Source organism: Hyperoodon ampullatus (assembly GCF_949752795.1).
Source record: "Hyperoodon ampullatus genome assembly, chromosome: 17".
Lineage (NCBI taxonomy): Eukaryota > Metazoa > Chordata > Mammalia > Artiodactyla > Ziphiidae > Hyperoodon > Hyperoodon ampullatus.
The window spans coordinates 12,008,252-12,080,340 of NC_136930.1; the positions used below are offsets into that span (position 1 = coordinate 12,008,252).

The following is a 72,089-nucleotide window of genomic DNA, read 5'->3' on the forward strand; positions in this document are numbered from 1 at the left end:
ACCTGAATGCTTGAATAATTAACAGTTAGCTTTCCCAGCACACCATTGTCCCTAGAAGCTGAATTGCTGGGTTGAAGGATACAAGCATCTTCATACATAATATAGTCAATTGCTTTCCAAGTAATTGGGCTACTTCCTTGTCAAAACTTGCTCTTTTCAGAATTTAACATTTTTGTCAATATGATAAATATCAAATGATATTTACTGTTATTTTAATTTGCATTTGCTATAAGGTTGAAAAGATAACTTTATGAATGTTTCGCTTAAATTTTTTTTCACGTTTTTAATCATTTGGGTTTTCTCTTCTGTAAATCATAGCCTTCAGAGCTTTGCCCGATTTTTTATTGAAGTATCTGTAATTTAAAAAATTGATTTATGGGATTTCTTTCTATATTCTGGATACTAATCTTTTGTCAGTTAACAGTTACATGCATTGCAAATAACTTTTCTCAGTCTGTTTTATTTTTTAGTTATAGTTATGGTGTTTTATGTTGTTTGGAACTCTGTACTCTTCTCTCTGCTTAGGAATAGCTCCTTGGTACCCAATACCTCTGCATTTCTATGCAAGATTTCTGGCTACCCTTAAATCCAGATCCTTTAATGTACCTTTCAAGGTCCTCCTTGATTTGAAAATTGGGAATAATATAACTTATTCCTAGGATTGTTGTGAGGATTAAATGAGATAATATATGTGAAGTATCCATCCTTCTTCCCCAGGCACTTTCTTTCAAAGCAGCATGTTCTTCTCACCTGGTTTTTCCTATGCCTAGACTGCTCTTCTTGTCCCTCTTTGCCTTCTCAGGAAGCCTGCCTTGATTTCTTAAGACTGTGTCGGGTACCCTTATTGCCATCCCGTAGCCATTGCCAGCCTTCTTCCCTGATAATGGAACCCTGATTTTGTTTGTGTTACGTGCCCAGTCCTTGGGCTCAGCCTATTATTTCAATCTGTTTGCCTGCTTCCCCTGCCTCCTGTGGTAGATGCTGAGAACTGGCTCACTCAGTACTTATTCCAGCCTCCTTTTATCTGCATTTCTGTACATCAGAGGATGAAAAGCTAAGTATTATATAGTATTCCAAAACTCTTTTGCAGCTTGGATTATGGATGTGAATTAGGTCCTGCCAATCAAATGCATCTGTGCAAAACCTGAATTCTAACTTGAGTTATGAGAGGAGAAAAGCAGGCTGCGAGGCATCCGTTGTGCTGGCATTTATGCAGCAAAGGCTGCATGTTTCTGGAGTCAGTCACTGCAGGGGCAGCTTCCACTGGGCTGGCAGAGTCCAGGTCATGGCAGAAAATTAACTGCTTTGGCAGCCCAGTTGCATGGAATGACTTAGGAAATTGTTCCTGTAAATCCAGCCTGAGTTTGTTTCATCCCAATGATTCTGTAAGTCACTAATACCTTGTAAGACACCCCTTTCCTTTTAAACTACCTAGAGCAGATACCGCCACCAAACCCAGACTGATATTCCTTCCTTATAACTGAGGGTGACCTTGTGACCCACTTCTGGCAAAGGAGAAGTAAGTAGCAGCCTTAGCCCCTGATATCTTTACGAAGCCATCTTACCAGCCCTGGTCTGCCTACTTGTGGATTTTTTTTACATAAGAGAATAAAGTCCTAATTTATTTAAGCCAGTATGGTTTGGTCTTTCTTGTTAGCAGCTGAATGCAATTCCTAACTGATATAGTAAGCAATGAACAATGACTGCCATAGTATTAAGAAAATATTTGTGGACCAACTGATGATTGATGAACAAAAGCACTGAAGCATGAAGTAGCTCTGTGTGTGTGTGTGTGTGTGTGTGTGTGTGTGTGTGTGTGTTACTACAACTTAAAGTATAAAATAGGTAGTGGTGGAGAACAGTGGGCAGTGATATAGGTAGGGGTTTCATAAGCCAAGTTAAGGGTTTAAACCTGCTCTTACATGATGGGGAACCATTGAATGGTTTTGCACAAGTAAATACATTACATCTTCAGGTTTGCATTTTTGATAGGTTACTTGGGTGCAGCCAATACAGAAGGCAGGGAAAACTTCTAAGTTTACAGAGTGTGGGTGAAAGGTGATGAATACCTGCAATAATTATTCTCACAGACTTTTGTAAATGTACGTATATTATTAGTGAAATTCTTCAATGTGGAATTGCTAAGTCAGAAGGTGTACGCATAAAATATTGAGAGATACTGCAAACTTGTATTTAAAAAGCTTGTATACTCCAACAGTGCTATAATCCTCATTTCCCCACCCTCACCAAAAACGGGTATTTTACCTTTGTGTCATTCTTTTATTTCACATTTCTCCATTTAATATTAAAGGGAAAAAAAGGCAGGAGGATTAAAAATTACAAAGATTAAGTTTCATTAAAAACATACATGCTGAAGCATTATGGTTAACTCTAGTATGCCAGAAAAATAAGTCATCATCACTTACCCATTTCCTCCCCAGTTTTATTGAGATATAATTGGCATATAACACTGTATAAGTTTAAGGGGTGCAACATAATGATTTGATGTATATCAAGATGATTCCTACAAGTTTAGTTAACATCCATCACCTCACATAGTTATATATTGTTTCTTGCGATGAGAACTTTTAAGATCTACTCTCTTAGCAACTTTCAAAAACACAGTACAGTCTTGTTAACTATATTTACCATGCTCTCTATTACATCCCCAGGACTTATTTATAACTGGACAGTTTGTATCATTCTGATAGGTGAAATATGTTATTTCATTGCTTTTTAAATTTATATATCTTATCATGGGTGAGTTGTGTGTCTTTTCATAAAGATATTAGCTGTTTGATTTCTTTTTTTTCTTTTTTTTTTTTTTTTGCGGTACACGGGCCTCTCACTGTTGTGGCCTCTCCCGTTGCGGAGCACAGACTCCGGACTCGCAGGCTCAGCGGCCATGGCTCACGGGCCCAGCCGCTCCGCGGCATGTGGGGTCTTCCTGGACAGGGACACGAACCCGTGTCCCCTGCATCGGCAGGCGGACTCTCAACCACTGCGCCACCAGGGAAGCCCTGATTTCTTTTTATGAACTGCTTACTCATATCATTTGTGGAATTTTCTACTGAGTTGCTGGTCTTTTTAAATTCTGAGAGCTGCTTTTATATAAAGGAAATTACTACTGTGACTGTCATCTGTTGTGACTTTTTTCTCTAGGTTTTTAAATTTTGTTTGTTTGTTTTTGTCTTTTCACCTTGTTTATGGTTTTTTCTTTTGTTTTATGAATTTATTTTATTATAGTCAAAATTACCCAGCTTTTCCTTTATGGCTTCTTGTGTTTTTGTGTCACGTTTCACCTTGCCATCTTTAACCTTCTTCTAACATCTACCCAGCCAGAGAAGACAAAGCTGTCTTGCTTTGAGCTGCTGACATGTATTTTCTTAGCTATTATTTCACATCAACTTTGTGAGCCTAGGGGAAGAAAGAGATAAGGCGAGGGAAGTTTATTGAGGGCAAACACTAAGCCTAGTGCTTATCACAGTGAGCGACTGGTCTTGGCCTGAAGTCAGGTCTCTTTTCCAAGGCAGTCTCTCCTGTATGTCCCAGAACATCACACTTGTAGCCTGATGGGACACAGGTGGAACAGGCCTCCTCTTTCTGAAAGGAGGATATGGAAGTAGCTTCCTGCTTCCCACCTTTCTTCCCTCCCTTGACTCTCCTGTCTCTGCCATTGCACCCCACTTTTTTTCACTTGTTTATTGCCCACATATCAAGAGGACTCTGGTCTAGGGGCTTACAGTCAGCAAGAGGTGCAGATGTGCTACACACAGAGTAGAGACAGTCTTGCATGGGCCTTTAAAAATTATATAACTTAATTTTAAAAAATTGACCCACATGATATACCCATCTATGTAAAGGATTAAGATGACTTATAATAGCACACATTTGAAGTTTTTTAATTGAGTGATTTCAGAACTTATTTGAAAATAAGTTTTAAAATCAGTTCTTATTTAGACCTCACATTGTTTTAAATGGCCCCCAGTTTTCAATGGCCATAAAAACAGAGACAAGTGATTTAAGTCCATCCCCAGACCTCCCCATGGACATAGTTCTTGGTCCTGAGAGGGCAGGAATGCGTGTTTCTTCAGTAACATTCATGTGCACAGGAAATGACTATTGACATAATCTTTAAGCCTAATAGTTAAGATTATTCTTCAGTTTATAATTTAAAAGCTTCTGACAGCTAAATGCTATGGTATAATTTATAATGAAAGAGTTTGAGTGATTGAGGTATATTTCACTGAGCTGGTTTCTCTTATGAGTTGAAACTAAGACTTGTGTAAACATAGGAAGGGAAGCCTTTCCCGGGTTTATGTAGTCGGGCAAGAATATTTAATGTCCCTCATTCCCAACTGTGCTGCAGTACCATCTGTGCTGTACTCAAAGTTTATAGGAAGCAAATCTATAGGATTTAAGGGGCATTTATTTTTTTCAGTAAAACAGTCATGTATAAGACCACGAGCTACCAGTATGTAACAAAATAAAAGTACATATTAATTTTCTTTGAGATATACAATGTTATACTATTCCCCTAGTGCTCCTTTCAAACATTTGGAATCTTAGCTTTTGTATATTTTTGGTTACAATAACAAGAAAAACAAAACTAAAAAATCAAAAGTGTGTACCATGGAGAAAGACAGCAATAGTACACTACTAGTGGTAAGTCATCTGGGAAACTGTAGATATCACATCATGCATCAATGATTAAAAAGAAAAGAGTTTGTCATCAGATTAAGACAGAACTGCCAGTTCTGGAAGAGTTGAAGTTCATAGGTTTTCAAATAAATTACATGATTGATATAATTTGCAATAAGCTGTACAGAGTTGGGAAAGAGCATTTAGATTAAACCCCTCTCTCAAAATAAGGTATCTAATACATGAATTTAGATCAGAAGCAATCTGTTTGACTTATCATTTCTTCTCCCTGCCAGCTAAGAATACAATTTTATATAAAGCCAGGAAGCAATTTGTCTTAAAAGATGCCAAATACAATTCATGTGTTGATTTCTAAGGGAATTATGTTGGCCACGGTGGAGATGTTTTGTCTGTATTGGATTATTTCCTCAGAATGGCACTATTGACACACCGAGGACTAAAGAAGAAGATTAAATACTGCTGGAGAATATATATAGAATTAACTCTATACCTCTCCCCATCCCCCCTAAACGAACAAACAAACCAAACCAAAAAAGAGATCTTACTAGAGCTTGAATAATTTCTCTTTGATAATAACTGGTTAGTTGCTTTTGTGAATATAAAATGAGGTCTTTTGAAAGAAGGATAAATTACTGAATAATTTAGCCTAAAAAGCAATTTCAACTAAAATACTGTGTATTTCAGCGAGGACAATCAGCATTTATTTATTTATTTATTTCGTACAGCTTCTTCTAAGTTTAAATAAAATCTCCATGAATGGATAAGAAAATTACTGTTTAGGATATCTGTAACTCTGCAGATTGAAGTAGTTGGGTCAAAAAACCCTTATCAAAATGTAAAACCAGTATTTTTTTTATCACCAAGTAACGTGTGAAACAGATATCCTCACCTTTGCTCTATCCCAAACACCCACCTCCACTGTGGGACTTTTACTTTCCACTTCATTTCTTTTTGTTATTGGTTTTGTTTTTTTTGTTTTTTTTTTTTTGCGGTACGCGGGCCTCTCACTGTTGTGGCCTCTCCCGTTGCGGAGCACAGGCTCCGGACGCGCAGGCTCAGCGGCCATGGCTCACGGGCCCAGCCGCTCCGCGGCATGCGGGATCCTCCCGGACCAGGGCACGAACCCGTGTCCCCTGCATCAGCAGGCGAACTCTCAACCACTGCGCCACCAGGGAAGCCCAAGTTTGTTTTTTAAAAGAGATACGTATATACTTTTTTTCCCATTTTTATTTATTTATTTATTTCACATCTTTATTGGAGTATAAATGCTTCACAATGTTGTGTTAGTTTCTGCTGTATAACAAAGTGAATCAGCCATATGTACACATATACCCCCATATCCCCTCCCTCTTGTGTCTCCCTCCCACCCTCCCTATCCCACCCCTCTAGGTGGTCACAAAGCACCCAGCTGATTTCCCTGTGCAATGCAGCAGCTTCCCACTAGCCATCCATTTTACATTTGGTGGTGTGTACATGTCCATGCCACTCTCTCACTTCGTCCCAGCTTCTCTGTCCCCTCCATCCGTGCCCTCAAGTCCGGTCTCTACATCTGCGTCTCTGTTCCTGCCCTGCCACTAGGTTCATCAGTACTGTTTCTTAAAATCCCATATATATGCATTAGCATACAGTATTTGTTTTTCTCTTTCTGACTTACTTCACTCTGTATGACAGATTCTAGGTCCATCCACCTCACTACAAATGACTCAATTTTGTTCCTTTTTATGGCTGAGTAATATTCCATTGTGTATATGTGCCACATTTTCTTTATCCATTCATCTGTTGATGGACATTTAGGTCACTTCCATGTCCTGGCTATTGTAAATAGTGCTGCAATGAATATTGTGGTACGTGACTCTTTTTGAATTATGGTTTTCTCAGGGTATATGCCCAGTAGTGGGATTGCTGGGTCATATGGTAGTTCTATTTTTGAGTTTTTTAATGTAGCTTTACTGATATATAACTGCATACAATAAACTGCACTACAAGTATTTTTACAACCAGGAAAAGAAACAATATTTTAAAGTCTGTTGGAACTAGTTCTGCTTCTAAAAAGGTATTTCCTTATCCCCCCAAATTATCACTATAGAGGAATTGTAAATGTTTTTTTGTGTGTGACTATTACTGAGAGAGGTGAATGAACTGACAGAAATTTAAGTGAGAACTTCCCTTGCAGATTATGGGATAATACTGTGATCCAAATATACCCCCCTCCCCGCCCTATTATATATACTCCACTAAGGACAGTATGGTGAAGAAGCTAATACCAAGTAGGTATCTATCTTCTAGAAAGATTTTCAAGTGTACCTTCATTATTTGTTAAATGACCATAGAGACAGATATAAATTTAGCATACTAAATTACTTTTCAAATTAGTGCTTTATTTTATCTCATCCTTTATCTTGACCATGCACCATTAATTAAAACAGCATGCTCCTTGGAAACTTTGGGTGAAAATATGCAATTTCACCTCAGATTTCCCAACCTACCAAAAGCTGTTAGCATATTTAGCAATTTAATAAAATGTTATGAAAACCTATGACAGAAATATAGTTCTTTGGCATTAAAACATTTGTAACTGGACAAGAAGAAATAAAAAATAATACTGTTTAAGACAATGACTAATGATTTAACAGGAGGATTTAGAAAAGTCTGATAATTCAACAATAGTCATAATTTTTCCCCAGTTAAATGCTTTAACAACTATAACCAAATAGATTATTAGCAATAAAACCATTTTTTTCTGAAATTCTTGCTATCACATTTAGTGTTTACAGTTCAGTTCCAGGTAACTTTAAAGAAGTTCTGATTTCATACCTTAAGATAAAAGGTTATTCTTAGCACTTTTTATTCCAATAATTTATGATAGTGAATGGCTGAATCCATCTCATTTTACTTTTTATTCCTTCCAATGGTACATGAGTAGGTAAATATACTCACAAATATTTAAATATACAAACATTTTTGCTACATATTAATATGTAGACAGCTTTCATTGTATGGCTTTTCTTTTAAAGACATGCTTTGGTCACATTACAAGGAGTATATTCACATTAAAATAATAAAAATTACAAACTAACTATAAGACATGAGTCAAAACATGATCATCCTTGAATCAACTGAATGATAGTTTTTGCCTTCAAATAGTCTTTTACTTCATTTCACTGCCAAAAGCTGGAGTTAAGTGGAGGAGAAAATGAAATGGTGGTTCAGCTGCTATCTTAATTCAACCAAGTCCATTCATACACATTTCTATTTAATAATCTTGGATGAAACCCAGCAACTTTAAAACTGTGGGTTATCGAGAAATGAATGAACTTTACACCTGGACAGTGGACTAGTAAAGAGTGAGGAGGAAAACAAGAAAGGGAGATAAAAGGGAATCTAAATCAGCAAAGACATGACAAAAGAGACGGATGATTTTTTTTTTCCAGATGTCTCTGTTGCACCCTGTTGTTCTGATATTCAGTGTGTTTCCTGACAAATGTCTCCACTTCATAGCTAGGACCCCAAGGCTCCTGGCGAAACTGAAAGCACTGGTTCAGTCAGGCAGAACAGCTGCTCCCTGGGCACTTCATGTGCAGGGCAGTGGGAGAGTCCCATAGCAGAGGGCTTTCCTTGCTTGTAGGTCCACATCAGGGCATCCTGTATCACAGGATGGTCACTCTGTGTCCTCAGACCCCTCAAGGTGCAGATCAGCACCAGAATTCCCAAATCAGACAGGATTTCTCCCATTTCATAAGGGCCAAGTAGGTAGACTGTGAACAGCAACTGACAAGGGGAGAAGGGACCTGGCCAAAGCTGTGACTGTGAAGGTCACGGGGGTTCGCTGGAGGCCCCTGACAGTGCCACTCTGTCTACAGGGCTACAGCTGCACCTGTGTACCTAGTCCAGGACCTGAAAGAGAGTGGGGTGGATGTGGAGTGACCAGGGGGGAGGGTGACAAACCCTGCTGCCCAGTGACACCCGTCTGCTGTTCACACAGGGCTACAGGGTTTCCCAATGCCTTCCACAATTTGGAAACATAATAAGATATTTAATAATACTCTAGGAAGGTGGCCAAGCCCTGTCCTAGGAAGCAAACCATTTCTAATACTCCAAACACGTTTTCTAAGAGGGAAAAATAGTTATAGAAGTTGCTGCATTGTCATATTACTTCAACAGTCTTTTCACACATATTCAGCTAAAACTGAATAAATGATCTCAGACCTTCCAAGTGGAACGGCTTCTTAGACCAATATTAAGCACAAACTGGTTTTCACAAAAATGAAATACTGGTGTTTTACAAACCCAGCTTTTATTTTTTTTAAACCAGGAAGATTGTATACATAGATATTAGCTTTTCAGTTTGTAACAGATATACTACAGAAAATGTGTGTATTCTTTGGATATATACACAATTCTTTGCTTTCCTATGTCTCTTTCTTTTTTTCCATTAGTTTCTCCTGCACTATATAGTAGTGACTCTCTCACACTGAATAGATGAGCTGTGTGTTTTACATTATTATTATTACATTATTTACCAGACTGATTATTTCATTCCACATTTATTTAGATTAGATAAATCTGAACATCCAACTATGGATTCACATGTAAACTTTCAGAAATGATGTTTGTTAGGTCTGATGTAATAAATATAGAATTATTTCATATCATTTAAAAACAACGACATCACTTTCTACCAGCCCCCCTCAGGGGAGAGCCTAAGGCTGTGAGTCTGTTGGAATATTGTCATGATTTATTTTTTCTCCAGAGACAGAATGCTTCAGAAACTGACCAGTAGCACCAATGTACAATCTTGATCGCATGGGCCATTTCTGAAAAAGAATATTTAAACAAGAATCCAAAAGTTAGTATCTGTGACAGATATAGTGTGTAATAGTAATATTAAAAATTCCAAATACCTCAATGCAAATGCAATACCATGTAGCTAGTAACAATGGTAATTATGAAGTCTAAGTGATGACACGAAAAAATGTTAATAATAAAAGTAAATAATACTAATAATAAAATTATTAGTGCTAATAATAAAAGTAAAAACATACCCAGACTTTGATTATAATTATATGAAATAATACATGTGCATGTGGACCAGAACTGCAAAAAATCATGGAGAATGAATATATTTAAATGTAGGAAAATATACCCACAATATTTTAATGTTAAACTAAACCTAAAACAAAATTAAGCCTAAACCAAGATCCCTGGCTTTAAAAATATTTTAAAAAGTTATATGTAGGACTTCCCTGGTGGCGCAGTGGTTAAGAATCCACCTGCCAATGCAGGGGACACGGGTTCATCCCTGGTCCAGGAAGATCCAACATGCCACGGAGCAACTAAGCCCATGCGCCACAACTACTGAATCTGCGCTCTAGAGCCCGCAAGCCACAGCTACTGAGCCCGTGTGCCACAACTACTGAAGCTTGCGCGCCTAGAGCCCGTGCTCCACAACAAGAGAAGCCACCACAATGAGAAGCCTGTGCACCGCAACGAAGGGTAGCCCCTGAGTGCCGCAACTAGAGAAAACCCGCGCGCAGCAACAAAGACCCAACGCAGCAAAAAATAAATAAAAAATTTAAAAAATACTAAAAAAAAAAGTTACATGTGTTAAGTATTATGCATCTACATTTGTCAAAGGACTACAATGAAAAGTGACTAATTCGACTATCTAAACATTTTATCTAGCTAAAAGCAATATCTTGAAGTTGCACATATTAGAATGTTTGGTGTTATATAGCTAGAACATCCAGGTTAAATGTCTGCTCGTACTGGCATCACACAGCTCTAACATTTCAGTAATCATCGCATTTGTATTCTGATTGTGTCTTTTCTAAATTTACCTTTAAAACGGACAGCCTCTCAAACAATACAATTAATTTCCAAACAGGCATGATGATGAAAAAATATACTACATAGGTAGTACTTTCAGGATGGACTTTTTTTTTTCTAAGAGGGGAGGGTCATATAATTTTGGTTCTAAGGTCCTTGGAATACTAATCAGAGAAATAGTGCTTTTTTTTTTTAATACAAAGATAAGTCCTTAGACTAAAAGAGTACAACTCTTAAAGGTCAGCAGTGGGGTTCCACACTCTCCAGAGAGTAAATGCTGCTGTGAGCAGCAGGCTATTTTCACCAGCAAACATTCATGGGCAGACTGCTGGTTACACAGCACCATGAAATGTTCTTAAATGCCTCGCAAATGATCCACGGTGCTCAAACAGAGGTACAATTATTAACAATCCAAAGTCCGTAAGAGCTTTGGGTTTTCAACACAAGTTGCATATTAGAATCACACGGGAGCTTTAAAAAATACTGATGGCCAAGTCACACTCCAGGCCACTTAAATCAGAATGGACCTCTTTGGAGAAGCATAAGGTAGAGTCAGTTCTTATCTGGAATAATATAAGCCTTCCTTATACTTCCGAATACAGTTACTGTCACCTAAACTGGGATTCCAGATGTAAAATGTAGCCACAGGAATAATAAGTAGGCATGTGATTTTTATTTCTCCAGATGGGATAAGTGAATTTAAGAGTCAAAAATTCAGCTTATTCTGCTGGGAATCTACACTTTAGCACAGATTAAATATAACATCTGTGTTACCTGGAATTTAAATGGTCCATTCTTATATAATCTTCCTATAAACAAACTTGTATTTTATGTTCGATACAGTAATAAGACTGACGCTGTGTTACTTATTTTTGCAAATCCATTTCAGGTTTTGTTTTTTTAAACCATAGCTGTGAATTCTTGTACTTTCTGGGTATATCATGTTGATCCTATTCTTGGGATCCCTGCTACCAGTTGGTAACATTAAGTGTTTTAGAAACTAGCCTGGGATTTTTTGATATGTTTGGATTTGGCATTGTTAGATCAGATTTAAGGCCTGCATTATACTGAAAAATCCAGTGTCATGGTATTATGGATTGAATGTTTGTGTTCCCCCAAATTCATTTGTTGACGCTCTAACGCCCAACGTGATGATATTTGGGGAGGTAATTTTGGTTAGATGAGGTCATGAGGGTGGGTCCCTCATGATAGGGTTAGTGGCCTTTTAAGAAGGGGGAGAACTCCCCTTCTTTGAGAGAGAGTTAAGTCGACCAGCTGCAAGACAGGAAGAGAGCTCTCACTAGGAAGTGAACTGGCCAGCACCTTAATCTTGGACTTTCCAGCCTCCAGAACTGTGAGAAAACAAATTTCTGTTTTTTAATCCACCTAGTCTATGGTATTTTGTTATTGCAGCCTGAGCCGACTAATATTCACATGTAGCAAATAGTGTAGGGCATAGGTCATCAATTTCAAGTGCAGAATTTTAGGCATATTATAAACCAGTGCTTTTCAATCTTTTACACTCCTGCCACATTTTCGTGAGCATAAAAATCTCATGCTCAAACCTCAAATGTAATGTGAGGATTCTACATTTGAAAATGTAGATAATAATAATTTGAGAATGTGACTTAAACACATCTAAGTATAAATAAAATAAAAATACTACTGAATGCTCCCTGTTAGTTCTCTGTGTTACCTGGGTTCCACTGTATTGAGAATCACTCTAAATCATGCAACCAAGAGTGGAGACAAGTGAAAGCATCTGTTCTTTACAGCCTTGCTAGTATGTAAGTAATTTATGAAGCAAACCTAAAAGTGTATATGTGGATTTTTGCCTGATTTTTCATGGACTTAATAAAACGTCCCTTTTTAATAACTTTGTGTCCCTGGATTTTCAGAAAGTCTTCAAATGATTTTATTCAAATGAATTTAATGTAGACACATAAATAGTTTTAAGAGTCAGAAATAAAAATATAAATACAATATTGGTTAGGTTGCATGTCAGCCTCATGCCAAAAAAGCCAGCTGACTGATTTACATTTCACTTCTCAATGGTCTGTTTTAGCATTGTGTAGATTAACACAATCCTGACCTCTACTTTACCTAATAAGTCATACTTAAAATTATGTAGTTTCATTAGCTTAGAACAATCTAGCAAACTCATACAATTAACCAGAACTGAACCTGAAACTTAAGACTAAAAATATATTCCTGGTTTTTGGAGTTAAATGACTCCAAAATAACAAAACTTTGTATTTATTTTTTGAAATTATTGTTTATCTGTATTATCAACAATGATTCTCCAGGGGTAATGCAATTAATAAAGCCATCTGTGCTTTTCTTTCAATGTAAGTATCTGAAATATACCCCTGTTCCCTTGGAGAAGCACTGCCCTTTCAGACACTGGTGCTGATCAGAACTGCTCACGTCCCAAAGGGATAAAAACTGCTGTTTTAGGCTATGCCCTGGGATTCCAGTCTCTTAAACCTTCCAGTTTCATTTGAGGTACTCATAATGTAAATTCCCAACAATGCTAACAGTGCTAAATCCCAATACTGATAATAAGAACTGATGATTCAAAATTATGGCCTTGAAATACTTGTTAATGGATCTTTGATCAAAGTAAAGACCCCCTTACGTTGTAAGGCAGAAAAAGTCATTTTGGAACACTCTTTAACTAAGTAAACCAAAAAGTACAAATAATCAGAATATCTTTATTTCTTTGGCCTTAGGTTAATCAATGATAGACTTAATATTTAAGCATTTTGGTAGTCTCTGTAAAATAATGTGTTACAGGCAGTTTCAATTCTGTATGTAAAATCTCTTTCCTCTGCACCTCCACTGCATATGGTTATAGCCTCTCTTATGGCCCATACTACATTCTCTCTTATAATACTGTTATTTATATTTCTGTCTTTGTCTCTATTATATGCTCATTTAGGGCAGGAATCGAGTCTTACCCTTAATTGCATTCACTCTCCTAACAGTGCTTTGCACAAAGCAGGCACTCAGTAAATGATTTTAAAATAGACTAGTCACTTGTTCAACCATCATCAATTTCATTTTTAAGAGGTAACCTTTGGCTTTCTTTCATTATCCCTAGATTGTCTTTTAAAATAAAAATAATTGATTCAGAGGACAAATGAGATTTAATTTTTCTTTAAAGAGTTATATGACTACAAAAACATTTGGTACGGGAGTCAGGGCAAAAAAACTCTTGTTAAGCTTATTGTTACATGAAAATTATGGTTTTAACATTACTCATTCAAAAAAGCACTGCAAGAAACTAAGGCGAAAAGCAACTGGATTTCTCATCTGATTTCTCTCTCCCACAAAGAGGCATTTAACAGATGTCTTTTGTATTAAAGCCTACTTAATGTTAAAATAAACTTCCTTAGAGTATAATGTCAAGTCAAAAGAAATCTAATATTAATGATATATTTGAATAGCAATCTAATGTACCTAATATCAATCTAATATTAACAGATTAGTAGCATCTAATATCAATAGTAATACAAAACCCCTTAATTAATAATGAATAACTTTCCAGCTGAGGTTATACAACACATGCATGGAATGGAATAGTCTATCATAATTATGAATAAATGATATTTCAAATTTTTATACTTAATATTTGAACTAGTTTGAGTCTATCATCATGTTGATTAAATGTGCAAAGTAAATTTTATTAAACCTTACCACAGAATTTTAAGTTCAGTTAATATTAGAGGATGTACTTTACCCTCAATTCGATAATGATTATTCAATAATTTATTGAACATTGATATACTTAAGGCAAAGTCCTAATTTTGTGTGTGTGTGTGTGTGTGTGTGTGAGAGAGAGAGAGAGAGAGAGAGAGAGAGAGAGAGAGAGAGAGAGAGAGAGAAAATGCTTCAGAATGGTGGAATCAAAAATTTGAATATTTAGTTTTAGAAAACATAGGGAAGGTGATCCATTTTGAACAGAATGCCTGATCAATGTAAGATTTGAAAACAATCAAATCTAGGAGAAAAGGATGATGAGAGTCTAAATACTGTAATATAGGTAATGAATCATAATCATATATACCGTATTAAACAAAAACCCTGACCACTCTACCTATATGTAATGAAAAAAATACAAGAGGGAGTCTCTTGGATAATTTTGTACATTATGTTACTTGAATATTTAATCAGAACACAACATACATGCCAACTTATTATGAAAATCACATAAACTCATTATAGCTTTTCTAACATTCTTGGTGGTTGTCTAGTCCATGATCGTTAACCTTCATTAAAACGGACTGAACATTCACTGTGTGGGGACGCAGAATGGTCTCCTTTTGTTTTTACCAGCTTTACAAAAAATTTCCAACATTAGTTTCCTAGGATTAGTTAGGGGCAGATACTTCCTTCACTCCGTTTAATTCCTGAAACTTTTCAAATATTTGATAAACACCACAATGGTAACAATGATGTAAATTTAAAACCCTCAAAGGCTCATAAATGTAACTCGGACACTAAAAATTATCAGGACGTGCAACCAAGCACCCCGCCAGGCACCCGCAAGAAACTTCTCATCTAGGAAAGGAATCCTGTAGGTTGCATCCTATAAGGGGCGTGAGACTCCCCTACCCAAGCCAGCCCGGGTTTAAGCCCTCTACCTGCAAATCGTCAAGGAGTAGCCTTGTGCAGTGGGGACCTCGCTGTGGGTGCCTTCGCGGGCCAAGGTCGCTCTCCTGATCTGTTCCCCGCCTCACCCTGAAGGAGGGGTGAGAGCTGGGCGGTATCTGCCCAGGCGGGGGCAGACCCCGCGGTCAAGGTGCCATGCTCCCGGCCCCGGCTCCCCAGTGCGCCCTGCCCGCCTACCTTGACAGGGTGTAGGTAACCATCCCCGCGCAGGGCGCCCAGTCCGGGATCCGCCGGTGCGTCGGCGTCGTCCTGCAGGCTGCGAGTGAGGTGCGCGATGTAGGTGGTGGCCAGTAGCAGCACGTCCAGCTTGGACAGCTTGGTGTCCGGCGGCACCGACGGCAGCGTGCGCTGCAGCTCCAGGAAGGCGTGCCGCAGAGTCTGCACGCGGCTGCGCTCCCGCGCCGCGTTCGCAGCCGCCGGCCTCCCGCCCCCCGAGCGCGCGCCGCCGCCTGCGCCCGCCGGCCCCGGTCCGGTCCGTCCCTGGCTCGAGTCTCGGGTGGCGGCTACCGGTGGCGCGGGCTCGTTGCTGGCGATCAGGTGGCTGCCTGCGGGGCCGCCGCTGTCCATAGCGGCTTCCGGCGCCGCGCGCCCTGCCAAAGACGGAAGGCGCGGTGAGGCTGGGGCGCCGGTCGAGTTTAACCCGGGGAGGCGCAGCCCTCCCGCTCCCCCTGCGCGCCGGCCCCGGCCGTCCGACATGGCTTCAGGCGATCTCAGAGTTGAGTACCTTTTGACTGGGGCGCTTTTGCCTCCCGGCGTCTGGGGAGAGTGGTGGGGCCCGAGTGTTCCTGGGCTGCTTGGAAGGCTGAGGAGGGGCGCGGTGCCGGCTCTACTTTCCGCCGACAAATTAATCGGAAGGGCTACGCTACCGGGGAAAAAGATTTCGGAAGCACAGCTCCGGTTCGGAACTTGTTCGCGCTTCTGGAACGCTGTCCCGCCTGTCCAGCAGTAAAGATGAAGCTGGTCAATTCGTGGAGCGCGGCGGGAAGCCCTGCCTCGCCAGGGCCAGCCGTGCCCACGCCGGCCGCCCTCGCACCATTAGCTCCCGAGGCCCGGGGAACCTCAGGGGCGACGGCAGGAGCTCAGGGCAGTTTCTGCCGGAGAAGCGGGGGACCGGTGGCCTCTCCCGGCACTAAGGCACCCGCTACCCCTCCAAGCCCGGGAGCAGCAGCGCGGCGGGGGTCGGACCGGGGCCCTCACCTTTCCTGGAGCTGCCGTACGAGGTTCGGCTCCGCTGCGAGGGCAGGCGAGGAGCGTCGAGCTGGGTCTGCGTGGCCAGGACCGCGCCGGTCACTCCATCCTCGTCCAGCCGAAGGCTACGGCCGCTTCCAGCCTGGGCCGGACGCGCCTTTTATGCGGGCTCCTGCGAGGCGAGGCGTGCGTGCTGGCCAAGCTCGGCGTGGGATGACCGCAGAAGGACCCGCTGACGTCCGCAGGCACCTGAGGTGCCGTGCAGGGGACTCGGTCCTCTCCGAGCAGCCCGTCCGCCTCGGGAGAGTCATTAATGCACCCGTCCGGCGGGGCGGGGCCGGGCCAGAGGGGGCGGGCCGTCTTCTTGGCCCCGCCCCTCCGCGTCCAGGTTCTCCCCGGGGCGGGACTCGGAGAGCCGCACGTCCAGCGCGCGGGGTTGGCGGCCGACTGCGCCAGAGCTGCGGTCTGAGCTGTAGGACCCCAGCGCGGCCTCGCGAGCTAGCTCGCCTCGCCGCCGCCCTTCCGCCTCGGGCCCAGTCTGAGCCCCGGCACCTTCCAGGCCGGCGCCGAGCCGAGGCGGGAACGCGGCCGTTTTGTTGAGCGTGACGTAACTTTCTGTGAGGAACTGTGGAGTGTGCCGCCTCGAGGCGCTCACCTTTCACTCTACCACAAGGTAAATGTCTCCCGCTGCCCTAACTGCTGAAAGCGTAGTGCTTCCACCCTCGGGATTCCGTGACCAGTTTACTGAGCCGCCCAGAGATAAACTGCCCTTAGCTCGAGCGCGCCCACTGTCTGTGGTACCTTAGGAAGTTCCCCCAGTCGCGGTCGCTTCTCCCCGAGGTTCCGGCGCCTCACTCGTCCCCCAGGGGCCCCCGCTTTGTTTCGCTATTTGGACGGATTTGGAGTTTCCCTGCGGGGAACTCGCCTGAAGTGTTTAGCCCTCGCGGCCCCCCCGGGGAGCGGGGCCGGCGGCCGTGCGGGGAGGGGCTCTCTCCGGCCTCCTTGAGAAAAGGGGGCGCTGCCCCGCGAGACCTGTTCCCAGCCGCCCAGGAAGCCTGGGCCCTGGACGCCCCCCGACCCTCTGTGGCTTCCGCGCGTTTGGACCCATCGCCTTCAGAGGTGAAGTCGGAGCGGACGCCCCGTATTTCCCAGCGACGTGATCAGTCCATCCTTGAAAACAGCGCCTGCGAGGGGAAGGGCAGGACGTTAAAACGCCTTCTCTGCGATCAAGACGGAATAGCGAATCTAAAATAGCATCAACGAAAGCGCTCTTGTATACCGGACATAATGTCATCCTTTACCATGGATTTTAAAATTGGAGCCACCGACTAGTGCCTAGTAGTGGTGGCACTTACTGTATTCGAGTGCAGAATGCCACACACTTTAAGTATACTAGTGACTCAAAAGAATCCTCAGGTTTTCATCTCAAGTCCCATTCCGTACCTGTAGTTCGATTGACACTTTAGAAAGCAGCACACCAAAATACCATCGGTTCAAAAAAGGATTACTTCCTTTTGGGGAAGGAGAAAGCGCGCCTTTATTTCCCCTGTAAATGGTACGTAATGGGGAATAAAGCGGTTGGAAAGCACTGTTTCGGATTCTGTAAAGAAGCCAATCAAACAAGAACTCAAAAGGTTCTTCTTATATCATGAGATGCCGTAAAGCTACAAACCCCAAAGGATGACGTTGCCTGGTAATGCGATAAAGGTAAAGAGTCACACGTTTCAGATCGCGTAAGGCTGAATTTTCTGGTTTTTTACAAACACGTTTTCTTTTACTTTTGAGTTATGAAGACGGTGAGGTTCACATACATCATGTTTTGTCAGCAAGCTTTCAGATTCCTTCAAAGAGAGATTCCTGTATTGACAGAGAAAAAACAAAACAAAACGGCGTTTACATTATTTCAAAGATGAAAGTTATCCGCAGCAGGTAGCAAACATATATCATCTAGGACACGTAACAATAGTGAAGGCTCAGGATTAGTCACTAAACTGTGTGCATCTTCTCAGGCTTGAAAGGAAGCAGAAACAAAGATTTTTTTCCCCCCGAGGAAGGGAAGAATGTGGAAAATCTATGAGTTGGGAGAGCTGTGGACATAAGAATACCGGGGGGAAGGTGGGCCGACCAGGGTAGGCACGCTGGCACCCCACACACCTCACCCTAGCCTGGCCTGCTGGGGTCTCCCGCTGCGTCGGGAGGTGGGGTGCAGGTGCAGGCACTTCACCGCTAACGGTGCCTGGCCAGTTGCCTGCCGAGTCGCCCAACAGTCAAGTTCCAAAGAAAGGACTGACGGAACAAGACCAGCCACTGCAGGCCACCCGCCTTGTCCTATGTGCTGCCGCTCTAAGCAGCCTCTCTGAACCCTCTGATGACTCTAGAGTAGTCCTGCTGCCTGCAAGAAACCAGTATTTGCAATTAAATTCAAAATGGAAGATGAAAATCTTCAAATTTTCCACATTACATAAATTAGTAACAGGTACCTTATTTAGCACTTCTTAAGTGCTCAGTGCTTTACGAAAAGCGCTTTATTTTCTCATTCTGTCTTTACAAAAACCCTTTGAGGACTTTACATTTACAGCTGAGAAAAATAAAGCTCAGAGGGCTGAAGTAACTTGTCCAAGGTCACATAGATAGGAAGTGGCAGAGACAGGAGTCAAGCCAGGCAGATTGACCCTAACACCTGTGCTTTTCACCATACTCTTCTATTTACTATTTGTAGGGTTTTTCATTATTTGCAAAACATTTTTTGTATCTGCTGTCTCAATAAAGGGCATACTTTAACTTGACTCCCTATGAACAATCCAAATACTATTTTTATAGTATGTCTTTCTTTGGAGTTCTTGTCTAATCTGGTTTTAGAGTGCCGTAGATTTTATTTCACTGAGCGTGATGCAGGTCTTAAAATCATACTTATCTTTTTTCGAAATGTGTCAGATAGTTTGGCATCTTATCTTTATATTGTAAAAGAATCACACATACCAGTGAAGAAAATATATTGATTTGTTATATATCTATATCAATGGGTTTTATAGAGTTGGTGCTTTTTTTCACCTTTCATTCCCTCATTGTTTAATTAAGGTATAATTTACAGACTTAAATTCACTCTTTTGAGTGTATAGTTCGGCAGTTTTGATAAACACTAACAGTCATGTAACTACTACCACAATAAAGATATGCAACATTTCATCACCCCCCAAAATTCCCTTGTGTTGACCCTTTGTAGTCAACCCCAGGTCCTCAGCAACTACTGATATTTTCTCTCTACAGTTTTGCCTTTGCCAGAATGTCATGGAATCATACAGTGTGTAGCCTTTTAAGTCTGTCTTCTTTATTTTATTTTTTTTAAACATCTTTATTGGAGTATAATTGCTTTATACTGTTGTGTTAGTTGCATAGTGAATCAGCTATACGTATACATATATCCCCATATCCCCTCCCCCTGCGTCTCCCTCCCACCCTCCCTATCCCACCCCTCTAGGTGGTCACAAAGTACTGAGCTGATCTCCCTGAAGTCTGGCTTCTTTTGCTTTGCATAATGCTTTTGAGGTCTATCCATGTTGTGTCATGTATTGCTAGTTCATTCCTTTTTAATGCTGAGTAGTAGTATTCCATTGGATGGATGTACCACAGTTTGTTTATCCATTCCCTAGTCGAGAGACCTTTGGGTCGTTTCCAATTTTTGGTGATTATGAGGAAGCCACTGAAAACATTAGGGCTCAGATTTTTGTGTGACTATAGGTTTTCATTCCACCTGGGGAAATACCTAGGAGTGGGACTGCTGAATGTGGTGTGTGTTTAACTTTGTAAGAATATGTCAAACTATTTTCCAAATTGGCTGAAGTATTTTTTGCATTCCCACCCGTAGTGTGTGAGAGTTCCAGTTGCTCCATATCCTTGCTAGCCTTACTTGATTTTTTTCCTTTTTATTCACTTTAATGGACATTTTTAAAGAAAAAAACTTGATCCAATATTTAAAACATTTTAAAAATCAGATGATTTCACAATCTAGACGTCTTGCTTGCTAGCTAGTCTCATTTCTCACCTTCAACATGTCTGCCTGGCTATACCGTTTTGGAGCCGAGTAGCTGCAGGCTGCAGTTGCCTTTAGCTGGACGTGTGCTCTCCAGTTTACCTCAGTCACATTCTCACCTGCTTCCCTTACTTACTTTATCTGCCTGTACTTTAGGGTGTTTTTGAGACTCCCTTGCAGTGTAGTTAAGAGCTTGGCCTTTGCAGTCAACGACCCGGATACAAGCCCCACCTCTGCCTCACGGCAATCCTGTGACTTTGGGCCCCTCTGACTGGGCTTCTGCAACACTCATTTTCCCCATGTATAAAATGGGGCTGATAGTATTCTTATCTCAAAGGGTCCTACTGTGTTTTATAATTTGTTTGGGTAATGAAGACTAAGCTTTCGAAGTAGACATTTTAAAATGGAAAATAACTAATACAATTTTTATAACTTAGATCTTACATAACTCTTGTTCACAGAGTAAGCCATTGACAGAGTTGAGACTAGAAGTCACAAAAGTGAGCTTACACTGTTCTAAAGAAACACTTTGTCGCTCACCACTATTGCTTTTTTTTGAGGGAGGTGGGGGTTGTCCTAATTTCAAAGGGTTCTTTGAGAACTGCAAACCAGAATCTTAATGTTATATCTACGTTACTGATACATAAATTTATTTTGCATATAAAAGTTAATTAGAGGTTAGGTTGAACACAGCAAAATTAAAGACATTTAGAGCTTTGCAGATGAGTTTATATAAGATCATTCCAGAGTTTCATGACTAAAAGTCTTATCTAAGTTTTAAAAAATTCTTCTTGAAGCACATAGGAGACCTGTTGTTACAACTGTTCAAACATAACCTTAACAGTGGTAAAAACAAATTATTTGTACTGTTTTTAAAGGTCATTTTTTTAACTCAAAGAAACCTAATGCTTCCATACTCTAACTAAAGGTAGTAGGTATTTTATAAATAGTTAAATAACATACAGTGAACATTTCCTGTGAATTATGGGTCCCAGGGATTCACATTCCTTAAAGGTATCTGAAGCTAAGGGCATTCTAACCCATCTAGAAAGTTATTATTTTTACATTAAGAAAAGAGATGGATTGACTCTATTGACATCGCTTAGGCTTGAAAGATAGTTAATCAAGTAACAGTTTGCTTTTTTCGTTGTACAGTGCTGTATTCTCAGTGGATCTTATTTACAATATATAACTGCATTTAATGTCTATTTTTAAATTACTAAGGCTCAAGTACCTCCTAGCATGTTTGAAAAGAGAGGAAACATCTGTCAGAAGTATTTACTGTGACAAACATAGAAAGAAGCAATATGTGCACATTTTTTGTTTAATACATATGTTATTTTTAATTGAACAGTGAAGGCATTTGTTCAGAATCAGCCTTTAAATAAAAAATAGTGTTGAACTAATCTTTAATTAAAGTGTACGTTGATAGTATCAAGTTCAGTTTGAGGGTCAAAAGCAACGTCAATGAGTCTGACTTTTTCCTCCCTGTAGGGAAAGCAGGCTTGTGTAAATATACATGAGCACAGACTGCATGCATTTATAAAGGAGGTGGAAAACATTCCCCTGTCATTGGACAGATTTTGCTTCACTGTGTTCCATATAGGATACAGGCACAGCTTTCAGTGTGTAAACCGTAAAGGAGTGTGGGGCACATACTTTTAGCGTTTTGGAAGAAGGCTCTAAGCTCCTTTCCACCTCTGAACAGGCTCCCCACCTCGAATCTTAAATATAGACTGTAGGGGACTCTTCTGCTGATGCCAGCTCATTATCCTCCAAGTAATTAAGGGAAGGAATTGGTTTAATCAACGTTTTTAGAAACTAAAAATCTGTTCTTTACATTTGGGCCGCATATTTTGTTTTTAATACTTTACTAGCCTTCTAATGTTATCCTCATTGTCTCTTAGCCTTACACTAAATTAGTAAAATGTTAGCAGTAGGCATACCCTAACAATCTATTATCAATAGCTTAATGAAATTCCGTAATATATTTGGTCATCTTTTATTAAAGAGAGGTAGAACTGATATTCCCATTTAATAAGACTTAGATCATTTGTGATGCCAAAACAGTATTTTGGCATGTCCTCAATGAAAATGTTACATGAGGAAATAAAAAATATTTAAAAGAAAATGTTTATGTAATACTTTTTCACATTATAAAACTTAGGAATCAGGATTGAACATAGTAAACTTCACTGATAGTGGCAGCAGCAGGGCATTCTTTATATTATTCTCACAGGAACCCCTCTGTTCTGCTGGTTTCTTTAGGGTAGCCTATCTTAGCAGTACTTAGCAGTTAAAAATGCATTTAGCTCTGTGTTTAGTGTTCCTAGTCAGGAAAATGAGAATATAGTGATTTGTCAGTGCAGTCCTAGGGACTAGAGTTTTGCTTGGGGCTATAGAATATGTGGTATGTGCCATAGCTCGCAACTGATCTAACAGTGTGTGTGGCAATGTACAGATTTACCAATATTGTTTTCTGAAGCTATGTTCATTTTTATTGTTTTCTTTTCCACCTCGATGATATACTAGCAAGACCTTTCAAAATGCTTGGCAAAGAAACAAGACTCAAGAACACTGTTGTGGAATTGACGTGAGTTATGTAAATCTTTAAGAAACTGTTGGGGTGCTATGAACAAACTGGCTATGGTTTTGATGGCAGTGATAATGGACATAATCAGTAAGGCAAATTCTCACATAGCCTCTGTTTTTTATGTGTGTGAATGGAGAGGAGGCAAGACCAAAACTAGGACTCCTTATATATCCTATCGCCTCTCCCCAGATAAAGCATTTTCCAGACTCATAGGACTCTCTCTCCCTTAAGCCTCTCCTGGCAAGCCTAAGCCACTCTTCAGGGAATGGGGGTAGGATAGTGCAGCACTGTTGTTCATGGGTCTTCTTCAGGAGGGCTCCATTAAGGAATGCTAAATCACCATCCCTTGACTGGACCCTGCAAAGAGGGTCTCGTGACAAACCCACGTGACCTTCATCAGGCAGTTCTGGAAAAAGGAGATCTATTCTAAAGTACATCCACTGGCTCTGATTACTTTCTCAATGAAATACGCTATTGCCCTTTATTATATTGTAGTGACTACTATGGTATGATCGGAAAGATCAATAGAGCAATCATTGTATTGATTATAAATGAAGAAAAGTTGAATGGATAATTTGTAGGATGTATGAGGATCTGGTTTATAACGCCCATAGCATTTATCACAATATATAGTAGTGGCATCACATTTGACTCTCACACTAACTTGTTGCAAGATCTTTGAGATCAGGACTATCTCATTTGAGTTTTTATTATATTGAGTATTGTCTGGCATATAGCAGGTGGCTGTTAGTTTTATGAATAAAGGAAGTTATTTTCTGGTATGATTTATCTTTACATCACAGCAATAACATCTTTTTTAAAGCTGAAAAAAGCAATTTTCTTCTCATTAGGAGACTCAGCTGATTCATAATGAGCTAAATTATGTATAAACTCAAGGTTTAGAATAGTGATTCTTAAACTATTTTTTGGATCATAAATCTCTTTGAGAATCTAATGAAACTTCTAATGTATCCTTCAGGGACACCAGATTAAGAACCTTTGGTTTGGAGAAGTGGTGAAAGTAGCCTATCTCTGTAATGCTCTGCCTTCTCCTCCTTTCTGCCACCAGATGCCCTGCTGTAGCCATCTACTCACTAATGGACCACCCATTATCATCTGGGCCTCGGGCTCCTTTGATATGATCCCTGCTCATTCAGACATCTTTACATGCTGCTTCTGGGACTTTCCTGAGTCACCTGCCCTACCTCAGTAGGTGTATCTAGTCTGTGACTCCCAGCTCTTCCTGAATCCACCCTTCCACTGCAACAGAGAACGAGGAGACAGACGGAGGGGCTCTCTTCCTCTGTGCTGTTGACAGTGAGGGTGTCCCATCCTCCCCCAAAAGATAAATCACACACAAAAATATTTGAAAGAACCTACCCCATGTCTTCAATAATTTTAGGGTTATCTTCTTGGGAGCTTTCTGGAGATGCATTTCCATTTGCAAGGTATCTTTGTCTATCAGAGAACAAAACTAATTTTGGCTTACCCACCTGTGGGTAATAAACAGGAACTATGTGATGCATTGTTTCAAAGTTACCTGTAACATACAAAGAATTAAAAGCATTCTGCTTTGAAACTAATAACTAAATTGCAAACATAGCATAGAAAAGCATTAGACTATCTAAAATTATGTTTTATGAAATGGAATTAGATGAGGTTATATAGATCCACAGCAAAACCAATAAAAAATTAATATCCAAGATAAAAATATCACAGACTTTCATACATGAGAACCTACACAGGAAAGTTTATGGTCAACTCTCATAGACAAAATGGGTATACCAACATTAATATTAACTGCCCTTGCATTTTGCTGTTATGAGTTTATTTTTTCAGTGTGTTTAACCTCTAGGGAGTAGATTAGTCAATTATAGTTTTTGTAATATGTTCATACCTTTATTTCCAAACTTAACATTCCACATCGTTTCCCTGTTTAAAGATCCTCCTTCCTTTCCAGCAATGATTTCCTTTTAAGTGGAGACTGCCTTATTCGCCTCTAATTCCCAGGGCCTAGCATAGTGTTGGGCACATCTAAGATGCTCAACAAATGTTTATTAAATGACTAAATGAATATTTCCATCAAAGCACTACAAAAGTAAATGATGAATAAAACGAAACCAGTTCAACCAAAAAAAAAAAATGCTGAAGGGCATTCAGATATGTTGAATTTTGTTAAAGTGTTTGACTTTGCTTCTAATTTTGAGCTATATAGTTGTGTGACTATATTTAAGACAAGATTTTTTTATTGTAACATCCTTGAAGTCTGAGTTAATTTTACCATATAGAGCTCCAAATTTATAGGGCTACCAGAAATATGTAGTCAGGAAATACAAAGATGACTATCTTCCTAAGAATTCCTGTTCACTTATAATGTATTTGGTTGTACAGAGGTATCTTTAAATGGTTCATCTTAGCTCTTCTAAAGACCTGAAGGTATATTGTAGATTTTAAAATATACACAGTATATCTTCTAGACTTTAAGTCATTTTTTCCATTTCTCCTGAGTGGTAATAACAGACACTTTGCATAAAGACTACAGTGTAAGCTATTGACCACATACCTAAGGACGGAGTTATTGCGTGTTAAATACGTGTATCCAGGGATATCACGGGTTGTAAGCCTGGGAAGCTCAGAACTGTACCATTTGTTTGGATGGGGTTGGCAAATACGTGTAGGTGGTGAGGAAGAAGGACATCTATAGATGGCCAAGAGAGAATAACTGAGTACTCCTGAGGAAAACTCACATAATTTCTATTACAGCTAGTCAGCTTTCAATTTCAATTTAATTTTAATTTGATTGACCTTACAGTCTATTTTTCAATATAGTACATCATATAATCTATTTGAATACTTTTTTTTTTTTTTTTTTTTTTTTTTTGTGGTACGCGGGCCTCTCACTGTTGTGGCCTCTCCCGTTGCGGAGCACAGGCTCTGGACGCGCAGGCTCAGCGGCCATGGCTCACGGGCCCGGCCGCTCTGCGGCATGTGGGATCCTCCCGGACCGGGGCACAAACCCGTGTCCCCTGCATCGGCAGGCGGACTCTCAAACCACTGTGCCACCAGGGAAGCCCTTCTATTTGAATACTTTTAAAATTTCAGAGTTCTTTCATAATATAGTCTCATTTTTCTTCCTAGTTCCTTTTTTGTTTATAAAAATTATATGTTTACATATCACATATTTACACATTTGCAGATTTTTCTAAATTCCCACCAAACTGAAGTGAATTTCTACGTAGAGCAGACATTATTGTCCTTGGGTCCAAGCATGATTCAGCCAGTCATCAGTAGAGTGGTCACTAGAAGCCAAAGCTGTTTGATGAAGTCAGATAACTGATTAATCACTGTCTCCCTGCTATCTTTGTGACCTTAGACAAGTTATTTCATCTTTCTAAAACTCAGCTTTCTCAGCTGCAAAATGGATATAATAATTACCTTTCCCACAAGTTAAAATGATTAAAGCAGTAGTGCGCATAAATATCTGAAATGTTTGGCACAATAAATGTTAGCTCTCTTTTCTTCCCTTGCCCCCTCTTCTTGGCTTCCTAGACTGGAGTGCTTTCCATTTTAAATTATTAATGGTTATCATGATAGCAACTACAACAAGGTATGAAATGATGCTTCTGTACTATATAACATTCTGTATGGCTTTAAAAAAAAATTGTGGTAGGAACACTTAACATGAAATCTACCCTGTTTATTTTTTAAGTGTACAATAAATACATTATTGTTGACTCTAGGTACAACTTTGTACAGCAGACCTCTAGAGTTTATTCATCTTGCTTGACTGAAACTTTATGCCTGTTGATTAGTAACTCCCCATTTCTTCCACCACCCCTAGCCCTGGGCAGCCACCATTCCACTCTTTGATTCTATGAATTAGACTATTTTAGATACCTCATATATGTGGAATTATGCAATATTTGTCTTTCTGTGACTGGCTTGTTTCATTCAGCATAATGTCCTCAAGGTTCATCCACATTGTTTCATATTACAGAATTTCCCTTTTTTTAAGGCTGAATAGTATTCCATTGTTTGTATATACGTTATTTTCTTTATCCATTCATCTGTCAGTGGACATTTAGGTTTCTACATCTTGGCTATTGTGAATAGTACTGCAGTGAACATAGGAGGGTTAACATGTCTTCAAGATCCTGATTTCAGTTCTTTTGGATAAATACTCAGAAGTGGGATTGCTGGATCATATGGTTATTCTATTTTAAAATATTGAGGCACTGCCATACTGTTTTTCACATTGGTTGCACCATTTTGCATTCCCACTGACAGTGTGCAAGGGTTCCAATTTTATCCATGTCCTCACCAACATTTTTTTTTTTTGTCATTTGATAATAGCCATCCTGACGGGTATAAGGAAGTATCTCATTGTGTGTTTTTTTAAATATTTATTTATTTATTTGGCTGTGTTGCGTCTTAGTTGTGGCACGCGGGATCTTTGATCTTCGTTGCGGCATGCAGGATTTTTAGTTGCGGCATGCAGGATGTTTTTTTTAGTTGCAGCATGTGAACTCTTAGTTGTGGCACGTGGGATCTAGTTCCCCGACCAGGGATTGAACCCAGGCCCCCTGCATTGGGAGTACAGAGTCTTAGCCACTGAACCACCAGGGAAGTCCCATCATTGTGGTTTTGATTTGCCTTTCCCTGTTGATTAGTGACATTGAGCATTTAAAAAATATACCTGTTGGCCATTTGTAGGTCTTCTTTGGAGATATGTCTATTGGAAATGCTGTTGGGAAAATGGTGCCAATTAACTTGCTTGACAAAGTGTTGCCACAAACCTTCAGTTTGTATAAAATGCATTATCTGTGAAGCGCAATAAAGTAAAGCGCAATAAAACAAGGTGTGCCTGAAATCACTTTATTTATTCATTGAAATATAGTTGATGTACAATATCTTGCTAGCTTCAGGAGTACCACATAGTGATTTGACATTTGTATCATTGTGAAATGATGACCACCATAAGCCTAGTAACCATATGTCCTCATGCAAAGTTATTATAATATTGTTGACCATATTCTTTGTGTTGTATATTACATCCCTGTGGCTTATTCATTTTATAACTGGAGGTTTACCTCTTAATCCCCTTCACGTGTTTCACCCCGCTTCCCCGGCAACCACTGCTTCTCTGTTTCTATGAGGCTGTTTTTGTTTTGTTTTCTTTGTTTCGTTTTTTTAGATTCCACATATAAGTGAGATCATTCAGTGTTGGTCTTTCTCTTTCTGACTTATTTTACTTAGCATAATACCCTCTATATCCATCCATGTTGTCACAAATGGTAAGATTTTATTTTTATTTTTAATGGCTGAGTAATATTCCATTGTATATATCCCGAATCTTCTTTATCCGTTCCTCTATTGAAGGATACTTAGGTTGCTTCCATATCTTGGTTATTGTAAATAATGCTGCAGTGGACATTGGTGTGTGTATATCTTTTTGAATTAATGTTTTTGTTTCCTTTGGGTAGATACCCAGAAGTGAAATTGCTAGATCATATGACAGTTCTATTTTTAATTTTTTGAGGAACTTCTGTACTGTTTACCATGATGGCTGCACCAATTTACAATCTCACCAGCAGTGCACCAGAGTTCCCTTTTCTCCACATCCTTGCCAACACTTATTATTTTGTTGTCTTTTTGATAATTGCCATTCTGACAGGTATAAGGTGGTATCTCATTGTGGTTTTGATTTGCATTTCCCTGATGATTAGTGATGTTGAGCATCTTTTCATGTGTCTCTTGACCATCTGTATGTCTTCTTTGGAAAAATGTCTATTCAGGTCCTCTGCCCATTTTTTAATAGGGTTATTTGTTTTTCTGATACTGAGCTGTATGAGTTCTTTGTGTATTTTGGATATTAACCCCTTATCAGTCCTATCATTTGCAATTTTCTTCTCCCATTCAGTAGGCTGTCTTTTCACTATGTTGGTAGTCTCCTTCGCTATGCAGAAGCTTTTGAGTTTGCTGTAATCCCATTTGTTTGTTTTTGCTTTTGTTTCCCTTGCCTGAGGAGACAGATCCAACACAATATTGCTAAGACCAATGTCAAAGAGTTCACTGCCTGTGTTTTCTTCTAGGAGTTTTATGGTTTCAGCTCGTACGTTTAAGCCTTTAATCCATTTTGAGTTTATTTTTGTATATGGTGTGAGAAACCGGTCCAGTTTGATTCTTTTGCATGTAGCTGTCTAGTTTTCCTCACACCATTTAATGAAGAGGTTGTCTTTTCCCCATTGCATATTCTTGCCTCCTTTGTTGTAGATTAATTGGCTATATAGGCGTGGGTTTATTTCTGGTCTCTCTATTCTGTTCCATTGATCTGTCTATTTTTGTGCCAGTACCATACTGTTTTGGTTACCATAGCTTTGTAGTATACAGTAGTATACCCTTGAATGACACAGGTTTGAACTCAAGTCCACTTTTATGTGGAGTTTTTTCTATAGTATATACTACAGTATTACATGATCTGAGGTTGGTTGAATCCTTGGATGTGGAACAAAGGATATGGAGGGCTGACTGTAAAGTTACATGTAGATTTTTGACTTTGGGGAGGGTTGGTGCCCCTAACCTCCTCACTGTTCAAGGGTCAACTGTAGTTTGAAATCAGGGAGTGTGATCCCTATGGCTTTGTTCTTCTTTCTCAACATTGCTTTGGTGGTACTTTGACATCTTTGGGGTAATACTGAAAATATGCAAGTCCTTACCCTGAGTCTAGTTTTGCCCTTCACAGCCAGCCAGGTATAAGCAGAGGAGGAGAAATGCCTCCTGTCCATTTTATAGGTTTTAGATCTTGAGAAGTTCATATTGCCAACACAGTATCATCACTCATGTGAATACTGTCAGCTTAAAAAGTCCAATTCTTTGAAATAATGTTAACAGTTCATATTCAGGGGATACAATATGGCAAAATCATCAGAGCTTTCCATCTCTGCTTCTCTTCACCTCAACCTCCTTGTCCTAGAGTGATAGAGCTCCTAGGATATGCTATCTATGCATAAAGCCTCACTACACTGTTTTGGTTTCCGTTTCCCTATTCCCCTGGTCTCACATCTTTCTGTGTCTCCATCCTGTTAGCTGTGGAATTAGAAGACCATTAGCATTCAAACACTGTCACGGAACAGAGCAAGCGCCTCATTTCAGCATTGTGGACTATAGAATCTGTGAAGAGTGAGTTCTAGGATACTCCCCAGTATGCTAAAGATGATGATTACACATCATACTTAGCTACATTTAGTTTCATTAGTTAGGCAGGGGAGGTTGGCGTGTCCTTGTAACACAACCTTAGGCATATTATAATCAAAATATTCAAATGTTGGAGTGTACTTAAGAAAGAGGACAGGCCACAGAGTATAGGGAACATATGTGGTTGTGATACATTTTTATTTTTTATCCTGATGAAAAATGTGATTTTTGCACTTTTGCTAAACAAACATACTTGTGAATTGTTTCACAAGTTACATAGCTGATTGTTGTTTCACCATTTACATAACTAGTGTCATGCACTTTTGCCAGATATAAAATTATACACTTTTCCCCACCCTCATGGCTCTCTGTTTATATAGCTGACATAGTTATACTCAATATGAACTAAACATAGCTTTTTTCATATATGGTAACTACCATTTCCATATATAAACATTATAGGAAAAATTTCCTAGGAATTGTAAACAAGTTTAAAAAAAGCCCATAAAAGATCTAAACAACCCCCCCTTATTTTTTTATTTGTTTATATATTTATATTTTATTTATTGAATCAGTGATAAATAGTAACAGCTACAATTGTGATCTAAAAATCAAACAAACTAGAATTAACATTGGGTACATTTCACCATATTTGTTCCATTTGCTTTACCTTAAATAGAAATAGTTTATTTAAAAATTTATCTACTTTTAAATAAACACTCTTTTTCTTATTTTTTCAGTGCTAGTTCATAACAACATTGTTTTTAAGACTTTTTGAAAATTCAAAGCTTAATTTTTAATTTTGTAACAAGGATTCTAATATTAATGTGAACACAAAATCTTAAAACACACAATTTCAGAATTCAAAAATTACAAATATTCTCCATTCCATTCTATAGTTATGTGCCCTGGAGCACTTATACACACATGCATGTACCCACAAACCCCCCTTATTTCTGGTATTTTTTGTTGTTGTTGAGTAGAATATTCCCTTTGCTAGTAGAAGTGATCAACTAATGAATGACAGCCTACTTACTTATGTATGAGTTACTTATATCCTCGTTCTTACTGTTCCTTTTTTTGCTGATTTTCTTGGCATCTTTGGATGCTTTCCAATTCAATAGGAATTGTCTTTCCATATTTTTAATTTCTTTTCCATCAAGGAATTCTAGAGAAAATATATGTTAAAAAATGTAGTATATAAATGCTATAAATGTTATGTATCAATACAGCATGAACATTATAAATACAATATATAAATATTATGTATACACATACAATATATATACCTCTGGTTCAGGACACATGAACAGCTACACGATAGGCTGAAATAAATTTATTTTTAAAATACCTTATTTAGGGCTTCCTGGTGGCGCAGTGGTTGAGAGTCCGCCTGCCGATGCAGGGGACACGGGTTCATGCCCCGGTCCGGGAAGATCCCACGTGCCGCGGAGCGGCTGGGCCCGTGAGCCATGGCCGCTGAGCCTGCGCGTCCGGAGCCTGTGCTCCGCAACGGGAGAGGCCACAACAGTGAGAAGCCCGCGTACCGCAAAAAAAAAAAAAAAAAAAAAAAAAACCCTTATTTACACAGCTTCTGTTTTTGTTGAACTTTTATTTATTTTTAATTATTTTTTCTGATTTCAAAAAGAATATGTGCATATTATAAACAACTGAAACATGATGGAAAAAACAAAAAGGCTCTGTAATTACTATCCATATCTCTCCTTCCCATCACTAACAAAGGTAATCATTATAAACAATTTTATGTATGGTCACCCTTCTTGGATCATAAAGTATTTTAAAAAACAAAAACGTCATATTCAACAAAAATTAAATATTATCTATTCATTTATAGTTCTATGGTTATTCATAGGAAAAAGTAAAATATATTTTATGTTAATTTCAATAAGAAGTTTTATATATGTAACATAGTATTTTAAAAGTACATACATTAATAATGCTTATTACATCTTAAGATATAGGATATAATAGGAATAATCGCATAGCTGGCCTCTTCGTTCTATGAAGTGAGATTTCAGCTATCTTTACATTTTTTTTTTTTTTTTTGCGGTACGCGGGCCTCTCACTGTTGTGGCCTCTCCCGTTGCGGAGCACAGGCTCCGGACGCGCAGGCTCAGCGGCCATGGCTCACGAGCCCAGCCGCTCCGCGGCATGTGGGATCTTCCTGGACCGGGGTACGAACCCGTGTCCCCTGCATCGGCAGGCAGACTCTCAACCACTGTGCCACCAGGGAAGCCCTATCTTTACATTTTGTTTTTTTAAAAAGTTTTGAAAATTGAGCATATTAAATTACACAAATAATTTTGTGTGTTGTAAGATTTGGAAAATTCAAAGAAATGGAGAAAACAAAACATTGCCTGTATTCCACAACCAGAAATAATCACTGACAACCACGGATAACACTTTAGTATATTTCTTAGCATTGTTTTGTTCTCTAGGTGTGTATTGTGTGTATATGTGTGTATTATATAAAAATGGAATTCTCTATTTATACAGTATCACATCTTACTTTTTAATATTGTATTGTGAGCATTTTACCACGTCTTTAAACACAATTTTTAATGACTGATAGTATTCCAAGTACAAATATACGAGTAATTTACCTTTAAAAATATACATGACTGTTCTTCCTGTGTATTCTCTGTTTCCTACTCTTGGCTGGTGGGGTAAAGGGTAGGTAAGGTGTGACTCTCACATACGTGTTTTGAAAAATCGTCTTGGATGTTTCTGATATACCTTCTGTCATCCCCTCTTTCCCCCAAGAGAACCACTGTACTAGCATTATGATTAACAAAGGTTTACTATAACTATGAGCTTTGAAGTGGTTTTGCCATACGTTAGTTTTTATACTCAAGAACAGCATGTCATAGAAACACTCTCACAAATCTCTGTGAGAGGGCAGTGATTATCTCTCTGATGTTGTATAACTTGGTACCTATTGAAGAGCATTGGTCCGTTTCCCCTTATATAGTGCAGATTCAGGAATGTTGTTATTTGTACGGATCTCATAAAGGGACTCCCCACCTTCTCCCCTTTCAAATGAGAGGAACTCCTGTATGTTCTTAAGGTGCCATTTGGCAAGTGTCAAGCAATGAAAACCTTGATCAGTTTTATCTACAGAACCAAGAGTCTCTGGATCGTCAGAGGATTTGTGCCAGTGAAAATTTGGCAAAAGGCCAGCAAGGTCTACACATTTATGACTAACCATTTTTGTTGGTAACAGCCACATTTTCTTTTTAAAGAAAGAGTGTCTGATGTCTTAATTATTTCTGAACAGCAGATCTTTTTCATGTTTTATTTCTCAATTTTAACTTTTGCTTTTATTAAAATATGAAATTTAAAGTTGACCATTTTTGTAGATCCAGATGTCATATTCATATCTCTGAAGGCTTGCTGATAAATTAACTAAAGAGTTAACCAGCTCTCTTTCTCTAAGAAAATCATATTAATATAATATAAACATGTACCCAGTGATTTGGACACCAATATCAGTCTATCTCTATATTTCGGTTTGAGACAAACAGGATTTCTGTTTAGATCCATTTTCCACAGCTTCATCAACTTGTTCAGTAAACACTCCAGATCCTATCATTAGAGAAAAAGAAAGACACAGGTATTTCATATTATCAGTATTTCTTTCATGTCAGTTAACTGTTTTTAAAGGTAATTACTGTTTTCCATGGAGTTCTAGCTCGGTGCCAGGTGCTTAGAAGGTTACAATAAATGTTTTTTTGATAAAATAGTCTATACTAATAATAGAGAGGACTAAAGATGAGGCAAAAAGTAAGGTCCTGAGTTTGGGACCACAGAACTCTACTCTGTCATACTCCCTTAAATGGACCCAACCTGCAGCTCAGAAACCACTTTGCCTCTGGCTATCCATGCTACAGAAGATGCCCTGTTCTTAGTGGAGCTTATGGAAGTTTACAGATTAAGGCCATTATGGAGTAGTTAGTAAGCAGTCCATTGACATTGCAAGCAATATTTATTGTTGCTTTTTCTTTTTAAAAATCTGTTAAAAAAATATCAAAGGGGAAAATAAGAGAAAAAAAAAAAAACTTGTGTGCTTATCACCCAAAGATCACTTTTAATATGTTATGTATCCTTCTAGTTTTCTTTTTGAGCATAGGGATTTCCTTTTTAATTGTCATCATACTGTAGGTACAGTTTTGTTTTACGTACATCATAAACATTTGCATGTTTTAATAGCTTATAAGAAAATCAGCTTATTGATATTTAAAGGAATAATTAAGTTATTCCATGGTTGAAAATCCAAATAAATGTGAGAAAAACAGATTGATCGCCTTTAAGAACCAGCTGTCTCAGTTTGCCCTCTTCACCTCCTCTCTCTCCCTATTTGATTTTTTTTCAATCCAATATCTCTGTCTCCAATGCCTTGTTTTTCTCTCATTCCTTTTCTTGCTTTCTCCCCTTCCTCATTTTTTATGTGTATATTTTACTTTATCTACTATTTTAAAATTTTTTATTTATTTATTTTTGGCTGCGTTGGGTCTTTGTTGGTGTGCGTGGGCTTTCTCTAGTTGCGGTGAGCAGGGGCTACTCTTCGTTGCGGTGCGTGGGCTTCTCATTGCAGTGGCTTCTCTTATTGCAGAGCACAGGGTCTAGGCCTGTGGACTTGTAGTTGTGGCATGCGGGCTCAGTAGTCGTAGGTCGCAGGCTCTAGGTCGCAGGCTCAGTAGTTGTGGCACACGGGCTTTGTTGCTTCACGGCATGTGGGATCCTCCTGGACCAGGGCTCGAACCTGTGTCCCCTGCATTGGCAGGTGATTCTTAACCACTGTGCCAGCAGGGAAGTCCCTTAGCTACTATTTAATGGAAGTGAAATATACTTTATACTTTATTTCTTATATCAATATATGCTCCAAACTTAATCTGTAAAGAATTACTCAAAACAAGTAATGGAAAAACTTTTTCTACTCTATAGCCCATGATTGATTTGTAAAAATTCAGTGGCCACAGGCAGAGAAAAAAAGAGGAAAAATACCTTCAGTAGGGCAAAAACAATTACTTTAAAGCAAATGTTTTGCTAATATTAATAATGAATACTGATAATAACTAATTCTGTGGAGAGCTTCCTGGTTGTCAGAGCACTGCCATATATGTGATGTTGTACACATCCAGGAGGATTGGATTTCTTTAGAATATGGGTATGAGGATTTCAAAGTTAGTAAAAGTTCCAGAAGATAGCAGCAGGCAAACACCTATGATTCTTTTATCTGTTTTCCTCAAGCCAAGACCAAACTTATCATAGGGTATAAGGGAAAATTGGGAAATACAAATTATGGATTAATTCATACATATTCTTAATTGCAAAGCTGAAAGTAATTGATAATGCATTGCCTGGTATTTTTACTCCCCATAGCATTTCCTCACCTTCAAAACTTGATACCATTCAGCTTTGTATATCCAATTAATTTAACTATTTATACCTTCCATCTTATTCTTTGCTTGATCCATGTTTACTGTTGCTTAGATATTTCATTTTTCCACTTCTGGAAATTTTTCTTATGATAAGACTGCATTTACTCTTTAGGTTTTAGAAAATATTTTTTTTCTTACTATGAAGCTTTGACAGCAGTTCCCTTCTATATATTCAAAATCCTTCCCAAACTTTCACATCCAGGAGGTAACAAATATGGAACATCCAGATACGTGCCTGCATCTACATGAAGACATGCTGTCTTTGGGGGAATCATTAGAAGAACAGCCAGATGTCCAGAACCCACTGCAGAGCGCTTTAATCTTGCTGACACCAATGTCTTCGTATAGAAAATGGTGTCTCGAGTTCTGCCTACTTCGTTATTTATCAGATATTTATTGAGTCATGGGCTAAGTTCTGGGCTAGACTCTAATGGATTCAAATAAATAAGTTATGTGAAAAATATAAGGACTTGTTTTAAAAATATACAGGCAACCCTAAACATTCTGACATTGCTTCTTACTATTTGACCTTAGGCAACTCTGTATCCTCATTTATAAAGTGAGGATAATTAGGATTAGTTGTTGTGGGATATAAAGTGCGTGGAACAAAGCAGGTAAAGAATAAATGTGTTAATTCTCTTCCTCTTTGCCTGCTCTGCCACCCCTCAGTTAATTCTCTTTCTCTTAATTTTGGCCAACAGAGAGCAAACATTGTTGTAAGGGAGAATAAGCTTCTGATCCACTGACAAGTAATTGACTTCGTAAAAGAAAGCTCTCTTCAGAAGTTGTAACTTCATCCTTCAGTCCTGGGCCCTGGATTATGCCCTCTTCACAGCATTTGTTCCACAGCTTTTGATACAGCCATAATTATTTTATGTGAGAGTTTCACTGTATTTCTCTTAGTTTAAAAAACTCTAAGGATGGAATTGTGCATTGCATCTTTGTACGTCGTTGAGTATTATGCCCATCATCCAAAAGTTAATAATAGCAGTAAGAGAACTTTAAATTTATATAGATAAAAAGAATCCTGTAGATTTTTGTTAATTGTTCCTCACTTGATAAATTATCCTCAACATACTCCTTCCAGTGTATGTTTATTCAAGACTAAACTAATCCTGTGCTGCAATATGATTACTCTTTGGATACGCTCTGGTTGTTCATTGCCTTCCTGTCTTTAATAAAATGCTTTCACTTTCCTGCCCTTCAATAAGTTACTAAAGGGAGCAGACACTTTTCTGGACAGTCTCTGTATGATAAATGATCATGTCACGCTATCACTTAGAGGAGTGCTGCAAAATACTAAGGAGCCAATTCTATTTCCCATGCAGGGTTGGTGCCTCAGCTACTGTATAGGAGCCTACAATTAATGATGGCTGCTGATGAACCTGTATCGGACCAGAGTGCTCCAATCTTTATCGGAAACGTCTAGCCCAACTGTCCTAACTAAATCTAAAGACAGCCATTTGTCATCCCCCTGACTGCCTGTCATCATCTGCCTGGGAAAATCTATAATTTTTGGCTTGTTCCTGACTAAACTGTGGAGTGAATAAATTTATCTTTGGGTTACTCTGCTTGTCAGGATCAATATTGAGCAGAGGTTGAATAAATTAGAAACTGGAAAAACATGACAGGCTGTAGTGGTTTGTTCATTTGTGTCTTATAAATCAAGTAGTTAGTTTGTTTAAGAGGCAAGCACGTCAAATTTTTGATTTCCACCATTCATTCTAAGATGCTTTACCTCATGATAAATGGTCATCAGAAAACCAATGAAGTAAATCACTGATATATCTGACTGTGAGATGAACTTTTCAGATCATTTTATTGATTTAGCAAACTTTGCAGAAATAAAAACTGTAGGTAAAGATTAAAATTTTTTTCTTTCAAGTTTTTATACATTTTTGCAATCATGATATTTGACTTAATAGTGTCAGCAAGATATATAATGTTGGCCCTAGAAAAGTTCATGGCTCATCAAGCTACTTGTAGAACTCCAAGTTTTATTATAAATAGTTATTAAAGAATTTAATATTTTAATACATTGCTACATGCTTATTTAAAGGAGTTACAGAAAAAAAATGGAAAGAAATGTTAATCAAAAGTAAATATCATTGAAACTAGAGCCATAGAGTTAAAGAAGGGAGTTTCTAAAGTATGGAGTATTTGACTTAAAACCTTTTTTTCTCCTCCTCAGTGATTGGTTTTGCCACCAGTTTTATTGGGGAGACCTGGGTCATCAAGCACAGAATTTTCTCAATTATCTGCCTTTGGTCTCACATTTCCTCTTCCATTCTTCTTTCCGATTTTTATTAACAAAGGAAAAGTCCCACCTCTTTTCCCAAATTAACCAGTTCTCTCGATCCCTTCCCCTCTCCACAGGCCTCCTCCTCTTGGGATCATCTTTCTCTTGCATGTCCATTTCCAGTCTATCCCTCACCTCTGGCTTTTATCCTCTTACATACCATCACTACACTTCTTGAAAGAGTAGTCCAGACCAGTTCTTCTCAAACTTTTATGTCCTTACAGATCACCTAGAGATCTTGTTTAAATGCAGGTTCTGATTTATTAGGTCTGAGGCAGAAGCTGAGACTCTGCATTTCTGATGCTGATGCTGCTGGTTCTAGGACCACATTTGGAGTTATAAGAGTCTAGGTCACTGCCTCTGCTTCCTCAGTCACTGGGCACTCCTGCAGCCTGGTGCTTTTGGTCAGGCACTGCTAACATTATCATTGAACTACACATTGACAATTTCGGACTCTTTTTTTTTTTTTGGCTGCACTGCACTGCATGTGGGATCTTAGTTCCCTGACCAGATATCGACCCAGCACCCTCTGCTTTGGGAGTGTGGAGTTTTAACCACTGGAGCACCAGGGAACTCCCCGGACTTTCTTAGTCTCATTCTTTGGAGCAACTTACCCTACTGACCGTACCCTTTATGACTTTTCTTGCAGGCTCCCTGGATCCTGCATGAATCTTTGACCCCACAAATGACAAACCTCTGACCCTAGAAATCCCCAGTATATAAACAGGTTGCTTCCTAAAAGTTGCTTTTGAGAATGGAGAACACATCTTGTTAAAAAAAAAAAAACAGTGCTATGCCTGGTCGACTGTTGCCTGAATCAACCCATAAAAATATTTAGTCAAGAAAAAGCCCAAAGAATATCTGTGCAGTGATAGTGCAATAAAACCTCCCTGTAATTTACCACCATGTTTCCCCAGCACTGGAGCACCCTTTGGGGACAGAAGCAGGTGTCCCTGCAGCAGATCATCAGGGATCAGTTCTCTTGCGTCCTCTTCTATAATCTACATTTATTCCTTTCAAACAGTGTTTTTCTTCCATGGACCACAGAAGAATGTAAAGTCATGGTTAGAAAAACTTTTTTCCTCCTGTAACCCACCACCTTCTCCATTTATAAGCAGACCCTTTACAGAAAAAGAATGGCCAGATTGATGGAAATAGTAAAACATTTATTACACCAAGGAAGGAAGGGTCATCTGTATGTGAGAGGAAGAACCAGATTTTGTGGGAAGCCACATTGAGCATTTTATCGTACACTGTCTCTTCCCCTATCTAGGCAGTCTCATCCATGATAACAGTTTCAGTGGCCACTTAACCAATATGCTGAAGACTCCCACATTCTTCTGTCCACTGAGCTCTGGTGTCATGTAACCAATTGTCTTACTGATATTTTCTCTAGAACAGTTCAAAGACACCTCAGATTCTATATGACCAAAACTCATGATCTCTCTCTCCCCTAAACCTGAGTTCCCTATTTTCCATTGTTCAAGGCAAAGCTATGGAACCATTCTTGACCTCTCCCTCTTCCACACTCCCTATATCCAACTCACCGTCAAGTCTTGTCCACTTTACTTCCTAAACAGATTTCCAATCTGTCGGCTCACTTCATTTTTACCTGTTCAGGTTTCCACCATCTCTCACTTCCTAACCAGCCTGGCCTCTTTCAGTCTATTCTCCACACTGTATCCACACTGATCTTTTTAAAATGCTAATCTATAATTACATCACCCCTGGCTTAAACACCTTCAGTGGCTCCCTGCCATTCTTGGATAAAGACAAAACGCTCTATCATGGCCTATGCAGCTCATCTGCCCACCAGCCTCTATTTGCGCTATGCTCCATCTTTACTGTCTCTGCTTCCCTTTCCTCATCTTTGTCATACTCTTACCTGCCCCAGGGCCTTTGCACATGTTATCCTCTTTACCTGATAAGCCCTTCTGTTCTCTCAGAGGTCAGCTCAGCAATACCTTCCTAAGGGAAGCCTTCACTGGGCTCCCTAAGGCAAATCCCCCAGTTATAGGCTCTCGGAGCAGCATACTTCTCCTTTGTTGCACTTGCCATGGATGCAATTTTACTTTTGTTTTTGGGTAATTACGTGCTTAACGTTTCTCTTCCTCTCAATGCTGAGAGCTCTTTGAGTCCAGGGACTGTATCTGTTTTTTGCTCACTATTGTCTCCCCCATTGTCTAGCAAGTGCTGCCACATGGTAGGTGTCTTGAATGAATGAAGAAGAAGAAATAATGAATGCATGCATGATTGAATGGTTTAGAAGCTGGACAAGAATTTTAAACAAGAAATTATATGGAACTGTTTTGAAAAATTTGCTGATTAGAGGTGCTGCAGACATAGAGAAAGAGAGAGGAAAGACAGGATTTATCTTCTATTTTTCTCCTCTTTTCCTCTGCCACTCTCACCTTCTCCTCCCCCACCCCAAGTCTCTGCCCTGGACTTTGGACTAGGGAATAGGAGAGATGATGGCAGGGTTAGAGGATCTTGGAGGAAGGAGTCCTTGGCAGCTGTGAGTCTGTAGAAGTGAGAGGGAAGGGAATGAAATCTCAAACAGCAGGAAGGACAGAAGCCACTTGGCCCAGCTTCTTCCAGGTCCTTATGCAACCATCCTAAGGGATCATTATTTTTTTCAGTTTTTTCTTTTTTCGTGTATTTTCTGTAGATGCATATGAGGAACCTACAATGGCCATTTAAAGGCAGCTGGTCTAAGTGCTAAAAACCTTTGGTAATTATAGTGGTTTTGTTAGAATTCTCTAATGACGTCCACTTGTTTTTCCCCATGGCACAAAGCTGTCTGTTGTTGAAGACTCTTAGTTAGGATGGATGTCAGCGACTTTATGTATGGCACATTGAGCTTTCTCTCCCATGGCACAGGGTTTGATGTCAGCAGCTTTTGGGCAACTTCAATCAATGAGTATAAAGAATGGAAAAATTAAATCCAAAAAATGGAGACGCTGATCCCAGGAATATATACGGAGAAATAAGTTAATATTCTGATGCTAACATTCATGTCCTTTGACTAAGCCTTCAGAGGATGATTTAAAATGGACCACAAAAGCACATTTCAGATGACCCCTAGGCAAGTCTATATTCAGGCTTCCAAGAAGCTGTGTCTAGGCATTTTTAATTGCTTGTGTCTTCTTGCTGGAAGTGAAAGAACTTCAGATTTCATCCTCACTCCCTGAATATCTTTTCTCTATGGGAGGTAAAAGCAACTTTTGGCTTATCCCAGCCTCTGGAACTTGCTAAATGGTTTGCATTCCTTCCCCAGATAGTTGAATATTTTAAATTGTTCTTGTATTCATTCATTTTATAAACATGTAGTAGGTGTCTACTATGTGCCAGACACTGGGCTGAGCTCTAGGGAATCCTGAAATCAACAAAAATTCCTTGCTCTTAAAGGCTCTCAGTCTAATGGGGGATATGGTGATATACAATAACAATGATATTAACCATTTGTTCCTTACCAGCCATTCACTGTTTTTTAAATTATGTTCTTTTTTTTTTTAATCAAAGCAATACAATCAACACAGTTAAAGAATCAAATAAGACGATAGGGTTTATAACAAAACGTAAAGAGTACCTTTGGGCTTAAAACAAAACCACATTCAACTTCTTCAGCTATTTCTTTCTTTTTTTAAAAAAAACATACATTTTATTTATTTATTTATTTATTTTTATTGCGGCACGCGGGCCTCTCGCCGCTGTGGTCTCTCCCGCTGCAGAGCACAGGCTCCGGACGCGCAGGCTCAGCGGCCACGGCCCACAGGTCCAGCCGCCCCGCGGCATGCGGGATCCTCCCAGACCGGGGCACGAACCCATGTGCCCCTCATCGGCAGGCGGACTCCCAACCACTGCGCCACCAGGGAAGCCCTATTTATTTATTTTTGGCTGCATCAGGTCTTAGCTGCAGCAGGCGGGATCTTCCTTGAGGCATGCGGGATCTTTCGTTGCGGCACGTGGGCTTCTCTCTAATCATGGTGTGCGCTTTTTCTCTTCTCTAGTTGTGGCGCGCAGGCTCCAGGGCACGTGAGCTCTGTAGTTGTGGCGTGCGGGTTCCAGAGCCCACGGACTCTGTAGTTTGCGGCATGCAGGGTCTCTAGTTGAGGTGTGCGAGCTCAGTAGTTGTGGCGGGCATGCTTAGTTGCCCCATGGAATATGGGATCTTAATTCCCCAACCAGGGATCGAACCCACGTTCCCTGCATTGCAAGGCGTATTCTTTACACTGGACCACCAGGGAAGTCCCACTTCAGCTATTTCTGTGCACATTTACCTCCACATTGCTAAATTACAACTGCTGTTTATTGATTTTTAAATCTTAGGTATTTACTGAATTCCTACTATGGAAGATGATGATTTAGTTTTCATAAATATTACTCCAACCCCTACAACTCTTCCCTTCCTCCATCCTGTCAACAGAGTCATACTTAAATTAATAAGATTAATATCCATTGACCATATTACTAAGATCACTTAAGTATTGTTCAGAGCTAAACCACATAATGCACTATGGTTGTTTCTTATTTTCCCTAGAGTTAAAAATTGGTTGGTTATTTATTTGCTTAGTTTTCTATGTATTTATCACCAATTCAGCCTGAGGCAACCTGGGCTAGTAGATGTTTTCCTAGGACATTCCTTCACTTCAAATTCCCTTCAGATTCTTTCTGGGAATTTCCTTAACCTTTCTTCTGTTTCCTAGATCCCATGTCTTCTCTTTTCCTATTTTCCTCTCCTGTTTAGGTGGAACACATTTTCCAAGAGCTGCCTAAAAAACGTACGTGGGACATAAATTTTTTTGAAACCTTGCATTTTTTAAATGTTTCATAACTCCATAATTGCTTGAAAAATTGACTGAGTATATAATTCTAGACTGAGAATATTTTTAACTCAAAAATTTGAAAACATTATTCTACTATCTGCCAGATTGAAACGTCTGATAATTCTGATTCCATTTTGATTTCTGATTCTTTGTATTATGATCCTCTTTTCCTCTGTAGAAGCCTTTAGGAACTCTTTACTCCTGGTGTTCTAAAAACTTTTAAAGTGGGTCAGTTTTCATCCACGGTGCTGGCATTTGGGAGACTGTTTCAATCTGGAAACTCATGTCCTTTGGTTCTGGAGAATTTTTCTAATATTAAAATTAACTATTGAATTATAATTTACATATAACAAAATACATTTATTTAAATGACCAAACCACGTACATCCATACAATGACCACCATAATCAAGAAAGAACATTTCTGGGCTTCCTTGGTGGTGCAGTGGTTAAGAATCCACCTGTCAATGCAGGGGACATGGGTTCGAGCCCTGGCTCAGGAAGATCCCACATGCCGCGGAGCAACTAATCCCATGGACCACAACTACTGAGCCTGCACTCTAGAGCCCATGAGCCACAACTACTGAGCCTGCGTGCCACAACTACTGAAGCCTGCGTGCCTAGAGCCTGTGCTCTGCAACAAGAGAAGCCACGACAATGAGAAGTCCGCGCACTGCAACGAAGAGTAGCCCCCACTTGCTGCAACTAGAGAAAGCCCACGCACAGCAATGAAGACCCAACACAGCCAAAAATAAAAACAAATAAATAAATTAATTAAAAAAAAACATTTTCATCATCCCAAAACATTCACTTATGGCCCTTTCCAGTCAGCCTCTTACCATTCCCATCAGGCAGCCATTGATCTGCTGTTACTATATACATTTGTTTTTACTTTTCAAGAGTTTCATATAAATGGGGTCATACTGCATGTACTCTTTTTTTTGTATGGCTTATTTCACTCAGTATAATCGGATTTTTATCCATATTGTCATGTGCATCAGTAGTTTATTCTTTTTTATTGCTGAGTTATATCCCATTGTATGGAGCACAGTTTGTTTCTCCATTCCCGTTTGAGGAAGATTTGGTTGTTTCCAAAATTACAAATAAAGTTACTATAAATATTTACATACAGGTATTTGTGTGAACATAAATTTTCATTTCACTTTGGTAAATACCTAAGAGTGGGATTGCTGTGTCATATGGTAAGTGCATTTTTAACTCTATAAGAAATTGTTAAACTGTTTCCCAAAAAGGTTGTACCATTTTACATTTTCCTCAGCAGTGAATGAGGGTTCCAGTTGCTCCACATCCTCATCCAAAATTAATACTGCCAGTCTCTTTATTTTTAGCCATTCTAGTGGGTCTGTAGTGGTATCACATCTTTGTTTTAATTTGTATTTCCCTGATGAATAATGATACTGAGTATCTTTTTTTTGTTTATTGACCATTAGTATATGCTCTTTTGTAAGTTTTTGTTGAAATCTTTAGCCCATTTTTAATGTGTTGCTTGTCTTCTCACCATAGAGTTGTAGGAGTTTTTAAAAATATATTTTGGATAAAAATTGTTTGTCAGGTACATGATAGCTAATATTTTCTCTCTGTGGTTCACTGTTTCATTAATAATGTCTTTCAGAAAGCAAGTTTTAAATTTTGATGAAGTCCAGTTTATCAATTTTTTATAGGTCATTTTTTTGTGTTCTTTTAAAGAACTCAAATGTATGCTTTTTTTCTAGAACTTTTATTTTTTAGCGGTTAACTTTGGATATGTTATATTTTGAGTAAGTTTTTGTATATGGTATGAAGGGTGAAGGCTCACTATTTGGATGTCCAGTTGTTCCACCAGCATTTGTTGAAAAGATTATCCTTCCCTCATTGAATTATCTTAGAACCCCTGTAAAAAAAATCAGTTGAACATAGGTATAGATTTATTTATAAAGTCTTTAATTTGTTTCCTTGATCTCTGTATCCATCCTATGCCAATACCACACTGTCTTGATTATTATAATGTTAAAGTCATGAAATCAGGTAAGTTCTCCAACATTAATTCTTTTTACCAATATTGTTTTGGTATTTAGGTCCTTTGCATTATCATGTAAATTTTAGAATCAGCTTGTCAATTAAAAAAAAAAATCTGCTGGGATTTTTTGACTGGGATTATGTTGAATGTATACATTAATTTGGAAAGAATTAGCACCTTAATAATATAGAGTCTTCCAATCCATGAAAATGTTATTTCTCTTCATTTATTTAGGTCTTCTTTAATTTTTCCCAATATTTTTTAGTTTTTATTCTATAGCTCTTGCATGTATTTTCATAAATTTATTACTGAGTATTTAATCTTTCTTGACATAAATTGTAAATGGTATTTTTAAAAAATATCATTTTCCAGTTGTTCATTGCTAGTATGTGAGAATTGATTTTTTGCATATTGACCTTGTATCCTATGACATTACTAAATTTGTAAGTTCTAATAGCTTTTTATAGATTTGTGATTTTAAATATATACCCTATCATGTAGTCTGCAGATAAAGATAGTTTTACTTCTTCCATTCCAAACTGAGTGTTGTTTCATTTTCTTGCCTTATTGCACTGGCTTAGCCTTCTATAAAGCAGAGTAAACATCCTTGCTTTATTCCCTGTCTTGAGGGGGAAAGAATCCAGTCTTTAATCATCAAGTATGATATTTTTGTTGATTTTACATGAATGCCAATTATCAGGTTAAGTTCCCTTCTATTTATAATTTGTTGAACTTTTAAAAATGCATTTTGTGCATCTATTGAGATGATCATAGAATATTTCTCCTTTAATTTTTTTGGTGCATCACATTGGTTTTTTAAAATATTTATGTATTTATTTGGTTGCATCAGGTCTTAGCTGAGGCAGGTGGGCTCCTTAGTTGCAGCATGTGGACTCCTTAGTTATGGCACGTGGGCTCCCTAGTTGTGGCATGCAAACTCTTAGTTGCAGCATGCATGTGGGATCTAGTTCCCTGACCAGGGATCGAACCCAAGCTCACTGCATTGGGAGCACAAAGTCTTATCCACTGTGCCACCGGGGAAGTCCCCATTATGTTTATTTTTTGAATGTCAAACCAATCTTTGATTTCTGGGATAAATCTCACTTGGTCATTATGGATAATCTTTTTATATATTGCTGGACTTTTTAAAAAACTTGATTTATTTTTGGCTGCGTTGGGTCTTTGTTGCTGCGCGTGAGCTTTCTCTAGTTGCGGCGAGTGGGGGCTACTTTTCCTTGTAGTGCGTGGGCTTCTCATTGCAGTGGCTTCTCTTGTTGCAGAGCACGGGCTTCTGGCGCGCGGGCTTCAGTAGTTGTGGTGCGCACGCTCAGTAGTTGTGGCTCGTGGGCTCAGTGGTTGTGGCTTGTGGGCTCTAGAGCTCAGGCTCAGTAGTTGTGGTGCACGGGCTTAGTTGCTCCGCAGCATGTGGGATCTTCCCAGACCAGGGCTCGAACCTGTGTCTCCTGCATTGGCAGCTGGATTCTTAACCACTGTGCCACCAGGGAAGTCCTATATTGCTGGATTTTATTTGGTAATATTTTGGTAGGGACTTGTGAATCTATGTTCATGAGGGATATTGTTTTTATTTATTTTATTCATTGTAGTTTTCTTGTAATAGTGTTGGGGATAGGATGATGCTAGCCTGATAACAGGAGTTGAGAAGTATTCCCTGCTTATCTATTTTTCTGAAGTAGTTTTTGTAGTTTTGATATAATTTCTTTTTTAAGTATATGATAGAATACATCAATGGAGCCATCTGGGCTTGGAGTTTTCTTTGTGGCAATGTTTTTACTTATAAATATGATTTATTTAATAGATTTATTTAATATGATTTATTTAATAGACACAGAGCTGTGATTTTTAAACCACAGCCTCTCTGGTTCAACTTCTTAACAAATTAAACCTGTCCCCTCTAACTTTGTTTTTAAGGTGTTTTAGCCTTTTAATTTTCCCTTCTCTTGTCCTTTAGTTTATATACTGAAATTTCAGGTATGGGGAAGTATTTCATGAAAAGCCTGAAATTTCTCAATCCATAACATGGAAAGAAGTTTGTAACAGGTATGTGGGGCTTTGGTTACAAGAAAAAACAATGCAAACACCTGTTAAATACTCTATTCTGAAATATGCAAAAAACACAGTTGACCAGACCTAATCTCACTATTGCCAGATTCAGTGCATTTCTATTAACCTCTTATCTGCCCTCATGTCAGCCACTCAACAGCATTCAATTCAAGTGGCCATTCCCTCTTCCTTAAACCTCCTTTTTCTCTTGTCTTCTCCTACATCTTTGACTCCTACCAGTGCCTTCTCATCTAAATGATCTCTAAATTTTAGAGTGGCCTCATTTATTCTTTATCTTTGTCTGCCACCCAGTCCCTTGACTCTAAATATCATTTAAATGCTGTTGACTCCCAAACTTTCCAATCTTGCTTTTCCTTTGAACTCCAGATGCCTACTTTACACGTGCATTTCAGTATCGAATAGGCTTCTCAATAGAAGGAATTCTTTTATTCCTTCCCTTGTATCCCCCAACTTGTAAAGGCTACCAGTGTCTCCTTAGTTCTGCACACAAAAACCTTGATTCTTGTTTTCTTTATTCCTACACATCCTACTATTCAGCAGATTCCATGAGTTCAATCTAAATATACCTTCAATCCATCCACTCCTTTTTATCTCCAAGCAGCCATCTTCTCTTACTTAATTTTTGCTGTAGTCTCCCAACTGATCTCTTTGCTGTCATTCTTGTAACCCATTCTTCACATAGCTGATAGGGAAATCTTTAAAAAATATAATCTTTTCAGTGACTTTCTGTTGCACTTAGAATACAGTCAGCTTCATGACCATGGCCCCATACCTTCCTTTCTAATCTCACGTTAACTTGGCCTTAGAGAATCATTGTAGGCAAAATAGCTTGGTTTTAATGTCATTCAGAAAAACTTCCTTTGGGAGTATTTATAGGCTAGCATTTTTGTGCTGTTAAACTCTCCTTTGCTATTCAGAGTTTAAAGCATAATAGAATAAGACTTTAAAAGTAATGACAATAACTGCATTGAATCTTGGTAATTATGATAATTAACAACTAACCAGATCTTTCAAGATGTATTCATATATTCAGCACTCATTACTGAACATTTGCCAAGCATTGTGCTTAGAACCTGGCCTTCAAAAACATTTAGGGAAAATACTTATCTTGCAGATTTGGGAGATGGATTTCTCCACCATTCTCTCCCCAGGAAAGTGAGCTGCTGTCTTTAGCCACTCTGTTCCCATTTCCCATGGCGTGAATGTTGAACACTCTGCACATCCCAGGTCCTCTCTACTTAATCAAATACCTAAACTCCAGGCTCTGTCACTTTGAATAGGATCATATATATAGTATACAGTATCTTATATAAGACTACCCATCTATCACAGTATGGATACAAATACTGTGAAATCATAGGAAAATTAAATAATTCTGATGAATACAAAATGCCCAATGAAAAAGCATAGAAGAGCAGTCTAAAATTTAAAATATTTTGAATGCAGAATTTATCCCATGAACTTCTTAATTCCTTCATGTTGTAAATTGAAATGACTAATTGAGTCATGCTTCCTTCTTTTTTTTTTTTTTTTTTTTTTGCGGTACGTGGGCCTCTCACTATTGTGGCCTCTCCCGTTGCGGAGCACAGGCTCCAGACGCGCAGGCCCAGCGGCCATGGCTCACGGGCCCAGCCACTCCGCGGCATGTAGGATCCTCCCAGACCGGGCACGAACCCGTGTCCCCTGCATCGACAGGCGGACTCTCAACCACTGCGCCACCAGGGAAGCCCCTTATTTCTTCTTATTTTAAATATCTACCATGATTGTTCAATGGCATTTTGAATATTTTGGGGAATTCATTTGTAATAGAATAATATTTCTTTTCATAATTATCTACTGCTTAAAGTAGTTATTAGATGAGCCAGGTAATAGTCCTGAGTTTGGAAACAAGACCAGGGGTAACTTTTTTAGGGTCAGAGGATAGCTGTCTGAAAGTGGTTTTGAAATAAGAGCTCTGTTTATGAGAGAAAGAAGCCTATTCTTCCTTCTATGGTCCTATGTAAAGAAATTATGTCATAGGGCTTCCCTGATGGCGCAGTGGTTAAGAATCTGCCTGCCAATCCAGGGGACACAGGTTCGAGCCCTGGTCCAGGAAGATCCCACATGCCATGGAGCAACTAAGCCCGTGCGCTGCAACTACTGAGCCCGCGTGCCACAATTACTGAAGCCTGTGCACCTAGAGCCCGGTGCTCTGCAACAAGAGAAGCCACCACAATGAGAAGCCTGCACACTGCAATGAAGAGTAGCCCCCGCTCGCTGCACCTAGAGAAGAGCCCATACGCAGCAACGAAGACCCGACACAGCCAATAATAAATAAATAAATTTATTTTTTTTAAAAAAAGAAAGAAATTATATAATAGCCCACCCCATTGCCAAACCAGAAACTGTGAGGTTTTGGCAATGGTTCAGCTCACAGATGACTGTTTCCAGGAAGCCTTCCCTAGCCCCAGGCTAAGTTAGTGATACCACAATACTTACGAAAACAGAATCACATTGTAGTCTTATCACTTGCTGACCATGTTTTGTTTTTAATCTCTGGGACTCTACTCTTTCTTCCTCTGTTCTTTCAATACATGGAGTAGTATAGTGCCTGGCAAATGTGTAGGTGCCCAATACATGTTTGAATGAATGAGTAATTGAATGAATATGGCATGATATGGCATAACATGACATGAATGTAGCTAGTGCAAATTAGAATAAGTTAAAGATCCAGGTGTACCCCAAGGAGCAGCAGCCGGGAGAGAGTTCAGGTCTAGTCAGTTACTAGAAACTCATTCGTTGGGAGAGCAGAGTTAAGGGGCAAGAAATCTAGTCTCCAGAGGGAAACATTTGATAGAAAAACAATAGAGAGTGGAAAAAGTATATACTTCCTTCTCAGAGAAACATTTTTCTGTTGGTGAGGGATGGAGGCATTGGGGTATGGAAGAGAAAACCAGGTAAGATGCAGAATTATGCAAATAAATGCATTAAGAAGTAAAGATTCATAAACTGGTTTTATGACAAATTAAGAATAGTTTCAAAAGTAATACATTTTATAGTTATTTAGCAAAATAAGTATTTTTCAATCACAATTTCATGTAAATATTAAAAAAAATTTCCTTTACCTTACCTTCACATGCAGAAGTTGGTTGTCAACTGCTATGAGCTGATTAAGATTCTCCAGTATTTCTAAGTCTCTTACGTCATCAATATTATTATTGCTGATATTCAATATACAGAGGGATTTCTGTAAGAAAGGTAACTAAATTAGGGTTAATAAATAGTCTAATTAAATACTATATATAGAAACCAGAAATCCTAACCTGTGAAAAATTAAAAATTTATCAGTTCAGGCTGTTTTGCTCTTTAGGCAAGAAAATAAAAATCCTTGGAGATTTTGTTTTTATGTCATATTATTTTTCAGATGGAATTTTTAGAACTATAGTAATTGTAATGTAACTTAGTATTTTTGTCTAAAGTTCCTTCGTGAGTCCAATTTTTCTCTTCTAAGATATAAGAGAAATTTATAGAAAGAAGCCAAGAAAGAAGCAAAGAGAGAAAAAAGATATCCCAATAAGCAAATGATAACACAATATAGAAAAAATGCTTATTTCAGTTCAAGCAAATTATCATTTTGTGTTAAATATCACTAAGATTAGGGAGAAATAATTTGTTTGTTTGTTTGTTTTGGGGTTTTTTTGGCCACACTGTGTGGCATGTGGGATCTTAGTTCCCAACCAGGGCTCGAACCCACGCGCCATGCATTGGAAGCGTGGCGTCTAACCACTGGACCGCCAGGGAAGTCCCTGGGAGAAATAGTTTTTATCTTTATTTTTCTAACTAGGAAACATGACCAAGAATTGAAAGAATATCTGATTTTTATTTTTATGTCTATCTCTCCATATAGTTTTCTCTTGGTAATCCATATGTTCAGAAACCAGTTAAAATAATAATTATCTAATTAACAAGAAGTTCAACATCAGCCGTTAATGAGGACATAAATATACAATAGAGCAACACTAAATCAGAGCCAGCTTAAAATCTAAGGCCTGGGATTCTCTACCAAGATGGAAACTACCCACCCAGGTGTCCACACATAGCTAACCTTTAGAGAAGATACTTCCTGATACTTTTTAAGACCTGATATACAGCTTAAAAAGTATACCTTATATTTAGAATTTCAGAACTGCTTGAATCTGCAAAAATGAGCAAGCAAAAACGTTTTTGGTGATAATATGTAATAAAACTATCCATCTCCACAGTGGCATGAGTCTGCTTGGTTCAGCTGAGGTTGAGCTGAGACACAGTTGTTTCTATGGGATAGTAGGGAGGGTAGGACAGAAATCAGATCACTCCTTTATTTTTCAATTTAGAGCACTACCCCTCAATTGTTATAAATTTCATTAAAAAAACCTTCTATTGCCCTCTGTTTTTGGGCCCTCTAAAGTAAAACCAGCGAAATCTGTTCCATTTACATCCCTTGCCCCAGAATTGAAAGTAGCATATCCTATCAAATCTCATTTTGAGGCTTAGTAAAAGCCTCCACAGCACCCTCTGGCTCCCTGCTTCTCAACTCATTGTGACACCTCTATGTGATTTGACCGGTTGTCAGGTGACAGCTGGAACCTCAAATCTCTGCTCCCAGTTCTACCTGCTTTGGATGAGGCAGAGCTGTACGTAATGCAACCTACAATCAAATCAGAATCCAGGGAGAAAATGACGTATCATTATAATGATTCTCTAGGTTGTTTAAATTTTTCCAAATAACTGTGCTTTCCTCTTTCCATAGGCTTTTTTCCTAAAATTTTAAGTTTTGAATCATCATGATCACACCAAGGTCAAAATAGGAATGAGTTAACATCGCTATTAGAACTTCATACTTTATATAACCCTTTCTCATCCTTCTTTTGATCCTTCCAGTTACCCTAGGGGCAGGAATTATTATTCCCATTTTATAGCTGCTGAGTCTCTGAGACGTTATGTAGGAAAAATTAGTTTTAGCTCTCAAATTCTCAACTGGCCATATAAACATGCAGAGTATTACAATGTCCAGATATACCTTCCTTTTTTCATTATAAGCATTGATCACTATATTCTTTGTCAGAATAATCAAATTTGGCCTTACTGCCAGAGAATGAAGAGTTCTTGGATCAAACAGGAGCTTTTCTCCACGGGGAAGCCTCTGACTCTCAACATGAAGCTCTCTTAGTCCTTCTAAGCCTTCTAAGCCTTCTATGACAGCAATGTAGTTGCCTCCCAGATATCTGCAAAATATAAACCATTTTTTAAAATTTATTTTTTTATACAGCAGGTTCTTATTAGTCATCCATTTTATACACATCAGTGTATACATGTCAGTCCCAATCTCCCAGTTCATCACACCACCACCACCACCCCCTATAAACCATTTTAAAACAGACATTCTGAGAGCATCATGGTCTAGAAGTGATAAAAACATAATAACAAAATCATGGAGCTATGTGAAAATTATACAGTTGACCATTGAACATTGTTGGGGTGTGTGTGGTTAGGGGCGCTGACCTCCATGCAGTGGAAAATCTGCATATAAATTATAGTGGGGACTCTGTATCTCTGGTTACTTTGCATTTGCAGATTCCACCGTGGATCATGGCTCGTGTAGTCCTGTATTACTTACTATTGAAAAAAATCCATGTGTAACTGGATCTGCACAGTTCAAACCTATGTTGGTCAAGGGTCAGTTGTACATGCAGAATGTTCTCTTTATATTGATTCAATAAAAAGTTTATTTATTTGATTCTTACACTTAATTAAGTTTGAGAAATATTTATTTTTTTGAAGTGAGAGAAATAGTCCTGTCTACCAGTGCTCCTGTTGTGTTGAAGTGCATAAGAATCACCTGGGTCATAGGTTTAAAAATGAAGATTTCTGAGCTTAACCTCCAGAGGTTCTGATTTGCTTACCTAGGTTGGAACCCAGCAATCTGCATTTTTAAATTGACATATAGTTGATTTACAATATTGTTTTAGTTTCAGGTGTACAGCAAAGTGATTCAGTTATATATATATATTTTTTCAGATTATTTTTCCATTATGGGTTATTATAAGATATTGAATATAATTCCCTGTGTTATATAGTAAAGCCTTGTTGCTGATCTGTTTTGTATAGCAATCTGAATTTTTAATAAGCGTCTCCCACCCCACTTATTTTCCCCATTCTGAGGCCCTTGGCCTGCTTTTTGAGAAGCACTGATTGTTCCTCCAATCTGGGGAAATTGGATCCACTAGGCCTCATTGTTTAATTAAAATCATCATAAGCAGTAAATGCCTTTTACAATCAAATCTATATCAACATTATCAGTTCTATGACCCTACCTTTTTGAGATGTGTGATTCTAAAAGGCACAGAACTCATTTGGGTTCCATGGAAACTTTTTTCACCAGTTGAGCCTAAATAAGCAGGTTTCAGGTATGTATCCCTATAAGCCCTTAAGACAACTCACCCTCCTTCAAAAGAAGTTATCAGGGTTAATAAAACACAAATTGTCAAGTATTACATGTATAACAATCTATTTAGTACTAATAATACTGCAAAAGAATAAAAATGAGGCAGATAAAGGAAATGCATGCATGCAAAAATATTACTGTAATGATGACAATTACATTACTTAGAAATAAAAGCACTTACAGTTTTTCCAGTTTCTTTAATGACCCGAGGTTCTCTATACGTGAAATACAATTGTTTTGTAGGTATAAGTGGGTCAGATTTGTGGCATAATTCAGGTTAGTGATTTGACTAATACAGTTATCATACAAATATAAAACACTAAGGTTTTTGCAAAGAGAGAGGTCTTCCTAAAAGAAAAATAAAAACAGTTGATACTTAATTTCTCCTGAAAACTTGTGTTTTTAAGAAAGTTTTTCACTTAATCATTCTACACATTTCATTAAGGTTAATATAAAAGAACAGAATTCCTCTGTTCTTAACACAGTCAAAACGAGACTAGAATGATTACAAAATTAGTTCTAGGTTTTAGTATTCTGTAACCTTATCAATAAAATTGTGTTTGTTAAGAAAGATTTTCCCAGGGCAAGCAGTTTTCCTTGGAAGCAATTAGGTTCCTCTGGAAGTTGAAGCATGTAACAAATTATTACTTCAACATTATGAATCAGGGCTTAATCTTTCTGTAGGATTGGAAATAAACTGTTGTGGTTTATAATACTGAAAAACCACCGGAAGTCATCTAGATATTCGAGAACAATGGATTAATAGAGAAACTATGATAATGCTATTGAAGGGAATACCGTATAACTGTTAATTATCCTTTAATTTCTTTAGTAATATCTTGTGATCTCATAATAAAATGAAAACAGTATATTCAACATGACCCATTATTGTCAAATTATATGAATACATGCCTAGAAAAAAGACTGAAAGGACATCACCTATATGTTAATAGTGGTTTTCTCTGCACGGAAGGATTACAAGTCAATTTCTTTCTTTTTATATTTATTTTATATGTATTTATATGTGTTTTATAAATGAACACCACTTACTTTTGAGGTAAGAAAATAAAGGTATTTTTAAAAGTCTGTCATTTCTTGTGTGGAGGTAGAGTTAGTCTAGAGTAAGTAGGCAAGAGGTAAAGTGAAATTCTGCTCAAAAATATCTCAGCTTTCATCAAGTCAACAAGATCTTTTAAAATACAACCACATCTTAGGAACTGGTTGAATTATTTTAACCAGTTTGCTTTCCTCCTAACAGAGGTCCTCCACACTGAAGGAGCACTGATTGTGAGGGGCCAAAAGTACCTTAAATGGAAGCTCTCTGGAGAAAGCTGTCTGTGATGGCATGATGAGGCAGAGTTCTCTGGGCAATAAAAAGGAAACATGAGGTTTGGGCAGTTAGGGAAAAGGCTCACCTGGAAACTGGAAAGGAATATAGAATGAGAGCTGAAGAAGGTCTCTGCAAAAAAAATCCCCTGACTGTCTTAATTGACAGTTTTGCCTGGAGCTTCTGTGTTTTTTTTTTCATTCATTCATTTGTTCAGTAAGTAGTTATTAAAGCACTTAATATGAGTCGGGCACTGTAGTGGATAGGGGATTTAGAGTGATGTGAAAAAAAAAAAAGACATGATCCCTGCCCTCATGTAGCTTATGCTTCCAAGAAAATTTTGCTTATCTGTAGTCTTTCGCATTTTATTGTAGACAACGGATACCAATACAAATGGCCTAAAAGGGTTATTGCTGCCTTTAAAATTTCCCAAATTAAAGCCAAAAACTAGCTTAGCACAGAGAAAATTAGCTTAGCACAGAGTATATATCCAAGTTAACATAATCTTGTCTGATATAACTGACATGGTATAACCTAAATTTATATAACCAGTCAAATTATGTGCAAAAAAGATGTCACTGTTCATGTTTTGAAATATGGTACTTACATATAATTCTTAATATTTTGATATGTTAAAATTCATATTCCAAGGCTTTGGAATTATCCAAAACTAATTATCTTTGAAATTATTTTCCAGCATATACTTCTAAATCTAGTTTGCTACACTATAAAGAATTTTAGGGGAACATATATATTTAACACATATATTTAACAATTACAATGGTGTATTTTATAGAGGCTTACTTTTTAAAGTTTAACATCACAAGCAGGAAACTAAAATAAAAACATAATATAAAGCTGACTAATCAAAATATAGTTAAAAAGAAGGTATGCCCTGATACCAGTTTCTAAACTTTACATTGTTAATTATATAAAAATAGGAAATAATTTCACAGTTCTTACAATTGCATCTATATTTTTGGCTGAAAAATTTATATGAGTTATTTTCTTCAGGTATTGTAAAGTGGTTTCTTCTTTTCGGGGTTTAAGATTGCTCTTTTTGGCAATTAGATCCAAGGTCAGTCGAACCATGATTTCTCTATAAATCAAACTCTTGGCAATAGCTCTCTTCTGGTACCATGTTAAGAAGCAGGTTTAGGTATTTTTTTATGCCCAACTTTCTAAAAATTAAAGAAAAAAAGGAGTATTATCTACATAGCAATTTAGGAAAAATTATTTTGACTCACTGTATAATTTTCTTACATAAAACTATTTGATAAACTAGTTCATAGACATTTTCAGGGATATTTAGGTTTTTTCTAAGTTTATAGCCTTAATTCTTTTCATAAAAATATTTAAAACACAAAAATTGATTAAATCACCATACACATTCACTTTTACTTTTAAATCTTTTCCTCTCCCTAGTGTTGACTTGTTACTGTGGGCATCTTTTAAAGGATTATTTTTCTCTCTTGAAGTTGAAAATCACCTCAGTATCATTTAGTGTTCTCACATGAAGAAACTAAGGCCCAGAAATCTGTCTCAAAGCACTCAAGTTAGTAACAGTTGAAAATGAGACCAAGTGATCATATTTATTAGTCTCCCAAGTCAGAACACATGGTATGGAAACCTTGAGCATATTCACAGGACAGTGGTGAAAATACTTTAAAATGGAGCTGGCCTTGACATTTTATGTTACTGCAACTGCAATTCAGAAAGACGCAACATAATGCAGTGTTTCTCAACCCAGACTGCCTGGGTTCAAATTTTGGCTCCACTGCTCACTGGTTAGGCAATCTTGGGCATGTTACCTCAGGTTCTTATAAAAGTAGGATAACGGTACCTACTTGCAAGGGATATTGTGAGGATTACATGAGATAATCATGTACAGAGTACCTGGTACATAGGTCAATAAACGTTTGCTGTCATTATGCTACAATTGTTTTGTTCACAGATAACTATTCATTGTTTCACCTGGAATATATTAAGGCTGTTGAATAAGGAAAACATGCTATTAATAAAATATTGCTTTATGTAAGATATCCATATGTGGTCCATAAGTTTGAGATAACCCATTGTTTTCAATCATCCAGAAAGTATAGCTATTTAAGTGATAAATATCCCAGTTTCCCTAATTGTGTTTTATATTCTCTTATTCAATATGTAACCAAAAATACGGTTTAAAATTAAGCATTTTTACTCCAATGTATCTGGAATTTCACCAACCAAACACTTCAATTTGTGTGGTGTTCTGGACGTGAAATAAATGCTTAGGAGGAAAAAATGAATTTAGTGAAAGATAAATTTGTGTTCTCACACATTGGCATATAATTACCCAGGCTATATTATATAAAATGCCCACAATAAAGTATTTTAAGATATAGAATGTATCCTTAGGCTCTTCAGAATGCAAGATATAATCTACAGAATAAAATTATGAAATCTTCATAAATTTTTTAAATTTCCATAAATTCATTATTTTTATAACAAAAATTTAAGCTTATTGTTTACAGATGAAATTTCAAACATGACAAAATAATATTCTGAACAAAGTTTCTAGTTAAGTATAAGTAGCTTTTCTTAATCTTACCTTAAAAATATTTCATGATAAAGAATAACACCACACCCATGAATCCATAGGTCAGCTGAAAATATAAAACGTTACAAATACATTTGAACCCCTCTATATCTTTCTCTCACTCCATTCTCAAATTTAGGGTTTATTCTAAATTTAGACATCCCTATTCATGTCTTTGTACTTTTGCTACAGATATGTGTGTATCTAAACAATACATGGTATTGTTTTTTACATTTTTACAGTCATAAGTGGTATTATTTTGATTCCAACTTTCTTTTTTAAAAATATTTTGGTTGTGAGAATCATCAGAGTTGATGTGTATTAGCTCTAGGAAATATGCAGTGTTGTATAAAATCCTATTGTAAGAAATGTATTTATTCTTTTTTTTTTTTTTTTTTTTTTTTTTTTTTTTTGCATTACGTGGGCTTCTCACTGCTGTGGCCTCTCCCGTTGCGGAGCACAGGCTCTGGACATGCAGGCCCAGCAGCCATGGCTCACGGGCCTAGCCGCTCTGCGGCATGTGGGATCTTCCCAGACCGGGGCACGAACCCGTGTCCCCTGCATCGGCAGGCGGACTCTCAACCACTGCGCCACCAGGGAAGCCCTATTTATTCTGATGATAGATTTTTTTGGTGTTTTAATTTTTTGCTTTTGCAGTGTTGCTTTTATGGTTCTTGTATATACAACATCTTTAGCACATGTGCAAGAGCTTCTTTAAGGTTCAAAACTAAGGATGGCTGTTCCTGACGTTTTCAACCTTACTGTATATTGCCAAATTGTTCTCCAAAGAATTTTACCACTGGCGGTTAAGAGAGTTTCTGTTGCTCTACAATGTGTTTTACACCACTGTCAACCTTGATACTTGCAGTTTTTAACTTTTTGCCAATCTGATGGGTGTGATGTATCTCATTGTTTTTCTTTTCTTAGAGATTTTTATTTATAAAAAAGAAACAAAAATGGATTTGAATTTGCCATTCGATGAGAGTCTTTGCCTGTTATTGACCGTGTGGAATTCCTTTTCTGTTCATTGTGGTTTCTTATATTTTGCCTATTTTTCCTTTTGGATTCTGTTTCTATAAATAATTTTTAGATACATGTGTATTTCTATCAGATACTAATATTTTATTGATTTTATAGTAGCAAATATCTATTTCCAGGCTGTAGCTTGTTTTTTCTCCTTGATCTTTCAGTTTGTTTTTAATGGCATCTTATAAAAAATGGAAGCTGTATTTTTTTAATATAGTAAAATGTATCAAGAAATTTTTTGCTCATGTTTTATGCTTTTTGTAGCTTATTAAGTAACTCCTTCCCTATCCTAATTTTAAGAGAAAGACCTATATTTTCTTCTAAATATATTAAAGTTTTGCTTTGCATGTTTTGGTCTTAATCTAGAATTGATTAATGTATAAGAAGTGAGATAGAGACTTAATTTTATTTTTTTCTTATGGAGAACCAATTATCCCAGCATATATGCATGGTTCATTTCTCTTCTATTCATTTATGTATCTATCCCCAGGTCAAACCTGTCTAAATTAGTGCAGCTTAATAATATCGCTCCACTTTGGTTAGTCTTAGTTCTTAACTCTTTTTTATTTTCCAATTTTTTTATTGTGGTAAAATGTAAAATTTACCATCTTAACCATTTTATAAGTGTACAGTTCAGTTTTACTAAATACATTTATAATATTATACAACCATTGCCACAATCTATCTCCAGTGCTCTTTTCACCTTGCAAAACTGAAATTCTATCCCTGTTAAACAATAATTCTCCATTCTACCCCCTCCACCCTGGCCCAGGTAACCACCATTCTATTTTGTCTCTATGATTTTGATGACTCTAAGAACCTCATATAAGTAGAATAATATTTTATTTTTGTGACTAAGTTTATTTCACTTAGCATAATGTGTTCAAGGTTCATCCTTATTGTAGCATAAGTCAGAATTTCCTTCCTTTTTATGATTGAATAATATTCCATTGTATGTATTTACCAGATTTTGCTTACCATTCACCCATCTATGGACATTTGGGTTGCTTCCATATTTTAGCTATTGTGAATAATGCTGCTGAGAACATGGTGTACAAATTTTCAATTCTGAAGACTGTGTTTTCAAATCTTTTTGGTATATATACAGAAGTAGAATTGCTGGATCTTACGGTAATTCTACTTCTAATTTTTTGAGTAACTGCTGTATTGTTTTCCACAGTGGCTTTACCATTTTACATTCCAACCAACAGTGCACAAGAGTTCCAATAACTCCACATCCTCGCTAACACTTGTTATTATCTGTATTTTTGATAGTAGCCATCCTAATGGGCATGATGTGGTATCTCATTGTAGTTTTGATATGCATTTCCCTAATGATTAGTGATGTTGAGCATCTTTTCATGTGCTTATTGGCCATTTGTATATCTTCTTTGAAGAAATGTGTATTCAAGTCCTTTGCCCATTTTTTAATCAGGTTGTTTTCTTGTTGAGTTGTAGACCCCTATCAGGTGTATGATTTGCAAATATTTTCAAGTTCTTTGCCCACTTGAGGTTTAAGAGTTCTCTATATATTCTGGATATCAATCCCTTATCAGATATATGACTTGCAAATATTTTTTCCCATTCTCTGTATTGTCTTTTTACTCTGTTGATAGCACAAATTTTAAAAATTTTCATGAACTATAATTTGCCTATTTTTAATTTTGCTGCCTGTGTCAATGATGTCATTTCTAAGAAATCATTGCCAAATCCAGTATTGTGAAGCTTTTGCTCTGTGTTTTCTTGTAAGAGTTTTACAGTTTTAGGCCTTACATTAGGGCCTTTGATCCATTTTGAGTTAATCTGTGTATATGGTGTTAAATAAGGGTCCAACTTCATTCTTTGCATGTGGATATCCTGCTTTCCCAGCCTCATTTGTTGAAAAGACTGTTCTTTCTCCATTGAATGGTCTTGACACCCGTGTCGAAAATCATTTGACTGTATATGTCAGGTTTATTTCTACACTTTCTGTTTTATTCCACTGGTTTATATCTCTGTCTTTATGCCAGTACCGTGCTGTTTTGATTACTATAGCTTTGTAGTAATCAGGAAGTACAAGTCCTCTAGCTTTGTTCTTCTTTTTCAAAATTGTTTTGGATATTTGGATCTCTTGAGATTCCTTATGAATTTTAGGATACATTTTTCTATTTCTGCAAAAAAAACCAGAAAAAACAAACCCATCTTTGGGATTTAGATAAGGCTTGCATTGAATCTGTAGATCACTTTAGGTATTACTGACATCTTAAACAATATTAAACCTTCCAGTCCCTGAAGAGGGGATATGTTTTCATTTATGTCTTCTTTAAATTTTTCAACAGTGTTTTGTAGTTTTCAGTGAATAAATCTTTCACCTCTTTGGTTAGTTCCTAGGTGTTTCATTCTTTTTGGTGCTACTGAAAATGGAATTTTAAAAAAATTTCCTTTTCAGGTTGTTCATTGTTTGTGTATAGACATGCAACTGATATTTGTTTGTTGACTTTGTATCCTGATACTTTGCTGGATTCACTTATTGGTTCTAACATTTTTGTGTGTGTGTATGTAATCTTTAGAGTTTCTACATATAAGATCATATCATCTGCAAACAGAGATAATTTTACTTCTTCCTTTCCATTTTGGATGCCTTTTATTTCTTTTTTCTGCCAAATATTTCTGGCTAGAACTTCCAGTGTGATGTTGAATAGAAGTGGTGAAAGTGAGCATCCTTGCCTTAGAGGAAATGCTTTCAGTCTTTCACCATTAAGTCTGATGTTCACTTTGGGTTTTTCATATATGGCTTTTATTATGTTGAGGTAGTTTCCTTCTATTACTAGGTAGCTGAGTGTTTTTATTGTGAAAATTCAGGTTGTTGAATTTTGTTAAATGTTTTTTTCTGCATTATGTGTTTTTTTCCTTTCATTCTGTTAATGTAGTATGTTATGTTCATCAGTTTTTACATGTTGACCATCCTTGTATTCTAGGAATAAATCTCACTTATTCATGGTGTTTAATCTTTTTAATATGCTTCTGAATTTGGTTTGGTAGTGTTTTGTTGAGGATTTTAGCATCAGTGTTCATAAGGGATATTGGTCTATAGTTTTCTTTTGTTGTAGTGTCTTTGTCTGACTTTAGTATCACAGTAATGCTGGCCTCACAGAATGAGTAAGAATGTGTTTGTTTCTCTTCAAAGTTTGGAAAAGTTGGAGAAGGATTGGTGTTTCTCTTAAAATGTTTCATAGAATTCACCAGTGAAGCCATCAGAGCCAAGGCTTTTCTTTGTTGGGAGGTTTTGGATTACTGATTCAATTTCCTTCCTAGTTATAAGTCTATTCAGAGTTTTTATTTCTTTTTTTCTTTTTTTAAATAAATTTATTTATTTATTTACTTTTATTTTTGGCTGCGTTGGCTCTTCATTGCTCTGCATGGGCTTTCTCTAGTTGCAGTGAGCAGGGGCCACTCTTCATTGCGATGCACAGGCCTCTCATTGTGGTGACTTCTCTTGTTGCGGAACACGGACTCCAGGCGTGCAGGCCTCAGTAGTTGTGGCACATGGGCTCGGTAGTCGTGGCTTGTGGGCTCTCGAGCACAGGCTCAGCAGCCATGGCACACGGGCTTAGCTGCTCTGCAGCATGTGGGATCTTCCCAGACCAGGGCTCGAACCCGTGTCCCCTGCACTGTCAGGCGGACTCCCAACCACTGCTCCACCAGGGAAGCCCCAGATTTTTTATTTCTTCATGATTTAGTGTTGGTAGGCTTTGTGTTTCTAGGAATTTTCCCATTTCATCTAGGTTATCCAATTTTTGGCATACAGTTGTTCATAGTACTCTCATAATCCTTTTCATTTCTGTAGAATTGGTAGTAACATCTCTGCTTTCATTTCTCATTTTAGTTATTTGCATCTTCCTTTTTTCTTAGTCCATCTAGCTAAAACTTTGTCAATTTTTTTGATCTTTTCAAAGAACCAGCTTTTGGTTTCATTGGTTTTCTCTCTATTATATTCTCTATTTCATTTATCTATGCTCTAATCTTTATTATTTTCTTCTTTCTGCTAGCCTTGGCTTAGTTATTTTTCTAGTTCCTTAAGTTGTAAAGTTAGCTTGTTGATTTGAGATCTTTCTTGTTTTTTCTGTCAGCATTTATAGCTATAAATTTCCCTCTTAGAATTGCTTTTCCTGTGTCCCATAAGTTTTGGTATGTTGTGTTGTCATTTTTCATTCATCTCTCAGAATTTTCTAATTTCTCTTGTAATTTCTTTTTTGATCCATAAGTGCATTGCTTATTGTTAATTTTCCAATTTTCTTTTTGTTACTGATCTTTAACTTTATCCCACTGTGGTTGGAGAAGATACTTTGTATTATATCTATCTTTTAAAATCTATTGAAATTTAATTTGTGGCCTAAGGTATGGTTTATCCTGGAAAATGTCTCATGTGCATTTCAGAAGAATGTGCTTGCTGTTGTTGTTGGGTAGAACGTCCTGTATATATCTGTTAGACCTAGTTTCTTTATTATGTTGTTTAAGACCTCTATTTCCTTACTTTTGTTTGGTTGTTTTATCCATTATTGAGAGTAGAATATTGAAGTCTACAATTATTACTGTAGAACTGTAATAATTTCTCTCTTCAGTTGTCAGTTTTTGCTTCATATATCGTGTATTGATGGTTTTTCATTAGGTGCATAAATGTTTATCTCTGTCATCTTGTTACTTATTTTCTGTATGCCTTATACTGTTATTGCTCCTCGTTTTCTGTCTTCCTGTCTTATTTTTGTTGAGTTGATTTTTTGCAGTGAAACTAAATTCTTTTCTCATTTCCTTTTGTGTATATTCCAGAGCTATTTTCTGTGTGGTTACCATGGGGTTACATTTACATGTGGTTACATTTACCATCCTAAAGTTATATCATTCTAATTTGATTTATGCCAGTTTAACCTAAATAATACATAAAACTTTGTGTCTTTATAGCTCTGTCCCCACCTTTTTGGTTGTTGATCTCACAAAATTACATCTTTATACATTGTGTACCCAAAAACATAAACTAACGATTCTTTTAAATGCATTAGTCACTTAAATTATGTAATAAAATGTGGAGTTACAAACTAAAGTTACAATAATACTAGATTTTAGACTCATTGTTTTTTAAATATATTAGTCTGTTAAATCACATAGAAAAACAAAAAGTGGAATTACTAACCATCTTTACAAAAATACTAGCTTTTGTAATTCCCCTTGTTTTTACATTTATTGAGATCTTTATTTCTTCTTGTGGCTTCAAATCACTATCTAGTGTTCTTTTATTTTACCTTGCTGGACTCCGTTGAGCATTATTGCAGGGCAGGTCTAGTGTAATGAACTCCCTCAGCTTTTGTTTCTCTGGCAATGTCTTTATTTTTGCCTCACTTTTGGAGGACAGTTTTGTCGATATTGGATTCTTTGTTGGCAGATTGTTTTCTTTAGCACTTTGAATATATTGGCTCACTGTCTTCTGACCTGAAAGTTTCTGATGACTAATGTGCTGATAATCTTATTAAGGATTCCTTGTATGTGATGAGTTATTTCTTGCTGCTTTCAAGATTCTTTGTCTTTTGAAAATTTGATTGTAATGTGTGTCAGTGTGGGTCTCTTTGAGTACATTTTACTTGGAGTTCATTGAGCTTCTTGCATGTTTGGAGTTACGTTTTTCATCAAGTTAGGGAAGTTTTCAGCCATTATTTCTTCAAATATTCTCTCTGCCCTATTCTCTCTCCCTCCTCCCCTCCCCCTCCCTCCTTTCTGGGACTCCCACAGTGCATATGTTGGTCTGCTTGATGCTGTCTCACAGGTTCCTTAGGCTCTGTTCATCTTTCTTCAATACTTTTCAGCTCCAGAATTTCTCTTTAGTATTTATATCTATTTATTGATATTTCCATTTTGTTCACACATTATTTTCTTGACTTTCTCTACTGCTTTAGATTTTTGAGCATCTTTAAGACAGTTGTTTTAAAGTCTTTGTCTAGTATATCTGCCACTGGGTCTTTTTCAGGGACAATTTCTGATTATGTAGTTTTTTTTTTTAATAAACTTAAAAAAAAATACTTAGGCTGCGCTGGGTCTTAGTTGTGGCATGCAGGATCTTTGTTGTGGCATGTGGGATCCTTTAGTTGCAACATACGAACGCTTAGTTGCAGCATGCATGTGGGATCTAGTTCCCCCACCAGCAACTGAACCCGGGCCCCCCACGTTGGGAACATGGAGTCTTACCCACTGGACCACCAGGGAAGTCCCTGATTATGTATTTTTGAATAGACCATACTTTCCCATTTCTTTGTATGCCTTGGTTTTTGTTGTTGTTGCTGTGGAAAACTGGACATTTTAATCTAATAATGTGGTAGCTCTGAAAATCAGATTCTCCTCCTTCCCCAGAGTTTGCTGTTTTTGGTTATTTTTTTTTCTTTTTTCTTTCTTTTTTTTTTATTGTTACAGGCTATCTCTATGCTGGGGATCAGCCTGAGGTATAAACTTAAGGTCTTCTCAGGTCTTTTCAAAGTCTTAACCTTTCTTTTGGCATGTACAGGTCACTTTCTATTTTTCCCTTTATATTGAGCTGCTTTTGAATGCCCTAGTGTTTAATGTCTGGTTCCCAAAAGGGGAAAAAGAGAAAAATAAAGGAAGAGGGGGGAAATAATGGGCAGTAGTCCTTTAAATCCTTCTGGAAGTCACTTCAGCCAGAGGGAGTGGGGCTTGCAACAGTGGGGAGAGGTACAACCTCTTTGTCTGCATCTCTGTGATCAGAAGCAGCAATCAATGATTAGTGGGCAGATCCTCAATATTTGGTGGATAGTGCTTTTTGCCCACTTGGCTCCTGTAAGCTGTGTGCAAGATGCTCCAGAAACCCCTGCACAGCTTCCTGCCACAGGGTTGGGTGTGGGGGATGGGCAGCTATTGCAGAGGTAAGATCTGAAACTGACCAACATGAAGCACAGCTTATGCAGTCTATTGTCTAAGCCTTCCCCTGGAAGTTGTAAGCGTTCAGCAGACTCCAGCATTCTAAAATAGTTAACAGCAGACAGGTTCTGCCAGTGCAGCTGTTGTTTAGGTGGGGAGACAGATGCTCCCTATTCTGCCATATTCCCAGAATCCTCTCCTCCCTGACTCTTTCATATACATTTTAAAATCAACTTGTCATGTTCCATGAAAAATCCTGTCAGAATTTTGTTAGGAATTCCATTGAATTTATAAATAATTTGTGAAGCACTAACATCTAATACTGAGTTATCATTTCCATCACTATGGTATGTCTCTCCTTTTTTGGAGTGCTTCTTTAATGACTTTCAGTAGTTTTATAATTTTCTCCTAATTAAGGCCATGCATAAGGTTTTTCTTTAGAGTCATTTTTAGGGATCATATATTTTTGTTTATATTGCAGATGTCATTCTTTTAGGAATTACGTTCTCTGTAGCTAATGTGTCGAAATGCAATATTTTAAAATTATTTAAATATTTAATGTATTTTAAAAGTATGATTTCTTTGGCCCATATTTTAAAATTTTAGATACTTTTCTAGAAATTTCAAATATATTTTTTACACAATAACTGTGGTAAAAATGCACATTGCAAAAAGGTTATACATCCCAGGGTTTCTCCCTTACAGCTGAGGCAGGAGACTGCTGTACAGGTGGCCATGCAGTAGCAAGCCTATACTATGAAGGAAGCAATGCCCTTTGGGAGTAACTTTTACTAATGGGAGACAGGAGCCATGAATGATTTATTCTCCCTTCTTTCCCCATAGACTTTTAAGAGACACAGCCATTTCAAAAGGTCCCTCTGAAAACATGCTGTAGACTTCTGCATTACACATTCTCTTATATTTGCTCTCCTTCCATCTCTGTCTCATTCCTTTTTTCCCTCTCTCTTCCTTCCCTGATATAACAGCCTCCCAAAAAGTGTTATCACATGAGTTTTTCCTTCAGACTCTGTTTTCTAACCTGGGCTAAAACAGAAAATTTGGATCATCTGAATCCTCATGAATGACCATGCTATAAATGGACTTTGTCTCTAGGTTCCAGTGCACAAATTGGTGTTTGTATAGAAGTAAAATTCTCTCAGACAACTAGAAAAGGAAAGAGGCTAATGTAATATATAAGTGAAGTATTTATTAAACCAGGGGAAGGCCAATGGATCTCATCAACAAGCTATAGGCAAACTTTCTAGGGGTTTGAATATGGAAAGGGAGAGAATTGAACCCATAACACACAATGATAGAGACTGTTAACTCAAAAGAATGTGCATTATAGCAATCAAATCCACAAGAGAGGATTTGGTTTCATCAAAACACCACCATTCATGTTGTTAATAGAATATTAAACTTTATTGGTACTATAGTTTGTTTCAGAGATATTATAAGCTCCAGGAGCTTAATAACTGAAATAATTATGTCAGCACTTGTGAGATGTCCTTGATTTTCTTTTAAAAGTGGTTCATTATTTTCTAAAGTTTGAGAAACTTCTTTTCCATTTTTCCCTACTACTTATCTCTGTACTCTCAGGGCTCCATTTGCTAGGATGTCTCTAGCTCTCCAGATCGCCAGTGGGGACAGCTTAGAGCTGCTATACAAGTTCTTTGGAAATCCATTTTAGTAGACCCCTTGGCTTTCATCATTTGGGGCTCCTACAGGCTAGATGCGGGGGACGTTTCCGAATTCAGTTTGTATATTTCCCTTAGGTAGCCCCAAACCCAGTGGCTTACAGGTGCTCTAAATCGCTGGCTGTGAGGCTTTCCCCTTTTCAAACCCACAAATCCCGCTTCCTCAGCTTCTTGGCTACCACTCCACCCGTGTCTCCCTCCCCTAGAGCTGTTTCCCAACCTTGCCTGATTCTAGCCCTTTGTTTAAAATACAGACTTTCAGACTTTTTCTGGAAATTCTTGATGTCAGGAGATAAGGCTTAGTAATCTGCATTTTAACAAGTGCCCCAGGAAAGTCTTACTGGCAGCTAAGTTTGAGAAAAATGGCTCTAGGGTTTCCTCGGTTCCCACACTTCTCCCTTAAGGGCATCTCACCGTTCGCGGGATGAGCCGGGTCAGTAACTCAGGTTTGGTAAATTTCGCGGGTGCCAGGCCTCCTCAGCAGCCGTGGTGCGGTTGCTGGGCGACCAGACAGACGCGCCTGGTCGGCCGCGGCTCACAGGAAATCTCGCGAGGTCTCTGGAAGCGCTCTCCTCTGTGTCCTACCCCGGGCCCAGCCCTCTGTGTCTTGGTGGCCGGGGGTTGATGGGAGCCACTAGGCAGGGTACGAGTGGAGGTCGGTTAGTGGGATGAGGCCGTAAAGGCATCGGTCACATTAGCGTTTTCGGAGACCACCCAGTAGCCAGAACAATTTTTGGCAGGTCACCATTTCCCCCTACTGGATTATCCTTGCCATCAGCTTTGAACGTTTTAGTGCCCAGTTACCACGTTTTCCCAATAATAGGGCAGGAAACGAATTGTCTGAATCAAAGTACAGCGCATACTTCACCTTTCCTCTGATAAAATCCAAACTCCTTAGGGTGGCATTCCAGTCCGGTTATAATGACCAGCCTCACTGCTTGCCTCTTTCCCTCTTCAGTATTTACAATCTGACACTTGGCCCCGTACTAAAAGAATTTTACCCTCTCTCTCCTGCTGCTCAGGGTAGCAATAGGACACACCTTTCCTCCTTAATATCTGTTTTCCCTTTTAAGATTCAAGGACTCAGCTTGGAATTGGCGCATTTTTTCTGAAGCCTTCCTAGGTACTCAGTCATGTTAAGTGATGCTTTTTTCTGCCCCCCAAACAACTGGGATATGGTAACTTCTTTAGCCTAGCACTTAACACACTACTGTCTGTTTGTTACCCATATCTCCAATAAGATGGTAAATTCTTTGAGGGTAAGGATTATGTCTTTTACCTTGCTATTCCCAGGACCTGGCAAAGTGCTTTGTACATTAGCAGTCACTCCCAAACATTTAGAAAATATATAATTTACAAATGAAGGAGAACAACAGTAGAACAAGTGGAAAGGCTGGGACTCATTAGGGGTATGGTAAAGTGAGCAATCTGAATTAAGGGACAGTACAAACCGGAAAACCGTAATAGCTCTGATCTTTAGGGTGGGGGCACTCTGGAAAATCATTGCTGTTCCTTGAACAAAGAAGTGTCAGAGTAGGAGATTTTTAGAATTACAAGGAGGCTTAGAGCCCACGTGGACAGTCCAACGTGCCATTTTGCAGATAAGGAAATTCTCAGGCCTAGAAAGAGAAAAGAAATATGCTGAAGGTGACACCTGAGGTAGCAGAGAGAGAATTTACCCTTGAGCCCCTAATTTCAAGCACAGATCCCCCTTCCTTATATCTCACTGATTGTTGCAGTAAGAGTAGCCTAGAAAGAGGGACAGAGGCATGGGGACAGATACCCTAACCCCATTCAGGACACTGTTGCTAATGTCTAGTTGTGAAGCAGTGTTGGCCTGTATTAGGGTGAAGGCAAAGAAAATGACAAGGCGTAAACAAATTTAGGAGGCATCTTGAAGCATGATTTAATAAAGAGAGATTGGATAGGATAAAGGGAGGGAGAAGTTGAAGATAATTCCTGGGTGTTAAGTAGAATAAAGGAACAATACTGGAGAAATTGGAGAGGGAGGCAAGTAATTTGGGGGGAAGTGGATGAATTTCCATTTACACATGTTAAACTTGAGGTGAGATATGTTTAATAGTTTCCAGAATAGAACTAATCATTGAAACCATGGGGTCATAAATGGTGGTGAGGAAGAAAGTGGGGAAAAGAGAAATAGTAAGTTAATAACTATGCCAACTAGTTTGGATGGAAGAGGGAAGCAAAGCTAGTTAAGATATCAAGAAAAATTTATCAGAGGTGACATTTGTTCTGAGAAGAACAAATAATAATTCAGTGATTTAGAAACCAGTAAATTAGATTCAGATACTAGGGAAAGAATTTAAGGAGGAGAATACCTAACAGAATAAACAGCTACAGAAGGATATGACAAAGTAAAAGAATGATCAAAACAATATGGTTAAAACACTACAGCACAAATCAGGTGCCCGTCTTATCTATTTTAAAGGTCATTCATTTGGGAACAATAGATCCAGCACTATATGCAGGGCCATCCTATTGCTCTGTGTAGCCCTCATTTAACTTGCTGCTAACATTACTTTACTGGAAACATGTTTAGCAATGCCTCATTGAAAACCAGTTGCTCTGTTAATCTTTGTTTTATAACAGTTTCATATGTCATTGTAAAGCAGAGTATGATCTCATTTGTGGTAAAATTATATACATACTTAAATGTCTGAAAGGATACATGTCTATGTCTATACATGTATAGGTTTAGATGTAGAATTGTAGATCTATACCTGTATCTATATCCCCAAATATTTAATAGTGGCTATTTTTTGGTGGTGGGATTATAACTGTTTATTTTTCCTTCTTTTTTAGTAATCAGGTTTTTTTTTTTTTTTTTTTTTTTGTGGTACGCGGGCCTCTCACTGCTGTGGCCTCTCCCGTTGCGGAGCACAGGCTCCGGACGCGCAGGCCCAGCAGCCACGGCTCACGAGCCCAGCCGCTCCGCGGCATGTGGGATCCTCCCAGACCGGGGCATGAACCCGTGTCCCCTGCATCGGCAGGCGAACTCCCAACCACTGCACCACCAGGGAAGCCCAGTAATCAGGTTTTTAAGAATGATAACATTGTATTCTGAAAGTTCATTTCAGATTCTGCTGTTTGTAGAATTGAAAATCTCTTTGTGACAGCTAGTTTTTAAAATACTTTAAAACGGTTGAATAGCTAATTAATTTTTTAATGCAACAAGTTGGAGACAGTATTTTCTCATTCAGATGTGAAATATAATTCCTGTCTAGTGACACACAGTGTTAAACAGTCATCTGTGTATTTTCTAATATGGCAGAAATCTGGCAGACTGCAAGAAATACTTGTCTTCAGTGCCACATCTGTAAATTCAGCATATAATACTCTAAGATTTACACTTTGACGGATGTTGAGAAATTTGTATTTGTTAAAAAAAAATGTGAGGTATTGAGAATTATTTTAAAAGACACTCTTGGAAGAATATGCTAAAGAGCACATTTTCTGAAGCCTCCAATAGAGTTTCCAAGTAACTTTAGACAGAAACTCATTTTTTATTTAGAATACTGTTCTATGTATCTTTGTCAATTAGTATGTTTCCTGACCTTCTAGAGTACATACTACACAGAAAACACTTTAATGATTCCTTTCATTGAAAAACCAACAAATTAAAGGGCCCAGATGTATATATCATCACATAACTCCATACAGAAATATCATTTATTGGAGTTAGCTCCTCTTTTTATTTTGACCTTGTAGACTGGTAAATATTAGTAAGTATGGTAGGCAGACTTCCAACATGGTGTCAATGATTTCACCTCTTGGGATTCATGCCCTTGTGTGAACCCCTCCCCTTCAGTGTGGAATAGACATAGTGACTTGTTCTAAGCAATAGAATAAGGCAAAGTTGATGAGATACCACTTCTGCGATTTGATTACAAAAGATTCTGTCTTGCTAGCAAACTCTATTGCATTTTTTGGAGTGCACTCTTTGATAGAGCAAGCTGTCACTTAGTAGAGCTCCATGTGGCAAGGAGCTGAGGATGGTCTCTAGCCAAAAGCTAGTAAAAACTGAGACTCTCAGTCCAATGAGAAACTAAATGTCAACAACTACTGTTTAAGCTTGGAAGTCAGTCCTTCCCCAGTTGAGCTTTCAGATGGGACCTATTCCACACCTTTATTACAGCCTCATGAGGAATCCTAAAGCAGAGAACTCAAATTCCTGACCCATAAAATCTGTGAAATAATAAATGTGTGTTACTTGAAGCCACTAAGTTTTGGGGTAATTTTTTATGCAATAATAACTAACTAATACAGGGGACAATGGAAAATTTTTTTAAGGAGGGAAATTTTACTTAGAAATTTGGGACATGATTCTCATTTTCATAGGACCTTCTGAGGGGAAGCTCAGAGGAGAGAAATGAAAGTGATGATAGGAGGTTGTAGCTTAGCTGGAACAAAAGATTTTTAAATAAGTATCTATTTATAGAAGCTGTAAGTTGTAGAGTCTACAAAGGAAGACTTTTTGTTCAGGAATGAGGCAGTTTCCATCCAAGGCTTGATTACTCTTGATTTCTGTAACCTGCTCATGATCGTTAAATTGAGAGCCTCATGGGTTTTTAATGGCTTGATGTACACAATATGGGCACCAATAATAAATAATTTCTTTAAAACTTAACTTAGTAATTAAATGATTACTTAAATAATTTGTCATTTATTATATAATGTATTTTATAAATGTAAATGATGATTATATAGGTTCTGTAAAACAATCCAAGGTATTTCTCATGAGTTCCAGACCTATGCATGCAACCAAGCTGTTGGGCATTCATTCCACCTGAATATGAATGTCCTAGAGGCAAAAACCCCTGCACCTGTCAAGAACTGAACTCGTTTCTATCCCGCACAAATGTGATCTGCCTCCTCTAGTTCCTGTCTTGCCCACAGTTCCACCCTGCTACTCAGAGTAGAGCCTGAGTACTCTCTCGTATACTAGTGCCCCCATGTTGAGTCACATCAAGTCCACTTAATCTCAGAAGCGACTGTCAAATCCAGCAGTCTCTCCATGCTCGCATCAGTACCTAAGAATGGACATGAAAGGACTTGGACAAGTTCTATTAATTTTTTAAAAGTTCTATTTTAGTACACAAAATTTTCTCAAGTTGTATTTTTAAAGTTCTATTAGATGTAACTGTAAATTAAAGGATCTAGGCTGAAAATCAGTTTCATTACCTGAAAGTAACATTTATGTCTAAATATATATATATATATTTTTTTTT

General features: G+C 38.0%; 2 protein-coding genes across 2 annotated transcripts; both read right to left on the reverse strand.

Annotated features, from left to right (window-relative positions):
- Window positions 1-9,362: 9,362 nt before the first annotated feature.
- TCF24 (transcription factor 24) lies at window positions 9,363-15,729 on the reverse strand (the record flags this gene model as incomplete). Its single annotated transcript, XM_079722426.1, has 2 exons — window positions 9,363-9,476; window positions 15,340-15,729. 2 exons carry the CDS (start codon window positions 15,727-15,729, stop codon window positions 9,363-9,365), a joined length of 504 nt encoding a protein of 167 aa, XP_079578552.1.
- Window positions 15,730-17,775: 2,046 nt separating this feature from the next.
- PPP1R42 (protein phosphatase 1 regulatory subunit 42) lies at window positions 17,776-55,734 on the reverse strand (the record flags this gene model as incomplete). Its single annotated transcript, XM_079722131.1, is given in 10 exon segments — window positions 17,776-17,950; window positions 18,129-18,160; window positions 18,162-18,207; window positions 24,354-24,513; window positions 31,204-31,335; window positions 33,656-33,773; window positions 49,962-50,078; window positions 51,957-52,095; window positions 53,497-53,663; window positions 55,606-55,734. Coding segments are annotated over 10 exon segments (1,215 nt in total).
- Window positions 55,735-72,089: the final 16,355 nt, after the last annotated feature.